At 33.7% G+C, this 72,089-nt stretch overlaps 3 protein-coding genes across 4 annotated transcripts in view; 2 read left to right on the top strand and 1 right to left on the bottom strand.

Moving 5' to 3' along the window:
• LOC129234527 (cytochrome c oxidase subunit 6B1-like) overlaps positions 1-4,960 on the top strand; it is a 21,374-nt gene extending 16,414 nt beyond the window's left edge. For both annotated transcript variants that reach the window (XM_054868540.1, XM_054868539.1), the window contains exon 4: positions 4,647-4,960. In XM_054868540.1, the coding sequence (XP_054724515.1) occupies positions 4,647-4,700 (54 nt within the window). In that variant the 3' untranslated portion in view covers positions 4,701-4,960. The remainder of the gene's footprint in view (positions 1-4,646) is intronic.
• Positions 4,961-11,427: 6,467 nt separating this feature from the next.
• Positions 11,428-34,301, bottom strand: LOC129234526 (platelet-activating factor acetylhydrolase 2, cytoplasmic-like). The gene is made up of 8 exons (XM_054868538.1): positions 34,027-34,301; positions 31,454-31,568; positions 26,651-26,816; positions 22,485-22,740; positions 17,435-17,640; positions 15,225-15,401; positions 13,374-13,522; positions 11,428-12,255 (listed from the first exon to the last, which is right to left on the bottom strand). The coding sequence occupies exons 1-8, from the start codon at positions 34,180-34,182 to the stop codon at positions 12,143-12,145; spliced, it is 1,338 nt and encodes a 445-aa protein (XP_054724513.1). The 5' UTR covers positions 34,183-34,301; the 3' UTR covers positions 11,428-12,142.
• A 286-nt stretch (positions 34,302-34,587) lies between these two features.
• On the top strand, positions 34,588-50,903 carry LOC129228687 (60S acidic ribosomal protein P1-like). The gene is made up of 4 exons (XM_054863374.1): positions 34,588-34,825; positions 45,082-45,142; positions 48,263-48,448; positions 50,835-50,903. Exons 1-4 carry the CDS (start codon positions 34,754-34,756, stop codon positions 50,846-50,848), a joined length of 333 nt encoding a protein of 110 aa, XP_054719349.1. The 5' UTR covers positions 34,588-34,753; the 3' UTR covers positions 50,849-50,903.
• Positions 50,904-72,089: the final 21,186 nt, after the last annotated feature.

Raw genomic sequence — 72,089 nt, 5'->3', positions numbered from 1 at the left:
TAAAAGAAGAATACAACTTGGTTATAAAATTAAAGAATCACTTAAGCCTGAAGAAAAGAAAACCTTTATAATCTGCGGTGACAAAAAATAGTATAACGGCAAAAAACAAAGTTTAGTTCAATTTTAGCAATTAAATTAAAAACGCGAAGAAGTAATAACTTTTAAGCTTTTATCAGCATTAATTCAAAAACCAAAGATTTCTTCTTGAAATCGTGATTACAGACGCTAATTACTTCGAGACAATGGAATAAAGGCAAAGGAGCTAAGGCATTAATGAAGGCTTCCTCTTTGCCTGTATGGTTGTTTATTTTACGTAACATTAAAAGCGTAAAAGGAAATTTCAAGCTAGGTTACATAAACAGCCTAACAGACACAGAAGCAATCTTAGGAAGTTCATCCTGTGGTTAATAAGTAAGATTCAATACTTTGACGTTGAGGAAAAAAGATGCACAAATATGCGGCAGTGTATAATCACACCTCATTAATTTAACTTTTTTTTTGAACAGATAATTGGCGGAAAGTGCGTAGGGAATTAAAGTACTTAATTTTGTAAAGCAAAAAAAAAAATTTTTTTTCTTCACAAAATCAATTTTCCCTGATTTTTTGTAATTTTTTCAAATTTCCCTGATATTTCCCTGACTTTTCCCTGATTAATAAAATTCCCTGACTTTTCCCTGATCTCCCTGATTTCCCTGATCTGTCGCCACCCTGTAATAATCAGTGTTTAGACCACCCCCAAGTTACTTAATAATCCTCACAATATAAACTTTCTCAATAAACTGACAAGATTGCAAAATTTGCTGTCTTATGATCATAATATCTAAGTCGATGAAAATTAACTAAAAAGGGTAAAATAAAAAATAATTATAAAATAAAAACGAAAAACCCGACTGCATAAAAACCAAAAAAAAAAACTGTAAAGAAAAAATCAGCCCAGTAGTTTAGAATTTTATTAAGTATTACTGAATAACTACTCCATAGAAATAGTTTTATAATCAATACACACATAAGACAAATAAATTCAAAAGCAGAATAGAAGGATCAACAGTTAGGGCCCATTCAAATTTTAAGGGGTTCCTTGACTGGTCAAAACAGAATGGGCCCAGACTGTTCATCCTTCCATTTTGCTTTTGAATTTGATTTGTTTTATGTGTGTATCAATTATAATACTTTCAATGAAGTAGTTATTCAGTAATACTTATCAAAACTACTGGGCTTATCTTTTTCTTTTTAGTTTTTTTGGTTTTTACGCAGTCAGGTTTTTTGTTTTTATATTATGATTATTTTTTATTTCGCAAAATTCTTCATTGGTGAATTTTGAGATTTTCAAAGAGAATATATATGTTCTGTTTCTTTCTCAACTACAGTATATCAGTGCCCATTCTGCATCAACAATAAATTATTTCCCCAATTTAATTAAAAGCAATTAATTCTCTTAGAATTTGTTCCATACAGACACCAATTTTCAATTCTGCTGAAGTGCATTCATGTGGATTGGAGGGCAATTTGAAACTTTTTTGCTTTGCAATTGTTGTTTATTTTGTAAGATAACATGCTGCATTTTGTCTAACTGTTAAATTATCAGTCTTTAACATTTTATGTTTTTGGAATTATACAATATTGTTGTTTTGTACAGACAGAGGGCAGCACCAACATGAGGCACAATTGCCCACCTAGATTTGGAAAAAATAAAGTTGGAGTTATAACCTGTCACTTTTGAAATGTGACAACGTGATTGGATAAATGTGATGATAGCGTCGGTGCGCCATTTTGATTCTAGAGGTTTGATTTATCTGTAAAAAAAATTTTGGGCAGTCCTCGTATAGAGCTAGCAGCATGTTGGTGTTTTTGATTTTTGAGCTGTTTTTCCAGCCTCCTGCAAAGAGGCGGCGAAAATTGTATTTAAATCCATAAACATCCATCTTGCAATGTGAAAAATAATGTCGTTTTAAATGTAATTACTTTATGTTAATCAAGAGCAACTAATCAAATATTTTATGCTGAAATTATCGTCGAGACTTCATCAAAATTTTAATATCGAAAGGGATGACCGTTACCTGGCGATCTATGATGACTCATCTAATTGCTGAAATGAACTGACTTTTCCTATCAAGTGAGATATATGCAGTAAAGAAATACCGATGAACTGAGGATCTTTTCAAAAATAATTTTCCGGAAAGTTGATGTCCATAAAAGGTATAATCCATGTGAAACGCTTAGCACCATTTCAAAAGGTTTCCAGAAGCCTGTGATTTGCAATTTCCATCCAGTTGCGGACGCCGGTGAACTGCAATAACTTTGCTTCAATCCCGTGAATTTCACCAAATAATCACTAATGTGTCATTCAGAAGAAATGATCTGCAAAAAGATGTTTCAATAATCATTCCTTTGATAGGAAAGTGCATAGTTTCCTCGTCTCTGATTCAAAATTGAATGCATAGGAATCGTCGTATTCCGATGCTAACCGATGGGTTTCAGCAAAACTAAAATGAAATAATTCAAAATCATATTTGATTAATCTACTTAATCCAGTTACGAATATATATATATGTTTTTTATGTTTTTTTATTGATGGTTCAATTAACTGTTATATAATAATATGGTAGCATAATAAAATTTTTAAAAAAATGGTAAGTTTTCACAGAATTGAATTGGTGTTTATAAATTTATTGGTAATTGAATTTTTATTTGGGAGTGGGTGACCACCTGGGAACACCACGTGCCACTAAATGATAAATTTATACATATCATTTTTTAAAATTAATGATGAAATAAATACCTTAAAATTGTTGTGTTAAGAAAATGCAAAATTATACCAAATTAACGTTAAGAAATCAATTTAAATGTGTACTTCAATTAGTTGATTCTTATTTCCAAATAGTCATGAATTGTAAAATGGTGGTTGGGCACCGCCTTTTCATTTTTAAGTTATTTTTTAAACAATTAACTATTGGAATGAAATACAAGATGACTTATTACTACACTAGCTTTACTTGCACGGTTTGCCTGTAGTAGAAAATTAAAAGGTCATTTGGTTCGCCTGTATATTTACAAATAATGGATGATGAATTTCTCGCCATTTTGCTATGTTCATTTGCTCGCCCATGTTACGGTTTCACGTTATAATAATTCCGTAATTTACTCTTCCACGTTATGATAATTTGCTGGGTGTGTTCTTAAAAATGTTCTTAAAATTGGAATAGAAAAAGAACAAAATCGAATTTTCGAAAAATCGTTTCGAGGTGCTCACCCTTATGCTGTGAACTAATTATGAGTCAAGTTTTATGAAAATCGGCCGAATGGTCTAGGCACCATGCGTGTAACAGAAATCCAAACATCCAGAGACAGACTTTCAGCTTTATTATTAGTAAAGATTAGAAATGACTTTTCAGTTAACTAAATACTTTCTTCACTAGTAATTACTTTCTAACTAATGCCTCAGTCTCATTTTGCGAAATTTTTAAGTTGTAAATTAGAACAATTTCAAAGGAATTCTACAACAAAATCCAAATACGTAATTTATTTTTGATGTCTATAATGCATTTATGGATTTTTTTTGGGGGACATTCTAACATTTAACACGTATATACCCATGTTAGTTTCAATTAAGTTAGAAACTATATTCTATTGCATATTACCTTACATCAATTTATTTTAGTTTTATTATAATAATTGATTTATTTTTCATCTCAAATTTGAACTGTTATCAAAGTACTGGCAGTTAAGCTTTAAATATTACTTTTAAAGGAGCAAACATTTTGTTTTTTTAATTTTTCCCTTCCTTGTATTTTTTCCCCTTTTTATTTAATAAACAATTATAAATCAAACCAAAAAAAAAACAGTAAGCAAATTTATTTTCTTTTTGATATGCTTTTTTTTTTGTAGTGTGTAAAATCACATTTTTTTCAGGAAAAACACTTTCACAGATGAACTTAAATAGCAAAATTTTACCTTCATACAAAATTTCCAGATTACTAATTCCCATCATTTTAGATTGTTAAAAAATAAATACACCATAATAGTATCTTTATGACAGTGTACGGATACAAATTAATCTTAATAACTATATCTTTACTTCTGCATCCTAATCTTCTCCATTTCCATCCCATTCTATTTGTAGAAACGAGAAACTCAAGGAACCTTTGCTTGGGATTATTTTTCGTACTACATACATAAGTTAACTTTCAATTAAAAAAACTCAAGGGCCATGGGAGAAGTCTGAACCCCCTGCCCCCCCCCCCTGTATGCATTACTGTAAATGATCCTTATATTGTACTTGTTTGCCATTAACATTCAAAAAAGAAATCTTTAAAAAAACCATGTGCAACCCATTAAAATGTAAGAGATAGGATAATTAGTATAACAATTTTATTTTGTGTTAAAGCAATGTCTTTTTTTATAAGGCTTCTGCCCTTTTTCTCAAAATGGTACTCATTTATTAATTTTTTACCTTTTTTACTCCTACTTGGTTGTTTTTTAGCTGTTTTCCTATTTTTTTGTGGGGGAAAAAAATTGGAATCAGAACATATTCTCATAAATTAAGCTAAAAATTTGACTCTTGAGTCCGACCCACCAGAAAATTGCTTTGCACTTTTTTTTTTTTTGCAGCATCTCATGTGTAAAATGGTTTTCCTGTTCATTTTTAGGTTGAAAGATGGGATGAGCAACGTTCAGAAGGCAGATTTCCTGGGCGAATATAGGAATGTTTATAGCACTAATATGCATCTTTGAAAAATTATGTATCTTTTTGGTTATTTTCACATGAAGCGATTTTGTCAAGTCATAGAATAAAAATATTCAGTGTAGATTTACATTTGAATTTCCTTTTTTTTAAACTGAATTTGAGTTGATCTTGCTAATTTTGTTTGAGTAATTTTTCATAATTATACCTATTACATAATGTTTTAAATTATATCTACTTATCTTTTATTAGAAAATAAAATTGGTTATTTATGCTTGATTTTTAATTGAATTCTGTAGTAAGTTAATTTAAAAATAAATGTCGATACAAATTTCCAAGTGTTTAAGAAGCAAGTCAAAGCTTGAAAAAATTCAATTAGAGAAATATTCAAAAAAGTATCATTTACCCTTTTTGCACAATATTTAAAGAAACAGTGAAATGTTTAGGAGCTGATGTTCAGGGGAAGAGTGTAATCTAGTTCCTAGTGTTCTGTAGATCAACCTTTATCTATAATTACTGTAGAATGAAAGTTTCTCCTAAATAGATCTAATCTGCCCAGTTGTCTGCCATTCTCCATTTTGCTCCTAAAAGCTTGACATTCTCATCTCTACAATGACATGCTTGATCATTATCATTTGTTTTTCTTACGTCTCGACTCTTGGTATCCAAAATTAAGATTTTGGAGCTCAAACTCTCATGATTTCTTCTGGCAAGGTGCCCAGCTCAGCCGAGTTCCATTTTAACTTTTTAAAACTACAATGACATCGGTAACTTGGATGTGTTCTCCAATCCATGTGTGTCACCTTCTGTCTCTTTGTATAATACCTGACATGCATCTTTCCATTTCCATACTTCTCAGGAATCTTTAAAGCAGGGTTGGCAATGTTGTAAAAATAATGGTTTTTACCTTTAAGTTCAACACTATATTTTTAGTGAAGTTGTGTTTTGTGATAAAATATCAAAAACAGAATAAAATGTATTGAAGTAATGTTTTACATTGAAAACTTATTGAATAGGTGAGAATTTTAGTATATATATATATATATATATATATATATTTAAAAGTTGATTTGACACAACCCTAACTGAAGCAAACAACATATTAAAAAATCAGAACTAAATTGTGCTTTTAGCCCCTTTTTTATGCAATTCTTTTACAATATCAGGGTTCGTACTTTCTTTCATAACTCCTCCAATACTCCTTCATTTAGGAAAATTTTTTGAAGAGCCCTTCAAACTTCTTCATTTTGGTTTGAACTCCTTCAAAACTCCTTCTTTCTTAGTTCAAGACTACATAGTCTTCCTCCATGACAGTAACTTGAAATACTTCGATCGACAACTTTGTCACAAGGGCGAAGATATGAAGGCAATTTTAATGTAGTAATTTCGTGCATTAATTTTTTTCATAAAGATGTGATTTACAAATTGATCATTGTTAAGTCATAAAAAGCTGAAGGTGAACATTTTATAAAAAGACTAAAACATTTCACAAATGAAGTAAAACATGCTTAAATGGTACTTTTTCAAGTTTTATGATTATTGTTTTTCCCTCCACCACACTCTCAGCAGCAAAAGTCAGGTTGTCTAATAATTATTTAAATATTCTAAAGTAGATGTACTATATTAAGTTATTGTGTTAAAAAAGCAATTGTTTAGTAAATCGCAGTTATGATATTGTAAAAAGGGTCATCCACAAGTTGAGGGGGAGACGGGTTTATGAAATTGTGACAAGGGGAAGGGAGAGGGTGACAAAAAGCAACATCAGGCAGTTATTATAACAATATATTTATACAAAATGTGACATGTGACTAGAGGAGGGGTAAGATAACGTGTAACACTTTGTAACAAAGGGAGAGGGGGTCAAACATGTTGGGGGGAAAAAAGTGCTATGTCATTTAAGGACAGCTCCTTAGTACTCCTTCCAAATCTCATTTTAAAACCTTCAAAACTGCTCTAAAACTCCTTCATTTTATTTCTGAAATTGAGTACGAACCCTGAATATGCATATTGGCATCAGGGTATAAAAAAAAATCAAACCAGCTTTAGTGGTAGAATGTTGTTAGACTTAAGTGGTTTTGGGGTACTTTGTTTCGCACTGCCGGCGCAGATGTGATTTTTGTGCTTTTTTTATTTTGCAGTATTAGACCATGGTATTTTTTGGCTTTTAGACAATAATTGTTCTAGGAAATAATAAATACACATTTTAAAAGATTAACTTAAGGTAATAAAATAAATCTTAATTTTCAGATTACTATTATTGTAATGAAATATTCAAAAAGCAATTTTATTTTACTTTTGCAGCAAAGCCACAACATGAAAAATAATGACTAAATTATTTTTAGAGTTAAAAGGTATTGCAAAAATACAGAGTAGCAAAATATTTTATTTACAAATGGGAGCACAAATTCCAATATATTTTGATAATGAAAAATTTTTATATCTCAGTTTGCACTTATAAATTATTTTACAAAAACGATCAGGAACATTGGAAAAGACCAGCGGTTCCCAACCGGGGGTTCGCAACAGGTTTTCAGGGGGTTCGTGAAAAAAATATTGTAATGGCAGAGTCTGCCTGTTTCTGATGACGTTTCATGTTCAAGTGGTTTCAGGCAAATTTTGCTCTTTTTTTATTCATTTGTCTCTTGCATATTCGATACTCTTGACATGAAAATATTTGCATACTTCCTGACATTTTTTACATTTAAATAGTTTACTCTGTCATTGCGAAGTGCCGGTTTTAGCGCTTCCATTGACAAGGATAACCCTGAAGCCATGCTGAAAGAACTCGAAAGCTTTCGTTTCCTCAGAAGCTTTTTACCATTTGAAAGATTGATAAAACTTGATGAAAACATTACATGGAGCATATACGAGCGTCTAGAATATTTTGATGTTTAGTTTCTTTACCATTTGAGTCCGATGAAGAGCTATTGCTCTTCTCTTGTGTTGAATCAAAAATGCATAGAAGTGAGATCACACTGTTGTTTGTTGCTATGATTTTCACACTACATTGACTACAATTTACTGCGAGCTTTATTGTCTAAAAATAGAAACAATGTCAAGCAATCCAAGAATACCACAGGAAGTATGAAAAATTACTGTAGAAAATTTTCGTGGGTAAAAGTTTGGCAGTGTGAAGTTTACACGGTAAAAAATAAAATCAACGGAATTTAACCATGCAACTTATTTTACGCTATATGTAAATAAAGAATTTATGAAATTTTTGTAGAATATGTTTTTTGTAGTAAGTGAGCTTAAAAATGTCTAGTTAAAAATTGGAGTAAATGCCTATATTGAAAACAGATGCTTCTATTTTTCAATACAGTCAGATTCCATTACAATGCAATCAGATTTACGCGAAATGGCTATAACGCGAGTTTTTCATGAGTAATGAATTTTTTAATGCGGACTCAAATTACTCGCTAGCAACATGAAATTTTTTGGAAAAGAGCGGCAGAGAGTTAGAAGGGGCTTCGTTGACACTAAATATTGGTTTTGTGAATGGACATTAATCCCTTTAGCATCACTGAAAGCGGAAGTTCGCCCACTGTATTAGTCTAAACAACACTTTGCTTTAGTTTATGCAAATAACCGCTCCAATTCTTAACTTTTTTTTCCATTTTACATATGAACGTTGATAAATTTCTAAACAACACTTTGCTTTAGTTTATGCAAATAACCGCTCCAATTCTTAACATTTTTTTTCCATTTTACATATGAACGTTGATAAATTAGAATGGCTCCCAAACACTATGGCAAAAATGGAAAGAAAAAGAGAAAATATCCGACCAATAAAGAAAAGGTCAATATTCTCAATATGCTTGAACAATTAAAAGTTATTTTGAAGGTAGCACAACAATTAGGTATGAGTGAAAAGGAAACCCCTAGATGTTCAGAACTTAGTTTCAATACTGAAGCTCCTAGAGTAGTGTCTAAGCAAAATACAAACATCATGAAAATGGAAGCTGCTCTGTCATAGTGGCTGAAAGAGGGATATTCCAACACTGCATAAACCATCATCTTCATTTTAAAAATTATAATTAAGTGTGTGATATCTACTGTTCAGTGGTATTATAATGCAGTAAGGTGCTTAACGTAAGTATCATACTGTTTAAATTAATGTATCTCATTGATTTTGTGTTTCAAAACAGTAATTTTTGGAAACGCTTTTTCTAAAATGCAGTAAAAAGTTGGTTCTTCATATAGAAAACGGTAATATGTAGTTAAGAAATGGTTTGAAACAATTTAAGAGCCGTTAACACATGTCTGAAATACAGTAAATCCTTGTTAAGTCGTCACTCAAGGGACCAAAAATTTTTGATCACTTATACGGAGTGACTATTTATGTGGAGTGGGAAATTAAGGAAGAAAAAAAAAGCCTTACAAATATTTATGAATTGCAGTAAAATTCTGTGAAAAAAACAATAGCTTATGTAAGAAATGTCAACAAATTAGTGGAAATTTTAAAAAGGGGGGGGGGGGGAATACTAATGATACTTACTTTGTTTTGTTTTCTCTTACTTATACATTACTTTATAACAACAACTTATTTTAATGTAGTCATGGTACAATAATACAATCCTTCAATGTTGACTGATGAAGTTGTTGCTTACGGAAAAGAACTATCTCTTCTAACGTACATCAAGCTTTAAATTTTATGTTTTTTGTTCCTTGTGAACAGATGTTAAATACTGACTAACTTTCTCCAGGTATTAGATTTTGTCTATCTTGCTGAAAGGAGTTAGATTCATATTCTCGGCACTTGGCAGAGTCACAGCAAGAATTATGCTTTGAATGATCAGAACCAAGGATCGAGATTTCAAGGAAAATAAATATCAAACAGCCTTTCAACTAAGCCCGACACTATTTTCTAAAATCAAATAAGGAAAAGGAATTTTTGAAAACAACTTTTGAGTGGCTAGTTAAGCGGGTAAAATAAAATTTGGTGACCAGTAAAGGAGGGTCATTTTACATTACTATGAATGAGACCTTGTCGGGACAAAGAAAAACGACCACTTAAGCGGAGTGACCACTTAACCGGTCGACTACTTATTGAGGTTTCACTGTAATTGGTTATGCTTATGAAATATTTCTAAACATACGTTGTTCCACAATGCAAAGTTTCAACTTGCGCGAGGGGTCTTGGAACTCATCCCTTGTTAAGTCGGGATCCGACCAGTGGTTGGAAGTAGCGCGCTACAAGTAGCGACGCTACTGTAGTAGCTACATTTTTTAGTAGTTTGTAGTGTAGCGCACTACTTTTTTAAAAAGGTAGAGTAGCGAGTAGTTCGCTACAAAAAAAAAGTAGTTTGTAGCGATTTCTGGAAACTACTTTTGAATCAAGTTTTTAAAAAAAACGCATTTTCAAACGAATCTGACTGGTGCAAGTCTTACGCGAGTAAAAGTTGCACCAATCAGGTTCGTAAGACTGAAAAATTCGAGCTGACCTCTAACATATAATTTTGACGTCATGTGTTGTATCTGTTTGACGCCATTACTTTGTTTGGCATAGAAACTTTCACATTTTCCCAATATTCGCCTTGAATAGAGCATGGCTTAAAAAGAAAGAAAATATTTTTTTCCCGTTTCCTGCAAACTTTGGCCGTTAAGCAAAAAGCTTTCGGTATTAATGCCATTTGCATATGCAGTCGAACTAATATTTAATACCCAGGAAAGAAGGTGATATAAGCCCTGCGCTTCCGTTAAGAAAATTTTCGTGTAGCGGGTGAGGAATTCGTGTCAGCTGCAAAATTCGTTCCTCGAGTAAAACTCGCTCTATATAGACATTTCGCGTTAGTCGAATTGCGTTGTAGCCCTAGTCCACTGTTGTTAAAAATTGCACATTGAAGTAAAGTAATCATTTTTAGTTATGTTTCATGTTTCGGATAATTAGTAGTACCGATTGGGATATTTTTTATTTTTCTTTATTTTGTCTTTTTTACTGATTGAGTGTTGATATATTAACATATTAAAAGTCAATTATTAAATGTTGTGAGTTTTTGAGGTTATTGGAAAAATAGAAAAATGCTGTTATTTCATTTTATCAGGGGCGTAAGAAAAGAGATGGTGTCCAGGTCTGGAACCCTAGCTTGAAGCTCAAAAGCAATCAATTCCTATGAAATAACTAATGTTATCCTATGAATCCCTAACTATTAAATATAAGTTCCTTTAAAATTAACTCATATAATGAAAATTTAAGTTTTTCTCTTTTGTTGATGCACTTCATCATCTAAATCAATTTTATGTATGTCTAGTCTATGTAAAATTTTAATTAAATTACGATTGGATTTATCTCAATTTCAAGTAGCCGAGTTGCTCTTCTTGAATGAAATACTATTTACTGTCAGGAAAGGATTAAAAATTTGAAGGTTGAACTCCTTCCACTTTTAAATCCTTTCTTGCAGGGAATATTCGTGCAATTGGTAAAAAATGTTTCGATTGACGAATCGTTTCAGTAAAGGAAGAAAGAATAAATAATTTATAGCAATATTCCATGTTCAAATGAGCCAATATATCAATCTGAAAATTTTGTTAATTTTTTCATTCAATCTCAAACGGTGTGTATGTGTATGTTATTTATTTATTTAATTTTTAAAAAGTAGCGAAGTAGCGACTACATTTCAAAAGTAGTTTGTAGTTGCTACATTTTGAAAAAAGTAGTTGTAGTTGTAGTTAACTACATTTGTGCTAAAGTAGTTGTAGTTGTAGTTCGCTACAAAAAAAATGTAGTTTTTCCAACCACTGGATCCGACTGTATATGCATTTTACTCTGCACTTATAGCATAATTACAAGAAAATCCTTCAGCAATCAAACGATTAATGTACTCAGTATATTTTTATCAAACAGCTAGGCTCATAGTCCTTTTTAAGGAGACATAAACCTAGAGATCTTTCTCATTTTACTAGAAGAGAAAAAAATCATTTAGTTAATCAGAGTTCCCTGAAAGGTATTTTTAGGATCATTCTATAATTTACTTCTGATTTAGTGAGTGATATAGATAAATGTACCCTCGTGTCAGAAAAATTTCAGCCAAACTTTTGAACCTCTTTGTTCCACAAATATCCCATTTTCATTTTTTTTTTAAAGTCGATTGGAGCTCAACGTAGAATAATCACTGTGTTTATTTTTTGTGAATTTGTTTTGTATTCATTTTTAGCGATCATTTTAGTTTGTAGCAATATTTGTAATTCTACATTTTGTTCTTGTTATAAACTACAGAGCAGCATCCAACTAAAAAAAATCTCAAATTTTATTGTCTATGTGTGTGTGCTCGCGCGTTTATTTTATTTATTTTTCGCTTATTATTTAGTATTAAGGGGTAACTTCCGCCAACTTCTTTCAGAGTTTGGAAGGGGTTTGCTAGGGGGTGGTAGGTTGAGAACCGCTGGAATAGACACAGAAACATTTCACTTTGATTAGTTTCCAACGTTTTTTCCAGAAATTTTTAAATAATTGAATATTATTTAAATATTGAAGCATGTTGTTTTTTCATCATCCACAGAGGAAAAATCTTCATCCACTAGAAATTTTTCTTTCAAACACTCCAGCTTTTCACTTTCATGTTTGATTGAACCACCTAAAAAAATAAAAAATAAATCCTTTTTTAAAAAACACTCCTGAGAAGGGACTTTATGAAATTTTAGTAAGTATTTTATTCATTATATTTCCTTGCATGAAAGAACTAAATTTCCATGATTTATTTAAAAGTGGTTCAAAAAAAAAAAAAAAAAAAACGACTGAAAATGTGCATTAATAACTGGGGGGGGGGGGCAAGGAATTCTTTTGTTATTCTCTTAAGAAAAAAAAAAGCTCCCAAAGTTTTTAGAAATATCTAACCATTATAGCCTAATGTTTTTAGCTACAACAAAGATTTCAAGTTTAAAAAACTCTATTCCAAAACAATTTTTAAGCATAAAACCTCTTCTTATGCATAATATGTAATACAATTAGGGGAGAACCACTCAATTCTTAATGTTTATTTAAGGAAAATGTTTACCTTTAATGAATTTATTAAATTTTGTACTATTCATCTCTTTTGCATTATTTTTTATTAAAATATGTAATTTGAATATTTCATTTTAGAACATTTGCAATAAAAAAGTGGTACCTGACACATATTTTTGGGCTAGATGACATTAAACAACTTAAAATAGTTTTTTTGAGCAATCACAATTGCTTATTGCTTTCATTTCACTGTTTTTGGCCTGCTATCATTTCATTTTCCTGCTAGCACCCTCTGCAGCACCACTGTCGACCGGCTCCTCACGATGCTGCTCCTACAGTGAAAACTGTCTCCAGGTTGCGTAAATATCCTACACTTACACGCATACATACACATCTACACACACACAAACACATACACACAACTACCCACACATTCATGCCTGCACAGACACAAACACATATGCCTACACACACACACATACCCCGCCCCCACGCACACAAACACTCATACACACGACTACCCACACACTCATGCCTGCACACAGACACAAACACACATGCCTACACACACATACCCACTACACACAAACCCTCCACACACAAACACACGCCTACATACACACACACTCATGATTGCGAAAAACATAATTTGAATTCTAGATGTCAAAATTCAAATTAATTTTTAATTTTTTTTCCTATGTTACAAGAATTCATAGCCTTTTTATAAATAGTATAGTTCTATATACTTACCTAATTGTTGCCCTAAAAACTGCAGAATAAGATCTACAGTCAAGTCCAAAGCAGGAAACCTTCCGATGCGAATTCCCATTTTGGAAGATAATGAAAGTGAAACTTTTGGCACAAATGGAGTATCACACAAATCACGATGGTTTGCTTTCCTGTAAAAGTCTCTCATTAGAAATATTAAAGGTCTTTTGTAAATTGATTTTTAAATATATTATGTATCTTTGTCTTCTTGCACAATAGCTTTAGGTGCTATTTTACATATGAGGCAGTGAGATGCAAAGGGATGTAAGTGACAAAATTAAAAATTTAGAGACAACCAGTACAAATAGTAGGGGAACCTCTCCTCTGTCTTGGGGCAAAAGATAGTACTAGTAGCCTGAGTAGGTGCTGCTGTACAGCATGATTTAGAAAAAAAATCCATGAAACAGGGGTCGAAGTAGTCCTATATATCCTATATTTTCAAAAAAAGGATCAAAATCATCCTATATGTCCTATATTCCCATTTTGTACCCTATATATCTGTTAAAAGGAACAGTAAATAAACTTTCTGACATCAGATTTTCGCTGAAAGAACGTGCCCAAACAAATTGCAAAACTGAACTGACTAAATCCTGCAACAGGCATCTTCTCTCATTGGCTACAGCAATGTGACGTCACTCTATAGTGGGTGAGTTATGAGAACTGTCTGAAGTTGGTTTTAGAATTTTGCGTATGGAGGGGGGGGGGGGGCAACAGTCGTTTGCTTTGTTTTCCATCACGGTTTTCGTTTTTGTTGGTACATTTTTGTGTTCAGTGCATTTTCTGATTGGAATGTTCTAATATTCTTTTTGCAATCTTTTCTTTTTGCGGAATTTTGGGATCATGAAATGTTAGTTCCTTACGATGTTAAAACATAGTTTGTTTTAATAAGTGAAATTATAATGGCAAAATCGCATCGCTTAACAAAATTTCGTGTGGAGTGGTTGAACCAGGAGGACATTGATTGTACAAATTGTGGTACTTAGTGCACTCAAGAAAAAAATGATTTTACCGCTTTTTGCCATTTTCGCAACTGTTCAGTGCCCATAAGCAATAGTGGATTTTCGCAATTGAGGCTGCATGCTAAAACATTCAAGCATATGAAGAAAACTCCTTCTCAAGCTCTGTTTGTTCTTAGTACAAGTGGTAAAGGGTTCAGTTTAGATATAAATCAAAGAACAGTGCAGTTAGTACTTAGGTCATGGGTGAGAAAGAAAAAATAAAAATTATCTTTGTTCAAATTTTCTTTAGTTATTTAGAGTACACTATTTTTTAAAAATTATACCTTCAACTACAGGAAAGTCATTTCAGGTGTTTGAGGTTTTTATTAAAAGAAAATCATTGATAAGAATAACTAAATAACATATGATATGTATTACATTTCTTTTTTCATAGCAAAATTATTCATATAATGTGTCCTATATTTGTCCTATATTTTTTGTGGAAAATGCCCTATATGCGACAAGTTGGTCACTTCTACCCCTGATGAAAGCCTACCTAGGATGTTATCTTTAAAGTTGTTTTACTAAAAACTTGAAAATGTCCACTTACATCCCTTTGCTTCTCACTGCCTCATATTATACAGTTGTGCCCTTTTATAGCCAAGTGGAAGGGACCTAATAAAAATTTCGCTATAGCTGTAATTTCATTATAAAAACTAAATAATAAACAGGAAAAACAAGTTTGGAAATTGAAATAATTATGTTCATTATAAACAGGCAAGATAATATATAGATAAGTAAAAACATATATATTGATAAAAGCATTTTACATAAACACAAGCAATCATTTAAGATAAATTTTTAATCCACAAAAAAAAGTTCCAATAAAACTTACTTTAAAGTAACGAATTCTCCAAAACTATGTAGGTTCTGTAGTTGTTTTAGCACCTTCATGGATTGTTTAGTCTGGAAACTTTGGACAAGAAGGCATAAAAATGGCTGAGAGATCATGGAAAATGCATGCTGGTCCTCAAAATAAGGAAACATCCATGGATCCAAAAGAACACCTGCTCTACAAATATATGCATCATATATTTTCATAGTAAAATACAAACTAAATTTTATGTCATTTAAACAAAAATCATCACACAACTTCCTTGCAATAGTGAAATATTTTTTAATAACTCAAAAGAAGGGGTGCATGTATTCCTGCACTTGAGTTAAAAATATAATTAAAATATCCTTCAAAAATGCATAAATTTTTAGACACTTTCTTACAAAGCAAATCTACATAGCATCAAAAATAATAACATCTCTCCGTTGTTTTAGTGTAAATATCTTAACTCTTTCCGGTTTGGCAGTTCCAAAAAAAGGACACCTTTAAAAAAAAAATTCTTTTCGAAACCACAAAAATTGCTGCAGAGGCAGTAGGTTGTTCTCTTTAACGATCATGGATGTCAGCATTATAAAAATGTTTTTTCTGATGTCTCAATTTTTTTGTTAAAATCTGCCCAATTTTTTACCTTGCCCTGGAACAGTTGACCAGCTTTCTTCATTTTTCCTGTGGTGCTCAGTTTCATTATTGCAAAAGATTTTCGAAATGGATATTTATACATTAGGTGAGTGGTGTCAACAAATGGGGAAACCACAAACTGCAAAAAAAATGTAAAATCTATGTCTGGATGATTAATTACACCCAATCATAGTGTTTTTTCCCTATATTTAAATAAATTGAATGACCCTCACCAAGAAGAGTTAATAGGTGTAATTTCATCATAAAATAATCTTCAAAATAAAAAAGTTGATATGCAGTAACTACAGATATAGTATATAGTTGTGCCATGGAGAGATGGCAGATGAACTGGAAGCGGAAACAGAACACTCCAGTTTTTGATAAGTAGGGTTAGCAAGAAGGTGCAAGCATTGAAGTTTTCACTCCTCCATGACACAAGTATAAGGCCCACTCGAAGAAAACTAGTGTAAGTATTGTATTATTTCTAATACCATTTTTTCTTTTTTCAAAAATTTAAAAAGGGATTTGAATTGGGGACGGGTTTTAATTGAAGATTTTTGTTTCCTTTGGAATTATTTTAAAGATGTTTTATGCATCTGTCACGTTGTACTTGAAGCCTCCTCCTCCAGAACTTAAGCATTTTTCTGCCAACAGATAAATAAAATTTAAAAGTCAGCTTTTGGAGCCCCTAAAATTTAAGTGCTTTGGGGCAATTTCCGCTTTGCCCAAGCCATAGTAAGGTCCTTGGATGGGGCCTCATCGTATTTAATGACAATGATCATCAAAAATTCTGCATAATCCTCACAATGCTGCCTGGTTAAGTTTGCCCCAACTATAGTTCATTTTTCCAGACTGAAGGTATTAAGTACAGACGGTACTGCCCTGGAATTTAAATGTTTAACTGGACACTTTATTATTTTTTTTCTGGAAATTTATTTCGTACAAGTAGTTTTGGAAACATGTTTTGATAAATTTAATAGAGTTGCTAAATTTTCAGGAACTTCTCATGCCAAATCATCTGAAAGTAGTTTTACACTCCCAGATTGAAATCTGTTAAATATTACATTTGAACATTTTATTTTCATATTATTACCCCTATTTATTTAAAGGGATTAAAAAAAAAATCTAATATTTTTCTGACTGTGGGGACCAAGGCCAGCTAGGTCGACCGAGGGCCAGCTCTAGTGTCTATATTAGAGGTTGAAAAAATCAAATTCACGAATTTGCAAACAAATGAAAAAGTGATGACCAGAAAGAGGTATTTTGGGATGAGTATTTAGACAATTTATCAAGATCGGCATCGCTTTTAAAATAATTCACCCCATTGTAAGTGTAACAGCTTTCAAGCGCCCCCCCCCCCCTTTTCACTTCATACTTCAAGTAACAGCTGCTTCCGGAAAAATACTTCAAAAATTTCACACTTTTATTAAAATGTTCTAATTGTGCTTTAGTGTTTTAAATAGCTGATTTCTGATCCTAAATGAAGGGAAAACCATATCAAGCATTCTCCTGAATTTCTTTGACAGATTACATTCATTAGGAACAAATATTAAAATTTCTATGAGACCCATAATACAACATAACTGATATACCTGAAACGAAGTTCTGTAGCTAAAGAAAGTATTCCAGTGGCACCACCAAATGAATGACCAATGAAGAATGCATTGGAAAGATCCAACCTGTCTTTAAACATGCTTGCATTGAAACTAGCATCAAGAATATTTGTAACACTTCGCCCAAGGTTCAAATCTTCTAGTAAATCTAAAGCTTCAGAGCATTCTCTGGCTCGATACCTTACCTAAAATAGGTTCTAATGAGATAACCATAAAAGATCAAGCAAAGCAAATGATTTACCATGTGTCCCTTAGTTCAAAATAAATAAATGTTTACTAAGTTAGAAAATAAGTAAAATCAGCTCTATCAGAGATAAGAGTACAGAGATTATAAAGTACAGATAAAACAGATACAGTGAAACCTGTGTAAGTTGACCACTTGCGGTGCAATACTTTGGTGGTCAACTTAGACAGGTGGTCAACTTATAAAGGGGGTAATGATTATTATTATTATTATTATTATTATTATTTGTAAGTCTTGCACCATGCATTCATTTTTTGCCTAATTGACACTTACTCTTTCTGTTCAACTCACTTTCATTGTTTAGCATTACTTTGAATCAATAATATAAAATGTTATTCGAATATTTTTAGAGATTATTTTCCCAGAATGATGTATAGTATGTTATGAAAATTTAAAATTTCAATAAATTGATCAAAAAAAAAGTCTTATTGTTTATGAAAAGTTAATCATTTTATATTAATAGTTCCTAAAAAATTATAGTTAATCAAAAAATAAAAATTTTTTCGTTTAACAACAAAAGAAAAACAAGTTTGGAGAATAAAAGGGTTCTTAGTAGTTTTCCCATGTGGTTAAACTCAAAAGGAGGTTTAGTTATGCTGCTGTTTCATTAGTTGGTAAAATGCTGGTCTGGCATCAAAAATATTCTTGGAAAGCTATAAAAAAAAATAATAAAAATAATAATTTGATGAATAAAATTTTTAAAAATAAACCAAGTGGTCAACTTACAAAGGGTTTTTTTACAATACTCCAAACCAAACTTGGGGTTCATTAGTGGTCAAGATAGACAGGCGGTCAAGATAGAGAGGTGGTCAAGTTACAGAGGTTTTCTTTCATTATGTAAGATAGGACTAATTCCGTTCCTGACAAAAGCGGTCAACATAGACGGGTGGTCAACTTACAAAGATGGTCAACTTTACAGGTTTTACTGTATTTTTAAAACCAGAATTACCTAAGGCTTTTTTTTAAATTTTTGCATGAATTGATAAAATGACAGTCGACTATGCTAGATCTCTTGGTTGTGGTAGTTTCTTCCTTTGAAAAACATGAATAATGTTGCATGCAGTTGTTGCTTTACTTCATGCCCCCCCCCCCACAAAAAAAAAAAAGAAAAATTACACAAACGATTTAAAAAATAATAAATATATGTTTTCTTCAGAAATATGACCTGAAATGAAAGATTTTAAAAAAGAGAACAGTCATTATTCTAATAAATTTTTATACTAATTGTAGATTTGTACACTATAATGCATGCACAGAAGGCAAACATGGTTCAACTTGTTTCAAAAGATTACTTGTTAATTGTTTTAAACTTCAATTTAGAACTTAACTCCAAGTGTCCAAGTTAATGTCTTAAATGTCATAAAAATTCCAGGAGATTGTTGATTTAAAAGAGTGGACAATAGAGAAGGGAAAACAGTCTGAGAAAGCCCCCCGCAAACTTTGAGGAAACAAATCTCTCCAGGAAAAAAATGTCCCACTCAAGAAATTTTTAACATTCAGCATCCCAAATAAAAATACCAACTTTGATAATGCAAGCTGTAAGATAATTTAATTTCCTCGTATACCAAAGTATTATATGCTACTTTCTCACTAAAACTGTAAATGTAGTCAGAGGACAGAATTATATCAATAAGTGAAATGTTTTAAGTTAAAATTTAAATACATTTTCATTTACTGTATACCGGGTGACCCAGTGGGTAATGTTTGAAACAAATGAAAATATAAAAACAAACAAGAGATATGAGAAGAATTTAATGACGTATATTGAAAGGACATATTGGGCTATTAATGATATAGAGGTTCGAAGTGACCGCCATCTTTAACAAGGACAACAGTTAGGCGGTTCTGGAATCCAACCATTACTCGTTAGTAGGACTCACTGTCAATCGTCTCGATAGCAGTTGAAATGGCAGTTTTCAGTTCTGGAAGGTTCGTAGGACTTGTCTGCCACACTTCGCTCTTCAAATAACCCCATAGGTAGTAATCGCAGGGGTTCAGATCTGGTGAATATAGGGGCTATTCGATACTACCTTTGGAAGTGCAATGGGTAATCCAACCCTATGATTCGATTGCTAAAATGCTCATTGAGCATCTCGAAAACATCTGCGGTACGATGTGGTCTTGCTCCATCCTGCGTAAACCAAAGACCTTGGACCAAGTCATTACCATGAAGAAAAGGGTCACATTTTCATCACATCTGGACATTGGTAGCACAATAAATATGCAAACTTCCGTCAAATATTTGTTCATTTTTACTAACGAGAATCACATGCTAAAGCGCACCGCACACTAAAGGAACATCACATTTACAATTGCCCACCCAACGGAGCATGCGCACCAAGTTTGGCTTCACTCACGTGCACCTAGCGCCATCTATTGGACTTTATTTCAAACATTACCTGCTGGGGCACCCAGTACATCTGTGTGTTAACGAGGTACGGGGAGATATACCGTATCTCACGGTGAGCAAGACCCACACATTAAGGGGTAAACTCCCAGCTGGGCTGACGCCCAGCACGGGGACCTTCCCCGGCGCAATAAGTACCAAGCGCGTCCGTAGCATGATACGACTATCGACCGCCGCACTCAGCCGTGCGGGGGGGGCCCGCTACGCGGACCCCCCGGGCGGTGGAACCTAAGGCCTACGGCTAAGAGGTGGGGTGCGTGCGGAGAAAAGTACATCTGTGTGTAGTGCAGTGCGTATGTAAATGCATGTAACAAGCTTTTTATAGAGAAAGAGAAACTCACTAAAACTCAACTTGCTCAAAATCTCACAATTTACAAAAACCAATTGCAAACACAAATTTCTGTCAAAAATTATTAGTAAATCACACCCTACTCAAAATGAATTGCCAAATAGTAATTTGAATGATTTTTGTTGTTTTGTACTCAGAAGTCTACTGGCAATTGGAAAATAAAAATACTCTTTTTTTCTAGTAAAAGTTTTATGTTTATTTCGAGCGAAAAATAATAAAACCTGTGAAAGTTTTAAATATTAAGCTTTTGTAGGAAAATTAAATTATTTAACAACAACTTAATTGGTAAAACATCACGTCTACAAATTAAGCTCACCACTATTTTCTAGTGTTATTGCTTTCTTCTATTTTAAATGCGTACTGAAAGTGTTGTATAAAATGCTGCTACATACCAAGACTACTTTTTATGTACAACATCTGCAGTTATACAGAGAAAAATGACTTTGAAAAAAAAAATAAATAAAAGTTATATAATTAATTTAGAAACATGTAGCAGTTTTATTCATTTTTTGTAAGAAGTTTAAGAAAAAGAGTTTTAATTTTTTACTACACATTTTAATTTATTTGTACCAAAACAAAAGGAAGAAAGAAAAATTGTAGCGTCCACATTGAAACTGTAGATGAGTTTATTCATCTAAGGCACATTTCTTAGGTAAGTCATTAATTTTCCCTTTGGTTTATGTCCAAATAAGAAGTCTACAACTGAATACATTTTTCTCACTTTGTATTTTTTTAACCGACTTCAAAAAGGAGGCGGTTATCAGTTCATACCGTATGTATGTTTTTTTTTTTGTTTGTCCACTCATAGCGTCTCACCTAGTGAACCGATTTTGATGATTCTTTTTTTAATGGATAGGGGATGGCTCAACTTAGGTCCCATTACTTTGTTTGACCATATTTGTTCTTTAGATAAAAAGTTATGGGCAAAAAACAGTAAATTTCCCTATTAAATGATTAAAATCATATTGTAGCGAAGTTCGCTCTTTTCATCCGAGGATAACGGTGGCTCAGTGGTAGAATTCTCGTCTCCCACACGAGCAACCCAGGTTCAAATCCCGACTAGGACAAAGTGAATGTTACTAAAATTTCGTTTCTACTGTTTCCCGTATTTTCTCGAATGTTCTATTAATTTCTGTATCTTTTAAAGTCTGGAAAGTTCCAGCACTTTTTCAAGTTGTATATAAGGAGATGTAACTTTCATTCGTGGTTCTGAATAAAGATCTCGAGTTGAGACTAACGAGTATTCGCTTCATTTGGCTTTCACATTGTCTTCGCTATTTTCATCTACGCGACAATATGAAACTCATTGTTATAAAAGTTTGGTGCCATATAACTGTAACATTAATAGTAATTGTAATGATAATTTTGAATAAAGGCTTTTCTAAAGCAATACAGTGATATAGAGCCGCACTTCTTACTAGGTAACTTCTTACTTTTAATGAAATATCTACATTTACACTAAAAAGAATGAAATAAAAAAATTTTGAAAAAAAAAATAGAACCGACTTCAAATTTGCTCTAAAAAGTGAAAAATAATTTTATTCTTTAAACACCATCGATAATACTTTTAAACATAATTTTTGAAGTTGGCGCAAAAACAAAAAGTAAAATCCATTGTAACCATGCTTCGTTCATATTTTTATCGAAAAATCATCCAAGCTTAGGAACGAAACATTTATATCGTTACTCAGATATGCTGTCATCAATGCGTAATGCATGTGGTAGTGAAGAAACTGGACCTGATTAAATTTATACTTGTAGTTGAGTTATGGCTGTGAATGATTTTATCGATCATTTTTGCGCCAACTTCAAAAATTATGTTTAAAAGTATTATCGATGGTGTTTAAAGAATAAAATTATTTTTCACTTTTTAGAGCAAATTTGAAGTCGGTTCTATTTTTTTTTTTAATTTTTTTATTCAACATATAAGGAAATTGTAATGAAACTAATAAATTCTAGCTCAAAAACATAATTAAATAATTTACCGCCATTAACCAATTATTGCAAAAACATTTCAAATAATGCGTACCTGCTGCCTCCGGAAAGACATTTCATTTTCTTTAGAAGGGTTTAAATAAAGCATCCACTCCTTTGTGTGGCAAAATGGACCTATATCTTGAATGCGTGGCCCAGGGTCCCATTTGCTATCAACAACATCTTCCCAATTAATCTCCATCGGCACATTTAGCAGACTATCAATTTCATCAAGATTGGAGCCTGGATTTGACCCAAAGGCAGACATGCGGGCTTGTTTCTTGTAAAAACTGGCTGAAGCAGAGTGGTCTCTAGAGAAAACACACACACATATATATATATATATACAGGGTGTTCTGTTTTAACCTGCAAGACCTTTATTTTCGCAACCGTTAGTCCTAGATGTATACTTCGAATGGCAAAAATGTTCAAAATTATATGCAGAGTAAGATATTGAAAGTTTGAAGCAAAAATAAAAATTATTAAAAAAATACAAAATTTAACTTTTTATATGGGCCCCTTAACCCTTAACTTATATTTAGGGAAATAATTTCCCATTGAAAGATATTACCAAAACAAAAAAATTGACATATGTGCAACCAAAACTTAAGGAGATATTCCAGCTCAAAGTTTAAAGTGATACATAACAGGAGATTAGAACTTATCCCCTTTTCAGAAGAATGACAGGTCGTCATAGTAAGGAAAACAATGTATGATATGCAAGAACACACCACAAAACCTCAAACAATTTGAAAAACCACACTGTATACATACATACAATTTTAAACACTTGTTAACCGCTATATTTTCCTCCAAAAGGTCATTGACGGCGAGTGAAAAGTGGTGTAAGTCACAAAATGCTGCGTTTCATACCTCGCTGAATATTGGTTGTACTCATTTCAAACTTTTTGTGTTAGAATTATTTTTCAATGGAGATTATTTCCCTAAATATAAATTAGGGGATCTGGGGCCCATATAAAGTTAAATTTTGTATTTTTTGACTTTATTTTTATTTCAAACTTTCAATATCTGAACTCTACATCTAATTTGGAACAATTTTGCAATTGGAAGTATACATCTAGAACTAACGGTTGTGAAAATAAAGGTCTTGCAGGTTAAAACAGAACACCCTGTATAATACAGTGAAGCACCGTTTATACGTTTCTCTTTTATACGTTTTTATAATTTATACGTTTTTTAATTTGGTCCCTGCAGAGTTTAATACATATTAATATATTCTGTTATACGTTTTTTATTTGTACGCTTTTTTCATACAGTCCCTTCAGAAACGTATAAACAGTGCTTCACTGTATGTTCCAACTATATGAAAATGATAAAAATAAAGACCAAACTATTCGCTTTTAGATGCAAGCAAGTAGCTAAACTAATAAGTCAATTAAATAATGACAACAAAACAAGTACAAAGAAAGATAAATAAAGAAAATGGAGCAAAACCATGAAACTAGACAAATGAACAAATGATCGGTGGAATTTTCATTAAAAGGTTGCAAATCAAAATGTTGAATTCAACTACGAACTAAAAGATAGCACGCTTAAATCTGAAATACACACTGAACAGAATCTCATTATGCCACTGTACTAAATGTTAAACTACAAGCTATAGAAGAAAAAACGAATAAATTAAGAGCAGGCGTTTCGTCTCATTTTTTCAGAAGTCAAATAGTTATTGATGATAATTCCCCACAAGACTTCCTGACATGTAAAGTACTGCATGACAAAATTCAAATTTTCCCAAACAAGAGTCTAAAATCCACGAATACGACATTTTAGGGATTGGGAACAACCTATTGCATTACTAGTGCTTTCTTATTTGATAACAAAATTGAAAAATTTTCTTTAAAATGAGTTATACCTTTTGTTCATATTTATGTTTCATACTGGATACAATCATAGTTTATCTCCTTTTTTTTACTCTGATGGCATCGCGAAATTCACACTAGATACTTCTCTGACAAAAAGTAACTAAAAAAGATAAGAATTTCTTATTCAATAGTTAGGACACTTTAATATTTTAAACCAAAGTTAGCGAGTTATTTTATTGTTATTTATTCTGCACTTTCTTTCGTTCTGCATTCAAAGTATTAATTAGAAAAGCATTTCACTAAAACAGTGCAAACTCAACCTGTGGATTACTGTTTCACTGATGCAATTTAATATTTTAGCGATAAAAACATGAAAATTATTAGAATACAGATAAAATTAATATAATATAAAACTAGTTACATCCAATAACCATTAATAAAGCACATCTAGCTTTGCCACTTTGGCAAATATGGGCAAAAGATATTTTGCGAGTACAGTTTTTACCCTTTCTTTCCTACCTTTGGTTAAATGTGCCAAACCTAATTTTTTTAAAAAAAATATTTACCTCAATTGTTATTATTAAAACAATTAGACTTATAAAAAATTTACAACGTCATATTGCAACATGTTGTAGTGATGATGTAAAATAATTGCTTCTGTTACTAAATACAAAATTTTGCAATTTATAAATAAATATAATTAATAATAAAATTGATTTCTAAAATTATTTATTTACATTCTATTTATATCATTCCAGCACCTTAACCAACAAAATTCAATTAACTTTCCTTGTAATTCTGTTTTTGCCATTTTTACCACTGTCCTGGCAAAAATCCTTTTTTTTTTTTTTTTGCCTGCAAAATGTTCAGCCTTGTGTGTGTTTCCCACTATTGCACTTTGAAGTGCAATAATTTTAAATATAATTTTCTGAGTGAATTGCTGTTTTTTTTTCATATTCTCTCACCCCCCCCCCCCCCCAATACCTGAACCTTACACTTAAATAGTATTCTTTTATAACTGCATGAATTAAATATACCGCATGGTTTTCTAATGGACCTTGAGCAAAACAATGATTCTTCAAATTTTGAAACAAGGATGCATTTAACTGGGCGCAATAGGGCCATTCCACGGAAAACGGTCATTCTGTCCACTATGGGACGCCTCATGTATTTCATTAAAAATAATATTTAAAATATTAATGAACAACTCCCTTCTATCCTCCTTGGCAGCAATAGCAATAAAAGAGGAAAGGGAAAAAAAAAGTTTTGTGCAATATTATACTAGAGCCTTCAAAACTTCACATAAAGTTTTGTGTAATATTGTACCTTCATATTTCGAAGCAGCAAATTGCCGAAAAAAAATTGATATACTTTATAGAAGCGATTTTAGCTTAATAGCTCCTAAACCATTAAAATTAAAGCTAATTTTCGTGAATGGAACTCAATTCCTAATTTATTTGAAATTTGGATTAAATGAAAATTAGTTGGAATTTGGAAAAGAGCACTTTTTTCAACTTTAGGATTACTCGAGCGGGATCCTTTCAGGCTGGGCCTGATTACTGAATAGGCCAACTAGGCAGTAACCTAGGGTCTCTGCTTTTTAGGGGCCCATAAATTGCTAATGCTTTAGCCAATAATCTAATGATAAAATTGCAAAGTTTGACTATAGTGGGACCCCGAAAAACTGTTTGGCCTATAGGGTCTTCCAATACTTTATTCGGGCCTTGCCTTCAGGCCCGGACCTGCAGACCTCACAGAGCGGGACCATGTATTTAAGAACCCAACGACCCAAGAAATTTTTTAAAAAATCTAGCACTAAGACTTATTAACGTTTCAAATATACACTACTGGCTCGTGGCCTCTGGGGAGAGGCCAGGCCCTACAGATTTTGTCGCAGAGGGGCCCAAAAATTTATAGATTTGGGCCTAACTTCCGTAGACAGCCACCTAACTTGCCTATTTTGTAGTTCTGGGGTTGGCCCTTGGCCAAGACATTTTTTGAGGCTCCCATGCAGTCAAACCTTACACATTTAGTCTTTGGCTAAAACAACTTTATCTATTTGGGGGCCCCAAAAAAGCAGGGGTCCTAGGCCACAGCATAGTTGGCCCATTCAGTAATCAAACCCTGATCCTTGCAAAAAGCATAAGAATGTAGATCGAAAGAGCTACAAGGAAATCCAAACAGTGTTATATCATTTTTTGTTTTAAAAAAAACGCTTCGTTTGGGGGTCCTTCTCAGCTCGGGGGCCCTTGGCGATTGCCAACCTGGCCAGTCCGGGCCTGGTCCCCCCCCCAGTCACATATGGGGTTCAGTCTGAGCTCTGTTCAGCTGAGGTACCATTGTAGCTACAAATTATTCCAGTACTTAAAAATAAAAGCTTTGCTTTCTTCAAACAAACCTGTGTTCAACAGCAGCAACCACATAGCCATGTGAAGCTAATTCTAAGCAGATTGACGAATATGTAGTACGGAAGCCACTCAATCCATGGGAAAAAACAATAACTGGATACTTTCCATCCGTCGGTTGAAGTTGTGCTTGCCAAATAGCTGGAATATACAACTTTCCTAGAAAACATTATGAATTTTTATCATGAAAAACCCTTATAATATTATTTTACACTGAAATCAATGTATCGGATCCAAGCAGAAGTTATAAAATTTGTTACATGCAGGGTTGCTATTTTGTCCACTTTTTTGTAAAAAATCCGGGACGCCGGAAGAAAATGAACAAAATGGATGAAATGAAAAGTTAACTCATTATACATACATAAATTTATTGTTATGGTGTAATAATATTAGTATATTATTCTAATACATTTTCTATTATGAATTAATCATTTTATTAAAACGAGTTGATGTGTGCATCACATGACTTCCTTTTACTCCAATTTAATGTTATTTTCTCATTATTGGCAGTTTTAATATGATTCGATAGTTTACTGTCTCAATATAACAAACAGTGGCCAAATTGAAACCAGATGTAAAAAAAAAATTTAATTTTTAAAAAATTCGTCAAATTTGCCGTCAAGTTGGCAACCAAAAGACTGGCGATATATCGCCAAGTGTCCGCTAAATTATAACACCACTTGAATTTACATCAAAATTAACAATGATTTCCTCCCTAAAAGAGGCAAAAGACCAACTTTGGAGCACACAAATGCAACCAAAAAGGAAGGTGCACAACTAGACCCCACTAGGAGTCTACGTACCAAATTTCAACTTTGTAGGACATTCCGTTCTTGAGTTATGCCACATACATACGCACATACATACGTACATACAGACGTCACGAGAAAACTTGCATAATTAACTCGGGGATCGTCAAAATGGATATTTCGGGTGTCTGTACGTTCCTAGGCACATATCCACGTGTGGTCGGGTTGAAAAAAAAACTCAACATTCATTTGGGGGTGAGCAAAATGGAAATTAAGGCCGATTTTTGGGTGAAATTTTTTTCACGAATACAATACTTCCTTTTTTGTAAAAGGAAGTAATAGAATCATTAGCTTTAGAATTCCATAAATTTTTTAGTTACACATTGGTGCAGCTAATTTTAGATCATAATTTACTTAAAAGTAATGAAATTTAACAATGTGAATGCTATTGTGCATGATTAGACTATTATATACAATAGTAGAAAGTAAACTCGATGGAAAAGTCAAATGAAATGCTTGGAGACATACATACAAAACAAAGATTTATAGACAAAAAATATTTCATAACAGTTATATATTTTGAGTTTTTATTGATGTCACCCCATAGTAAAATATTTGTACTCGCATATTTTATGGATATGTTAATGCCATACAAATTAAGAAAAATTACTATTTTAGTAGGTTTGTTGGTACTCAGAACCAGGGCTGTGGAGTTGGAGTCGGACTGATTTTGGGGTAAAGGAGTCGGAGTCGTTAGAAAGCGTGCCGACTCCGACTCTGGGATTCTTTTTTTCTTTCATTTTCACTGACTCTCCTTTTAAGAACTGACTACCAATTGAAATATTAGACAACACAACATGTATAAAAAGCTACTAATGAGAAAATAACTGTCATTATGGCAATCAGCTAGCTTGAGTGCTTACCGAACTTTCGGTAGCCGTCCCCTAGTTTGCTTGCTTTTAACTTAACTAATAGCAACTGTCAGCAAATGGTTTTGTTGCCTAACATTTTCAAGTAATCACTTTCAAATAAAAACAGAAATAAGTGTTTTGTTTGATCTCAGCTATAAAATAGTAAAAGGAAATTAACAATTTAGTAAGTTGAGGCCCGTAGCTCAGGTGGAAACTTTTGAGGGTGATCGGCAAATTCAAATAAGGTCTAGCGCAAAAGCACGAATCCAAAAGTTCCCATGAAATAATCTGTTTTTTTTTTCTTTATTAAGAATATTTCTATAAGCTTGGTTCTCACTGAAAAATATGGAACAAAATAAGTGTAAGTAATTTCTTGATTACAACACTCAATAATTGCAGTTAATCTTAAAATCTTCATATTAATCTTTCTACAGCAGCCAATAAAATTTAAAATTTAAAAATTTAGCGAAGAAGAAATATAGGTATAGTAAAAGCTATTCGTACAAATTTTTATACTGCCGTATTTTGTGTAGAATTACTTCCTGACGTATATGTGCCCTATTTTTGTGGAAATTTTACTGAAGAAATATAATTTAAAATATATTCGGGAAAATTTTAAGAATTAAAGTATTTATATTTTATATAAACTCTGAAATTAACTTTGGGTGTCACCTACCAGATGAATGTTACCCGCGCCAAACCACCCCCTCTCAAGAACTTGTATGCGTCTTGGGTTTACAACAAAAAACAAAATGAAATTTTCATAAAAAAGAATTAATATTTCAATCTCTGTTTCGAGGTTTTCCCCCTTCCCCTAAAGAGAGAGAGAGAATTGAAAAAGTACAATTGAAAAAAAAATTAAAAAGTCAAGAGTCGGAGTCGGGCGTTTAAAAATCCAGGAGTCGGAGTCGGCCATTTTCCTTCCGACTCCGCAGCCCTGCTTAGAACAGTGTACCGGAAGAGGCTATAATAGGCAAAGGGGTATATAGCTTTAAAAGGGCCATTAATCTTCATTGAGGACTAATAAATTGACAAGGAGGTGGTGTTTACTTGAGGTGGTGTTTACAAGTGTTTAAAATAATTAGGTATGTTTATAAAAAAAATTTACATTTTTTTTACATACAAAACAAATTACCCTTTGCCACAGCGCAAAATTTCGACTTAGGCAAGGGGTCTTGGAACGCATCCCTTGCATAAGTCAGGATTTGACTGTATATATATTCAGTAAAACCACTCTTATGCCGACAATTTTGATTTCCCCGATTCCAAGGCAAATAACATTATTAAACCCCTGTCCTGCGGACAGCCCTTTATTAAGGACAAAGAAATTTGTCCCCTTAGTCTCCGCATTAGAGGAGTTTTACTGTATATTAACGAAATATATATATTGTTACAAATTCTGTAAATAGTAATTATTTTTGTGATTAATTTCTTGTAATCTGGCTAAATTTGGGGTTTATTCCATTATTTTTCATCTAAAATTATCTTAGTAACGTAACCTGTAAATAGTTTCTTGCAATGTACATACTACACCCTAACATTCGACCAAAGTATATGGTCCCCTGATAACATTTGTGAATGAAATAAAAATAAAACATCCAGAGAGAAATAGAATTTTGTCGAGCTTTCCAAAGCGGTATAAAATGCTGTGAGTTCTGTGAATGAGGTAGAGAGTCATTTTGCTTTCTAACTGTGGAGTCTCATTTTCAGTCGTTGCACTTGGAAGGTGTGTGCCTTTGCTCTGTGTTTTTGCGCATTTTGATGTAAATACGTGTGTTACAGTTGAGTTTATAGTGTTAATTGATATTTGCCTAACTGCTATGGTTAATTTAGCAGTTGTTAACGATATTTCTTGTACATAGTTATAAATAAATCTCCCGTGTTTTCTCAAGAACTGTCTCGTCAATTAAAGAAAGTTGGAAGTTGCATCAAACTCATATCAATATATATATTAAAACATTAAAAAACGGAGAGAAGGGAGTTGAAATGAAACATTTTCCATGATCAGATGCATGTAATACTTGAAATCTAGTGAATGAACCCCAATGCAAAAGCTTGGAAAACATATTTTTTATCTTTTTGATTTCTTCAACTTAAAGTGTCCCCCCCCCCCATATTTTTAGGAGGGCACTGCACTCTGCACTCTTTTTTGCATTTCATCTTTGCCCGTTTAAAGTTTTGACAAAACTGCATCCCAAAGCATTTTTTTTTTTTTTTTGCTTCCTTATGGTTTGATTTGAATATAAATGAATTTTCTGTTTTTAACAAAATTTTCTAAACTAAACATTAAAAAGATTCATAGGAACAAGAGTAACTATATTTAAAAATAATTACGATATAGTAACTATAAAAAGAATAATTACTATTGATGAATACTTTGATTCTGTACGCATATGGTATTCATAAAAGAGAAAAAAGTTCCCTTTTCTACTACAAAATTTCTATTAAAAAATACCCTTTTAAGTGAATTAAAATGCCCTATTATCTGGCAACATCCTGCTCCTATTTTGGTCCCTGGGGGAAACACTAACCTATTTCTAAAAAAATATCTTTATTATGGCAAAAATTGGATTAAATGAAAAACCTGATTCAAAAACACTGCAGTTTTCCTTTTTTTCTTCCTTAAAAATAATTACAGTATACTCTGGATATTACAAAGTCAAAAGGGTGGTAAAAAAATTTCCAGATATCGAGATAACAAGTTCATAATCATATTAAAATAATATTCTAAAAATTAGTTACGAAAGTTAAAAATAAATGGAAACATGTAATAAAGTTGAAAAAAGTCTTAACACAATAATGAATATTTTAATTTTTGAAATGATCCAAAAATAGAGAAAAGGGAATAAAAAAAAGAAATCTCTAGTGACGTAGCAAAGTGTAGTGATTTACCACGCCCAAACTTATCAAAGATTTGGATAACCAAAGTTGCAGAACGGTTCCAAACAAGTTTCGAGTGCCCGCCCCGTAACAAAAGAAGTTGGACAAAGGATTGCATGATTCTCTGTGTCTCTAAAGGGATTTTCTGTTCACTTCTCCTTTTTACTGAGCCGGAAATAGAGTCAAAAGGGGGCGAAAAGATTTAGGTAGATTTTATAGAATTACTCCCAACAGTCAATTAATCTGAAATACTTACCAACATACAAATCAAAGAGCATTTTATACAACTTTGGTGGCACACCTGCTCTAACAGCATAACCATTTACGTATTCTTTGTGTGGAATCCATTCTGGCCATTGTAGATATCTTTCCTAAGATATTGTAAAAATTAACAATTCATTATTTTATTTTTTTAAGTCAATAAATAGGTACCACAAAAGACTTATTCTATAATCATAAATAACATTTATTTCTTAAACATGATACTAGAATTTTGAGAAAAACAATATTTCCAACAAATTTCACAAAATTTCCACATGATTAACAAATAGTCAGATGAAATAAAGAAGGGAAACCCTGTACAGTGATCAAGGACGTATACAAGGGACGGGCCATGGGGGTAATCGCCCCTCCCTTAAGGGCCCCTACATCAGCAATTTTTCTGAAATGAATTCCTAAAACGCAAGTGTAAGCCATCTTTTATGACTTTAATTAACGGTATTTCGTTTGACTCTCCCTCTTGGAGACATTTCAGAATTGAATTTCCGGAAAGGCAAATTTAGACAATCTTTGGTGATGTTAAGGGAACGAGTCTGGTTCTCTTTCTCGCAGGCATTTTGCAAAATGTAAGTCTTAAAGATACAACTGCAGACATAGGATGGGTTCAGTAACTTTTCTCCAGTAATTTTTCGAAACTGAAGTTCCAAAAAGCACAATTTATAGATGATTTCTGATGATGTTAGGGAGAGGAGAATTCAAAACATTGCCCCAGAATATGAAATTTAACTTCTTAACCAACTTCTTCTAACCAAATATTACGAAACTTCTATTTTCTAAGCAAATATTACGAAATTTAACTTCTAAAGTGCAATTTTAGAATACGTCTTTCAACGGAAGAATAGATTCTGAGACCTCCTTGGATAAACCTTGAGGTATATTTAAGTTGTTTTAGAATTTAAATGAAAATGATGCTGCAGACCCCCCCCCCCCTCCCCACAAGTATGTGCCAATCAGATACATAGTATGAGTTAAATTTAAAAAATCAACCGCCCCCTCCTTGAAAAATTTCTGGATCTGTCCTTAACAGTGATTTTGCCGGACACCGAATCTAGTGTCTCTTGTTTTGCAGCGTATGGATATCTGAATCCATATCTGGCTCAGCTAGGCTAGTCCTGATCTATTCATCAATCCTCTATGAGACAGGGGTGTCCACACATGGCGCAAAGTGCACCACTGAATTTTTTTTTTTTTTTTTTTGGGGGGGGGGGTGAGGGGTATTTTTTTCTTTTTAAGCGAGTCTTTGCGATTTTAACAGGGAGTGTGCCCTTTCTCGAGGGGGCGGGGGTGGTACCTTAGAACAGGAATTAAAATGGAGGGAGCAAGTCTAATCATTAGCTTAGCAAAAGCTGACCCTAGGACCCCAAGTCACGTGACTCAACAATAACAAATGGTTGGTACATTTTGCGTGAAACAAGCGAAATAAACCTGATTTCTTCCAATGCTTTACTTTAAAATATATCACGGGGTCTGGGTTTCATGAATGAAAGTTTTCACTCCCTCCACTTTATCTCTTCTCAATGGTAGGCACCTCTGATGAAGATCACTCTGATTCGACCCATTGCTGTTGCTGCTTGTGGAATAAACTAGTTTGATAAACTTGCCCTGTCAAACTAGTAGTTTCTCTAAATTTCAAGATTAATCAGGGATTTGAAATGTGCAAAATATTGAGCCCCGATTTTTGCCATTTGAGAATTTAAGCTGAAACATCCACCATTTTTATAATTTTAAATAATTGGTTCATGTCCCCTCCAAATCTCTTTCCCTTCAGCATTTTAACTCAAAATCTAAATCTGAAAGTTCATTTATTAACCAAGTAGCCCTCAAGACTCAAAATTCATTCTCGTTGGTTATAATTTGTGTCAAAAAATTTCTTTTTGATAGCCTGGATTTTAGATCCACTTGCCATTTTTGACACTAAATATTTTATCAAAATGTCAGATGAGAACCACAAAACAAAAAATTTCTTTTTGATAGCCTGGATTTTAGATCCACTTGCCATTTTTGACACTAAATATTTTATCAAAATGTCAGATGAGAACCACAATTTTACACATAGTCTTTTTTTTTCTTTTTACAACTGCATATAAATAGTTTTTTTAACATTCATTAAGTTGAAAAACATCAGATTAACGATTTTTTTCATCTTAAGAATCATCTGACCAACACTATTCTCAGCACAAGCAGAAAGAAAATTCTTTTCACTTTTTGTTACTTTCTGTAAAATTTCATAGTTCACTTACAGTTATGAGGAAAGATTTCAGTTGTTTTTTCTAAGGAGCCAAATTTATGCAAGTATGTACTTTTTGATGAACAATATCAACTGAATAGTATATTGGAAGCAGTTATCAAAAGCTTCAACAAATAATGCTTCTATATAATGAAACCTTTGTGATTGAAAATTAAATGAAAGATGTACCATCATTATGATGCATATGCAATTTTCGTGCATTATAATGTTGGTACATCATTCATTTAAATAATATACTATTTTATTGCTAGTAATTACTTCCACAAAAGCTATTGTTTAATAAGTTATGAAATCACACTTACTACAACTCCCTGAACTTTAGATGGATAAAATAATCTTACAAAAACACCAAATTTTAAATAAGATGTCATTATGTCACAGCAGCCAACTGAGAAAGGACCCGAAGGCAGAGGCAAATGCCTTCTGCCATTATGCGTTAACGTTTTTATTCGTTGCATTTGAAAATGACAAAAAATTTCTGAGGTGAGAGCCCAGAAAAGCTTGAACGAGAGTGGAAATTATAGCAACAGATCAAAATATAATCTATGATTTGCATTTCTGGCTGATAACAACACGCCTCGCCTATCAATTGTTTGTTTACATTTCGCTTTCGTTTGCTTTTTCGCTTTTGAAAAGTTTAAGTGTTTCACGCATTGTTTCTATGGTAAAATAAAAAGGGCAGAAATACAGAAGAAGAAAAAGTGCATAAAATTCATATGATGAATTCAAAATTCAGTTTTATGAAAAAAATGTACTTCACTTTTATTTTTTTTTCTCACAAATTCACTTGCTGAAGTTAAAAATATAAAAATGTTTTTGTAATGGCAACGTAAACAGTATTGCCACCCAAAAATTCCACTTTTCTTTCCTGCATTTTCTTCATTTCACGACACGTGGTCGTTACTTTCGGCTGTTCGGTGCGGTCCCTGTAGTTTTAATTTTAATTAAGAAAAGGTGCATTGTCCCCTAAGTTGGGCTCAGGCAAATAGCGACGTGCACTATTTTTTTAATTGCGTTATCTATCCAAAAATGTTGTCTGTTGATGAATTGGCCTGCGTTTACAGCGCATTGATCTTACAAGATGATGAAATTGCTATAACAGTAAGTGTTGGTTTGTATGAGTTCATTAGGAAAAAATTACTACCCATCTAATTTGAATTTAAAATTATCTTGTTATGATTATTTCAGCTGTTTTAAATATCAATCTTTAAGGACACAGCTTCATACTGTTTGAATTTTAAAAGTTATTTTTCTGGGAAGGTCCGATAACGTACTCGATGAAACTTAATTTCCTAAATATTAGGCAATTAGTAAGATAAAAGGCAGTATGTATTAGTAACTGTGCTAATCCGTAAGGTAAGCAGATTTCTAAACTGTTGTCTAAATGTCCCCTGCGGATTTCCAATTTGAGAAAACACGACTACATATGTTTTATAATGCATGAGTAGAATATCTCCCTGCTTGCTTCTCTCGGATAAAAATCGGTACCTTATTTTCTTTATTCGACAAAGCAAAAATACATTGCTTTTATCGAGGTCAGGATTTTGGGTAGTTTCATACTATCTGAAAGTCTCAAGCCTCGTACAGTAAAATGTGCTAGTTTTCAATCCCTTTTACTTTTGTAGTAACAATGAACGCTAAGCTAGCTACATTTTTTTTCTGCTTCCCTAGAATCCATGCTACTCTAATTTTTGCTACAAAGACTGAAATAAGTTTCCTGGCTCTTGCTTCATTTTATTTAGTTTAAAATAGTTAAGCAAGATATAAAATCAAGTGATGACAATAAAAACCTGAAAATGCATGAAGGTTTGAACTGATTTAATGAGTCTAATGATTCATCTTGCAGTATAAGGGATATTTTCATTTCCAATCAAATAATTAAAGATTACATTGCTTCATGAAAAAATTCTCAGTACTAAGCAACTGGTTGGAAATTATATGGCCTAGGAAAGATGAGGCCAGTCACAATCAAAAATAACTACTACATAGTTGTGGCGAACTGAACCTGGCAGGATCTTAACAAGGCTGCTGGGTTAGGTTTGCCCCAAAGAGAGTAAATTACTTGCTTTTATTGGAGATGCTTACCCCCCTCAGATCAAATATTTGCAGGGATAGTAATTCTCCAACAGTGTTGTTCAAAGCTCATCCTCCAAGAAGCAGTATTTCTTTTTGGCCAGAGTCTTTGATACATGTATACATCCATTTTAGATTTTTTTTGTTCTCAAATTGGACGGAAAGAGGTAATTTGATTTTTTTTAGTAAGATTAGAAAATCTTCGGGGAAAGTGTTTATTGCTTTTTATCCTGCATGTAATGTGCTTTTATATTAATTCATCTGATGACAAATATTCCTTGATAAACTGATAGTTGAACTGATTTAATGAGTCTGATGAATAAGGTTAAAAGCCTTTTAATGTGTCTAAGGGTGGTATTAAGAAAAATAAACTTATTACCACCAGGGTGACTTAGATCTTGAAACTATTTCTGTGACAATAAGTCTTTATCGAGGTCAGGATTTTGGATAGTTTCATATCATCTGAAAGTCTCAAGCCTCGTACAGCAAAATGTGCTAGTTTCCAATCCTTTTACCTTTTGTGGTAACAATGAACATTAAGCTAGCTACACACTTTGTTTGTTATATGAAATTTTTCAAGTCCTGAGAACTAAAAAAATGCAATACACCAGATAGCCTAGTTATCACATCCAGAGACTAAAGGGTGATAGCTTACTACTGCATACCCAAGCTTTGCTTTCAATTTAAGCGTCAAACCGCCCCATGCTGTGGCCGCTTGCTGGTAAGATCTATTAGTTTGTTGGCACTCAGCTTCAATGGGATTTGGGCTCGATTGTTCACTAAGCCAGACTTGATGTGCTCTAATAAGAACGAAACTGCAGTTCAGTTCGAAGTTCATACAGATCTGACAAAACATGAGCTACCTGCTTTTTACTTGAAAATTTTCTTAAGATATTTGATTTTGTGAAGAAATCAATAAAAACTGCTTTGTTTAAAATTAAGTATGGGTGCAACAATAAATGCTCTATATCTGGTAAAAAAAAGTAAAATTAATGATATGCGGATTATACATTGCCGCGGATTATCCAAGTTTTTTTTCTTCCTCTCTCTATCAACACTAACGCATTGAAATTCAATTTACAGCAAGATTCACCTGCATAGACCGTTCCTGAGTCTGTAAAGTTGTTTATTTTAAATAGTTTGAGTTTTCTTCTCATGCAATTTAGGCTGTGTAAAATAAAAACCATACAGTCATAGTAAAAGCGGCCCCCATTTGTATCCGTTTATTCCTTTGTCTTTAAATAATTAGCATACTATGATCACGATTTCAAGAAGAAATCATTATTTTTTAGATACATTTTGTGTAAGATTCCGAAAAAACAAATAAGGTGGGCTTTCTTTTTTTAATTTCTTCCTTTTTTTTTCAATTAACATTAGTAGTTATAAAAAAATTCTGCAGAGTCAAAAATTTTCTTCAACACAATTTGGCATTCATCTATATTATGCAAGATTGCTTACTGCTAAAAAAAACCTAACCAATTTTTTAATTTTACTTTTTTTTCTTTTTGATCAACAAATGTTGTTCGCCAATTTTGAGGTACATCAATTAAAAATATTATAAAAGCAGTAGATATAGTTGAAAAAACATTCTGCTTGTATAGTAGTACTTAACTTTTTTTTCAATGTTGTATTTTTTCTGTTTGGCATGTTATGAGACACGACAAGTACTGCAAAAGAAAATTTTTTTAAGCACTCATTTGATTTAACAGACAGTTTTGAATTTTATCTAGATCTGGTCCCTTGGTGTTTAGTCGATTCATGTGTAAATTGGGTCCGTTTTGTATCCTCTTCACAATTTCATTTGTTTGGTGTTCCTTCGTAGATAAATCAATTCACTGAAAGCAAAATAAAAAGAAAGCTCCCTCCCAATGGACTCGTTTCACGTGTCGTCATAGGTCACATGATCTCGGTGTCACGTGATCTCGCTCCGCTCCGCTAGAGTGTGAAAACGTGCTGTGATTTAGGTGAAGATTTTTGTTTACATTACTTTCTGCGAAAAAAAAAACTCTCTTCGGTGGTTAATTTGTTCTGATGAGTGTAGTTAAGATGTATAAAAGTACAACAAAGTTGTTTTCCATGGATTTCCAGAGAAAAAAAAGGTTTTGAACAGCTTATCAACACGAAATGACACTTCGCCAGGAACGAATGCACTAGTTCTATGTTCCAATATTTGAGAAATGGCACTTCTCGCATCGGTATTTCCTAGCTATTATTTTTTAATATTAAGTTGACAGAAATTTTGACAGTGTTTTCTGCAAAATTCGTAAAACTCATGGGAAAACTTCGAAAATTTTCTGTTGAATTTTTGGAGCATCGAATACTAGATCACATACATGACTTCAATCATTCTATTTAAAGAAAAACAAATATCGAAGCATTACTACTGGATGGTTACGACAGGGAGGTTTGGTGTCATATTTGTAATCAAATCCTCTGTAGTAGTTTTTCAGTTTTCCTGACCAATACTTTGCAGCTGAGAATTATTTCTATATTTATACAAATACAAAAGTGACAACCAGCAACAGGCTTGTTTGATGCATGATATTTTGTTTCAGCTCTGACAGATTAGGTATGTGATAACTTTCTAAATGTATATTTTAACTATTTCAACTTTATTTTACAAACCAATAGATAAATTCAATTCCAAAGTTTGTTTTTGAATTTGCCAAAATGGGCAATTATGTTTTTTTTTTTTTTTAATTATCAATGGTATTTTCCCTTTGTTGTGTTATTTTGAAGCGAAACAATAGACAGTTACATCTTGAACTGAGATAGACCATGAAGATCCCATGGTGCGGTTTGGGGAGGGGAGACACCACAAAGGGACCCCCGGCCCTAGAAACCAAACTTTTTTTTTTTTTTTGTGACAAGTATACAAATACAGTTGTAAATATTTTTGGCAAATTTGGTAAGAAGTTGTTTCAGTAATAGCTGCAAAAAAATAGAAATTCAACGAATAATATTTAGGAAAGTCAACAAATGCTTAGTAATAAAAAAGAAGAATCTAAAATGTTAATTTCAAAAAATAACAAAAAATTGAAATGATAAAAAATGTTTTATATCCTACGGCAACAGTGGCGCAGCGAAGGAGGAGGGAGGGTTGGGGGTGAAAACACCCCCCAAAGGCATTGTTTTTAACATAAAAATGCAAATTCTAATACAGTAGTTTATGCATATGAAAGGGCTGTTTTAAACACACAAAAAAACCCCTTCAGAAGGTATTTCTGGCTGCGCTAGTGTACGGCAACATTAAAAATTTTCAAAATTTTGAAAAATCATAATGAAAAGTCATTCCAGTTCGAAAAATAAAAATCTGAGAACAAAAACATAAGCTGACCAAACCATCAAAGTTCAGGAATGGTCACTTTTTTCACTTAAAACATTTTCAAAAGCAAAATTTGAAATTTCTGCATCCAAAATTATTAACTGTTTTGTTTCTACAAAATTTTCAGATAAATAATATGAACATTTTACTCACATTAGAAATAGAATCTCTACCAGTATGTAATTTTGTACTTTGTTATTATTATTTTTTGGAAAGTGGCACGATTTGCTAGCATCATCACCCCCCCCCCCTTTCTAGTGACCCCGCAACCCCCTCGGAATCTGAAAGTGTCAACGAGCAGCTCTGATGATGCTATACGCAGACAGATGTTTGTGTAACCCACTATTCGACTATTTCCTGAAACTTATTTTTAACTTATACATTTCGGTATTTTACCCGGGGTCATTACACAAAGGCATGCCGGTCCCAAGTGTCAGTTTAAGGATGAGTAGGAGATCTGAAACTCAAAACAACTTATAATTTGAATTATTCAAATTATAAGTTGCAAAAGCATGTGTCAAACGTATTAACAAAAACAAAAGTAGAATTATTAATTAAATAAATACTTCCATATATAGAATGTGGAAATCTTACGGGAGAAGTTTTAGATATTTTTAAAAACCTGGATTGAAATTCAAAAATTGAATGAAATTTGAACAATGCTGAGCAATGCGAAACTTGTTTACTTGGTGCTTATAAGCATAACTTATCAAATAAAATGTTTCCAAAAAGCAGGATTGAAAAAATCTGCATTGCGCTCTTGGAAATACTTAGACAAGTAGTAAAAAGCTTTTAATTTTTTCATAATAATAAATTCAAACATTAAATTCAAAAATGTATGAATGCGAAAATGTATGTAGAAATATTGAAGATGTAAATTAAACACACTGATTTAAAATTAAATTTTTGGGGGGGAGCAGGGGAGACCTAGTTGACAATTTTGGGGCCTCATGGATCTTTTTGCAGGAGTGCTCAAAATTTATAGATCCAGGTCTGCTTACATAATTAAATTTGCTTAAAAACAACTATTGTGAATTACTTTTGCAAGGTAACTGTTTTACGAAAACATTATTAAAACAACATTATATTCAGTTAATACCCTTCGACGCTCCGCCCCTTAATTAAAAAAATTTAAAATGACAGGGTTGTCAATACGATATCTGAGAAAATAATGCATAGTTTTGGCTTTCTCAAGTCTCACCGCATGCTCTGTACATTCTACTGTGCTTATGTTCTTATCTGTAACATCGGTACAATCTTGCAGGGGCGAGAAGGGCGCAAGTTTGCGAGCTTTCTTGTGTATGAATAAAACTTAAAAAACTTATTTTAGTTATAACTGCCTTCATAAAAACAGGACCGACAAGAGGTTATATGACATGTCAGGTTGTCGGAAAACTAGGGGCCCTTCCCTTCAGGGTGCCTGACTCAGAATCGGAGTAGCATAAATTTGACAAGTTTTATGGCAAGGCGCGCCTTGGCTCTCAGCGGCCCTGCACACAATTTGATATCCAAGGTGTGGTGGAAGGAGGAGGCAATATTACATTATAAAACGTTGGAAGGAGATAGATGCTCCTTCATTTTCAAAAACAAAGAGAGCCTTGCCCCTCATTTCTTAAGTTCAAAAACAATGATTGATAAAAAAATGATGAAATTCTTCGATTCCCGTGTTAAGTGTAAGTCGGCTGGGTGGCGTGGTGGCCAGGTTATGTCTTGGTACTGTGTCCTGATTCCCGGTAGCCAGTTGGTACGTTTTCCAGATGCAGAAAATCATCAGGTCCCTTGTGCCACGATTATGCGACAGTAAAAGATCCCTTGAGTAATTGTTAAGCTTTGAACGCTTTCGGCAAAATTGAAAAAAAATCCTATTTCGGTTTCTAATCGTTGAGGTGCCTCTATCTCGTGGAAACAGGGTAACAAAACCATCTGTGCATTGACATCTGTGTCTTAATGGTGGCACCAGCCGCTTTTGGTGCCTGATATAATTTTTGTTTCTCATGTGAGCCTATGCCGGCCTAAAACTTTAAATAGCAGTTCCTCATTTTGAGCTCACTTCAGATGCAGATATGACTTGAGCTTAGCACGGCAGCATAAGGATTTTAATCTAAAATGTATGTTTTTGCAATATTTGCAAGTTAAGTGAAAAACACTTGAAACTATTACTTTTACTTAAAAGGTCAAAAATAGGATGCATTTGCTGTTCAGGGCAAGGGCCCAGGCTTGATTCCCCTTAATTCAGCACTGCATTGAAAGAAAACTTTTAGAAAATAAAATAGCCTAGAAGTTTAAATAATCAAATAACATTATTACTTTTTCGCAGTCCCCGAAAAAATTTTTTGGCACCCTTGATTCACATATATGAATTGCTATTGGCACCTGATATAGTTTAGTTTCTTAATGTAGGCTTTAACCCTCCCCCCCCCCTTGCAGTTGCTTTAGTAATTCTCAATCTTGGGCTTTAACAATTCCTTAATAAAAAAACTAAATTTTAAGTTATATTTACTTGTTTGTTTTGAAGAATAAAGTTGAAATAGCTAAAAAAAATGCATCGAAAAAAAGCACTTCTAATAAATTATTTAGAAAAGTTTCTACATTAAATTTTAGAGGGAAAAACATATATAACTCATCAAACAAGAAAATAGAAGCAATTCTAAACTGCAAAGCATTAGTCAGGTAAACTGAAAAGCTACTACAGAGGATTTGATTTTAAATATGACTCTAAACCTCCCTGTTGTAACCACCCAGTCATGCAGAAGAACCAAATTCTTTGATTCTTGTTTAGTTTGAAATTATGAATATGATTTTGTATTTGAATGCTCTGAAAATTTTCCTAGCAAGGAAGTACGTGTAACGAAAAAACCCAGCAAATATCCGAAACGATTATTCGAATCTATCAAATATGCATTTTAATGTAACATGTATTCGATGACAGCAAAATATGTCGTACTTACTGCGAGTCATATGTGGTACGATAAGATTTTGTTTATAACACATTTATTCAATAAAAATGCTGCAAGAAGTGCATGTTTCTGTAAAAAAAAAACTTTAGTGAATGGCTGGCGTCGAACACAATATTAATCAAGTATTTGAACTCATAACAACAATGCATTCGTTCCTGGCAAAGCTTGTCATTTCGTGTTGACAAGCTCTGTTCAAAAAACTTTTTTTTCAAAGGAAATCCATGGAAAACAACCTTGTTTGACTTTTATATCTCTTAAATAAACTCATGAGAACAAGTAAGCATGAAACAGAATGGTTTTTCCCCCAAAACTTAATGTAAACAAAAATCTTCTGCTTAATCAGAACACGAATTCACTGTCTTTCGGCGCGAACCGGAAATCATGTGACACCGAGATCACGTGATCGAGCAGACGACGCTGAAACAAGTCCATTTCGACGAGGTAAATGAGGCCACTGATGATCATACTGGTCATAGTACAGTGAAACCTGTGTAAGTTGACCACTTGCGGTGCAGTACTTTGGTGGCCAACTTAGACAGGTGGTCAACTTATAAAGGGGGTAATGATTTTTTTTTTGTCATTTTTTACACAATGTATTCATTTTTTGACTAATTTATACTTACTCTTTCTATTCAACTCACTTTCATTGCTTAACATTACTTTGAAACAATAATTTAAAATATTATTCAACATATGTTTAGAGATTATTTTCTGAGAATGACGTATAATGTGTTATGCAAATTTAAAATTTCAGTTAATTGATTTAAAAAAAATCATATTGTTTATGAAAAGTTACTTATTTGAAATTAATAGTTCCTAAAAATTCATATCATAGCTAATCAAAAATAATAATTTTTTCGCTTCATTTTTTTCTCATATACATTTGTAAGTATAATAATCTACTTTTCAACAAAATAATTCCTTATTGAAGTTTGGCGCACTTATGACACCAGTTTTGGAAATTCCATATGTGTCAGCTAATTTTCTCTGGATTCCTCCATTTTCGATTAATTTTAATATTTCATGCTTTTTATCAATCTCAAGTTCAACTAACTTTCTTTTTGAAGCTAGTTTATGTAAAACTATAACACAAAGAGCAACAAGCTGGACTCTCCTAGTTTGCAAAGGTAATTGAAAATGAATATGTCCTATCTCTTAATCCCTTGCACCAGAAATACTGCAATGCAAGTAACTTTGCTCTTTAGCATAAGTTCAGTGTTGCCACAAAATATTGCAACTGGAAAAAATGCTTTGTACTTTTTTACTGACATTTTTTCATTGAACACAAAGTACAAAAGGTAATCTCAAATAGAACAACAAAAGAAAAACAAGTTTGGACAATAAAAGGGTGTTTTATTTAGTTGGTAAAATGCTAGTCTGGCATCAAAAATACTCTTGGAAAGCTATTAAAAAAATAATAATAAAATAAAATAATTTGCTAAATTAAGTTTTAAAAAATAAACCAAGTGGTCAACTTACAAAGGGTTTTTACAATGGCAGTGGTTGCGGCACCGACCGCCGGAAATGCAATGAAGTACCGACCTCCTTCTGCGCATGCGCAGAGTAGAAATTACTGCCATGGGGTCGGGATTGTTTTATGAACCCGACCAAGGGGGCGTTACGATGGGCGGGATCTAATTTCAACAGCCGACCAATGATATTCTATGCGGTCGGACGAATTATGTATGGCCGACCACACAAATTAAGATACTTTCCCAATGACCATGCTAAGCGGTCGGACGAAATATGTATGGCCGACCACACAAATTAAGATTCTTTCCCAATGAGTCTAAGCGGTCGGACGAATTATGTATGGCAGACCACACAAATTAAGATACTTTCCCAATGACCATGCTGAGCGGTCGGACGAAATATGTATGGCCGACCACACAAATTAAGATTCTTTCCCAATGACATTCTAAGCGGTCGGACGAGTAATATATGGCCGACTACGCAAATTAAGATATATACGCCGAGCGAAATGATAGTTCTGGAATTAATATAGATATTAAAACGGCATACACGATCTGTAATTATGCTTTAATCATAATTCAATTATTCGATGCGATACATCGACCATCTCCGACCCATGCCCTCGAGTGCCGCTGCTTTGGGTCGGACATGATTCAAATAGACCTTATGAAATTCTATGGAGGTCGGATGTATAATATGCGACTTAATATGAATTTCCAGTGAAATACTATATTTAGCGATAATTTAATAAGAATTAAGGTAGATTTACAGCGACTAACCGATGTGTGTCACCGCCGGTCGTATAATACGGCAGGAATTCTTTTCCGAATTCTGACTCATGCCCTCGAGCGCGAAATTCTAGAAAGGAAATCTGTAGAGCTATTCATTTTGAACTCTTTTAAACAGTTTTCGAATATTCAATGTACGCTTTGAAACTCGCACCGCGTTCCATGATGCTAGCCATTTTTACACGAACCAAGCACGCACGCACAAGGTCGGAAGTAGTTGGAATTAGTGACGTCGCTAGCTGGAACCGCCGCGCCACGCGCAGCGAAAGAGGCGTGTCAATCCGTTGAAAGTGTCAGATTTGCGCATGCGCGAGTTTCTTGGTCGAATGCCGAATCCAGCTCCGACGGCCGGTGCCGCAACCACTGCGTTTTACAATACTCCAAACCAAATTTGGTGTACATTAGTGGTCAAGATAGACAGGTGGTCAAGATAGAGAGGTGGCCAAGTTACAGAGGTTTTCCTTCATTATATAAGATAAGATTAATTCCGGTCCTGATAAAAGCGGTCTACATAGACAGGTGGTCAATTTTACAGGTTTTACTGTAGCATGCATTTTACATATAACTTAATATTTTGTTATTGCCTGCAATATAGGACTCTGGAGCCTCTAAACTTTAAGTTTCCTGGCAGCCTTATATTTAATCTGATGGGTCCATGTTTTATGTTTTTGTCCTAGTAAACTAGGAAATTCTGATTAATTTGTCTGATATATAATAGAAACATCTATTAATCTTTTATAGCCAGAAAAGATGTCTACAATCCTTAAAGCTGCCAATGTCGATGTTGAGTCTTATTGGCCAGGTGAGTTTTTCAGTTCAGCTTTTAAATTTGTCAAGGTCTGTTGTAGGTAGGGACGTACCGAGTACTCGGTACTCGACCAAATTCTGATCAGATACACGGCCAATACCGAGTAGTTGCAAAAAATTGAATATTGTCAAACACAGATACTAAAATTTATATAAAAAAAAAGAGCAAGCATTATATTTTGCAATCATTTTCAATTCAAATTTATAAGTCTCCAAAGTTAATAAAACTTATTTATTAAAAATTATGCAAAAAAGGTAAGTATAGAAAATATGGAATTTATATATTAAAAATGGATTTTTGCTTCAACCAAAAATTAGTTATAAAAAATATAAAAATATCTTTGCTTAAAAAATAAAACAACGTTAAAAGTACAGTGCAGGAATACTGCAGACACATGTTTTGGCGTTACAAGGAATTCTTTTTTCAATGCACAAAATAGGAGCTCGTGGATTTAAAGACAACAATCGGATTTTTTTGTCCAATGTCTTTACATTCTTTAGCTCACATGTCATGCACTGAAAAAGACGTTACTTGTGATGGGAAGGGGGGGGGGGGGCAGAAACAGGTGTATGCATTGTTCCTGCACATTTGTTTTATATGCTTTTAAAAATTATATTTGGCTGACTAGAACTATAAGTGATTGGTATACAGTGAAAACCCTCCTAACGTACACCCCTCAAAGGCAGGCAGACAATTTTTAATTCCCCAGTTCCAATGCAAATAACATTCTTAAACCCGTCCTTCGGACACCTCACTATTGCGAACAAAAAAAATTGTCCGCATTAGAGGGATTTTACTGTAATTTGTTTTAATTCCAACTTGATTAATCATACCTTTTATTTATTTTCAATTTTAAAAGTAATTTTTTTGTAAAATTTTAGACATAATCATAATTGTTTATATAATGCGTGATTAAATTTCAGCAGGAATTTAGTTTTCAAAATCATTATATGGAGAAGGAGTTCTATACTACTATTCCAATAAGTTCAAAATTCATCACATGTGTGTCGATGGTTCTTCTTAAAACATAATTGGTACTTGGTAACTCGGCCGAGTACTCAGTACGTCTCTAGTTGTAGGGCTGGGCGAAGCGTCGTCAAAAACTAGTGTGTATATCTCTAATATTTCTCTAAGCCGATGCATTGGTAATACATTGATGTACAGGCAATGATCCAATGTCATTTTTTCACACTAATGTTAATTAGCAATGTGTAAATCCAATCTGGTTAGACAATGAAGGTGCAAAGGGTTAGCCCTTCATTTCTCCCAAAACATGTAAGAATTGCACATGTATTCTTAGTTATAGACGAAAGATATGTTGATGCACATGTGATGCAACATGTATTTTGGTCTTGCAAGGCACAGGTGTCTCACGGGTCGGTAACGCAGTGTCACCCCTCCCCCCTCAAATGAAATTAAATGTTTTATTAAAATTTATTTAATTCTCTGAAAGAACCAAGTTCTATTTTTGTGGCATAACAAAAGTTTGACATGTCAAATTTGTCATTTTTTCATGAGGGAAAGCAAAACATATGTAGAGTTATGAAATTTTGGCACAAAATTATATGAGTTTTTGTTTTCATTTTTTTCAAATTCTGGCATAAAAAAATACCACTATAAACACATGATTGGTCAAGTAGAACATGGTCAAATTTGCCCTATCAACTTTTGGCAAATAACATGGAATTAGGTTAGTAAAGATTCTAGTTATGTATGTATTATGAGAAATCGTTCATTTACCAAAAATAGTTTTTGTGTGCACTCCTTTTTTTTTTTAATTACAATATTGTTACCAAATTGAGTTTTAAGAACTATTTATATGTACTTTTTTGCTACAAGTGTTCAAACTGTAGTGACAAAAGATTTTGTTAAGAAACCGTGAATGCACCTGATACAAAATTGGCAATTTTGCTGATACGGAAATGAATTTTTGATTTTCCATCCCTGATGCTGTTTGTGAGTCTAAAAGTTTAATTGTTGGCTTGATGTGAAATATTAAAATCCGTATAGATCAGTGTTGCACAACCTGGATCACTTAGTAGATGAAGGGGGGGGGGGAGTAAAAACCATCAAAGACATAGTGTATTAAGCTAGGTCATAGATAAGGCTTTTTCAGGCTTTTACCGGAATTCCTGCTTTTGTGACCTTTGTTCCTTTTTTTGCCTCTTTCAGGCCTTCTTTTCCTTAAAAATTGGAAAAAGATACGAATTTTTCAGTCCTTGATTTCTTATTCTATTTTTCTTCCCTCGAATCTTCATCTACCGCAATATCTATCTGCCAAAAGCGTATGGTTTGGAATCATGCCAACAACGTCAATTACATCATGCGCCGAAAGTTGCATGCCTCGTTTGCAATTTCAATCTTTTTGCATCTTGCAAGTATCTCAATTATTTTTATTCTTGAGTAATTTTTTACAAAATGCTACCTTATATCTGCTTATTTTATTCATCATTTCAATAATATTTTTATTACTTTAATTTATTTTAGAAAAAATGCAAAAGTTAATCAAAAAAATGTGGCTTAGCACCCACAGTCTCGAATTTTATTGAAAACAAATTTTGGGTTCCAATGCAAAGAAAAAGTTAGCCAATCGTTAATGTACAGACAGACCTTACAAACAGACTAAACTTTACAAACTGACCTAATTTTAAAATTAATGTTCTCACTTGTTTAACACCATAAACTCAAATAAACTGGTGCAATGCATCAAATTGTACAAAATTACTTATACTTAAATATGTATTACCTTTAAAACTCGTAAATTAGCCATTTTTTGTTGAATTTTTGAATATCATGGCTTCTAGGTTCTATTTTGATGCAGTTTTGAATATCATCCCTTTTACGAAATTTTTTTAGATTTCCTCCTTACTTTCTCCTTTCTTTTCCGCCAAAGTAGATATAATCTTGTACTTTATGTAGATATGTTTTAATTTAATTTTGAAACTTAGTATGTTGTGTAGCTTAAAATGATAAATTTTAACTTGTTTAAAAGCATATAGTAAATTGTTATCAAAATCACAGTGGCTTGTCCTAGTGATTGATTTAGTAGAAAAAACACTACTATTGTAAAAGGGTTTTTCTCAGAGTTTCATCTTTCTTACATGAATATTCCAGGTCTTTTTGCTCGAGCACTAGAGGGAGTTGATGTGAAACAGCTCATCACCAATGTAGGCTCAGGAGCTGCAGCTGCTCCAGCTGGTGGTGCCGCAGCTGAAGTTGCTGAGGATGCAGGTGGTAAGGAGGCCAAAAAGGAAGAGAAACAGGAAGAGTCGGAAGAGGAAGATGATGACATGGGATTTGGTTAGTGATCACTTACAACCATTGTATTTTTCTGTTTCTATTTCAAAGTTCCAAGTGTTTTGATTTCCGAATCATGAATTCTGGCAAGGAAATTAAATGGAACCGAAATGCTTTTGGGGGGGTTTTATATAAGTTTTGTCAGGAATTGTCCGATTAGCTAAAAATTATCACAACACAAGAGGGGAGTAGTAGTTATGCGGCAGGCATGCACAACCTTTTTGAGACAGCAGGCCACAAAGACAGGAACTGAGTAGTTTGAGGGCAACTGAGGGGGGAGGGGGTGATAAAATTATAAAAATGCAGACTGAATGTTGCAATGTATTTGTAGCTTGCAGTAACTTTACAATATCTTAGCTAATTTCTGCTCTAGATTTGGCACACAAATATGTCTAATGAGAGAGTTTAGATTGAATCTTTTGAAACTTATCTTTTCGCTTTCGGATTTATAAACAGTAGTAGCAAGAGGTAAAAAATGGAACAAAAGTTTCCTTCATTTCTTTCTAGTTTTGGACTTCAAATTAAGGCATAAAAAGTTAGTTTGCTGGAGCACATAATGCCAAATACAGTGGCACAATCAACTGTATTCAGAGAGGCTCATTTTTCTGCCAACAAGTATTTAGAAGGGCCAATCCAGTATTTTTCTCTTACTTCCTATTTTTGTGAAATTCAATATTGGCATTTGAGAGTTTTTACTATTATCCTATTTTGTGAAAATAATCGGCATTCTAGCATTAATAACACATACAAAAGAATTCAACTTAATTTTACTTGGGAAAGCAAATATCTAATCTCTAAAGTAGGATGTTTTTAGTTTCATTGATAAGTTAAAAGAATAAATGGAAAGATGAAAAAAAACTCAGCTAAGGAACAAAGAAATGTTTGATGGCAGAGAATTTCAGACAGCAATAGGTCTCAATTTTAAAATTGATTTTTTTTCCTGATTGGGGGGGAGGGGGGGCTAAGAAACCATAGGGAGAGCAAAAATGTATCCCTAGCTCAGCAGGTTTTTTATTCTGTACATTTTAGGAGATACAGTACAACTCGATATCTCAAATCTCTCGGGACGAAAAAAAATTCGAGATATCAAGGTTTTAAAAAAATTACATTAGAAACTCTCACAATTTCACACACATACGCTATATGCATTTATATATGTTCTATGAGACCACTTTGAAATACGATCAATAAAGTAGTCTTCAACCTATTATCTTGCTTCAATCCCCTAATTACAAAGTTTCCAAGAAGAGAGATAAAAACTGGTCCCTGAAACTGATTTTACTACAAAAATTGCCAAAGAAAAACGACAACTGTAACTTGATTCTGTGCAAAAATTTCGACAGATCAAGGGTTTCGAAAAATAAATTTAAAGATAACTATGGAAAATACATAAGGGTTTTCATAGAAAATGCAGGGGAAAAATTTTTTCGAGACATCAAGGGTTTTGAGAGAAGGAGGTTCAAGATATCAAGGTTCGACTGTAATCAAAAATGATGATCCAAGCATATGTTAAAAGATTGCTGCACAATCACTCTGAATGTGCCAAACTTATTCAAGCTTATTTCCCACATGCAAGCTAGTAAATAAATGTCACTCATATAATGTTTGTATTAATTGGTACAACATTCTATTTCATGAGTATATTTTGTTTTAAGCAGAGCAATAATTTCCATATTTGTGAAGGCACCATTTTTATTATATTTTTTTTATGTGAATCTACTAATTTTGCTAGTCAAATTTTTGTAGAGGTGATGCCAAAAATAGCTGCAAAATCAACCAGTATTTAAACTTAAATTGTAAAATTGAATGATAAATAGAAAATATTTCATGCTCCTGCTTTTTAAGAAAAGAAAATAAGGGCCACTAACACTCCTAAATTTTGCTATTATCTGCTGATAAACTCCTCATTTTTTACTCTACAAAAAAAGATTTTCTTCTATCACCAATCTGATACGAGTGAATGTGATGTTCTTAGTACTTTTATTGCAAAAATTGCAATCTCTTTGCATCCGCCATAGGAATAAGATTTTTTGGATTTAGGACACGAAGAGGCAAAGAAATTAAGTTATGTTTTTATTTTTATTAAATTCATTAAATTAAATTTTTTTAAAAAAAATTCTTGCCCTTTAAGAGTGTTGAATGTCAGAAAAAAATTATTTCTTTTAACTTAAAAGAAATTTACCCTGTTTATTCAGATGGTTTAATATTTGGCATGTTAGTTGTAACTATTAAATGTCTTCCACCTTGCATGCATGAAAGATAAATAGATTATTGAATTTTGAATAGTTTTTTAACTTTTAGTTTTAATGAAACCTGCAACTTACTTAGAAGAATTATTGCATAAAAAGATAATCTGAAATGCTCATATGTATTTTTTTTTCCTTTTCAGGTCTCTTTGATTAAAGGAACCAAGCTGTACATTTTCAGAATATGTTAAATAAACAGCATTTTTAATACATTTTCTAGATTTTTTTGTATAAAATTTTATAGTTACCATATTCATAACTGCCAACTGTACTGGTTTTTCTCGAGATTCCTAGATATTTGTAGCGTAAGGAAGTTGCCCCCCCCCCTTTTAAAAAAAAATTACGATCATGCATTGTATTTTTTTTCCCCAGTTCATGTTGGCAGATGTGTATATAATATTACTTGTTGAAATTTGGTTTTTAGCTTCCACAGCTGCACCAAAGGGATGCAGTTTTGTGATTGGAAGAAACTCTTTGCTTGGTATACCTCTCATACCACTGGCTTACCACTGACAACTAAAAAGGTGTGTGACTACTTTTTGGTTTAAAAAAGAAAAAGTGCAAGAAGCAACAACTTTTCCAAAATGTTCTAGGTGTTTATTTCAAATATTGTAATAATACGTAAATTTACGCATATTTTGTATTATCAAGATTTGCACGCCCTTGAAAAGTGCTTGAAAAATTTGTTAGTGCTTAAATTCTCTCAAATAATTGGATTGTGCGTCAAAAAGTCGGACCTCCATATATCTAAGTATCAAATTGTCGTAAAAAAAAATTCGATATGTAGAAATTTTGATATATAGAAACGATCTTATTTTATCCTAAATGTCTCCTAAAACATTAAAATTAAAGCTTATTTGCATGTATGAAACCCAATTTCTAATTGATAGGAGTATCGGATTAAATAAAAGTTAATAATTAAAAAATAACAGAAATTACATTTTCAGCCTTCATACATCTTCCTTCAATTCAACCTGATCCGCAACATAAGGGGATTTCCATTTCGGCGATTTAATGTAACGCAAAAAACTAAATCTACTTGAATGATTTTTATTGCAGCTAAAAAGACTGGGAATGATAATCAACAGACAAAAGGGAGAACTTGAAACTGATTTTGCAATGCTACTGGTTACAAAGATTTGAAATAAACTTAAGGGAATTTAAGAACACCAGAACGAATTTCGACCCCTCAACCCCCAGGTTCCATATGAGTTTCATAGCAGCCTTTAATAAACATAATTTTCTCTCCTATCCTTTAGTTTTCATGAGACACAGTCTAAAGGGGAAAAAACATCTACAGATGTCTCGAAAAAAATCGATATATAGAAAAAAAAAATTCTATGTCATGAACATAAAAATTTGCTGGGAAAAGAAAATTTTGATACGTGGAGGTTTAACTGTATTTAACCAATGCAATTTTTCTGATCATGTGTTCAATTTGCTACATCACGAATTTTCTCCCCTATCCTTTAGTTTTCATGAGACACAGTCTAAAGGGGAAAAAACATCTACAGATGTCTCGAAAAAAAATCAATATATAGAAAAAAAATTCTATGTCATGAACATAAAAATTTGCTGGGAAAAGAAAATTTTGATACGTGGAGGTTTAACTGTATTTAACCAATGCAATTTTTCTGATCATGTGTTCAATTTGCTACATCACGAAAAATTGCTTCCCTGTTTGGTAATTCAGTCCTTTTGAATCTTGTGAATATTTTGATGTTTTGTACAACTGAAAAGTATTTTGACATGTAACTTTTGAAGTTTTCAGGTAAATTTTCTTTCTGAGTATTTTTCAAGCCTATGTCTGTGTCTTTTGGTTTTTACTTTTTCATGTGCCCATTCTCTGATTTTTTAAAATTCGAGAAAAAATGAATTTTATGGAAAATGAGGTACTGTTGGACATTTCGCTCTGTAAAAAATCTTCAAATCGTGCTGTCGGAATTTTAAGATCCCCCGACACGCAGAACTTATCCAGCTCTCTTTTGAGATTTTGTTTGAAATGATGCGACCATTCCTTTAAAAAGTATCGGGGTTCCAACAATTGAAAATATTTTCAAAAAACGTTACCTTTTTCATTCTTCCACCTCCCATAGTAACCTTCTCTTTTTGAGATGTGAGCGCTAATGGGATGTAAGATTTATTACCCGCTCATTAGCTCCCCTCAATGGACTTCGCAGGAAGTTAGTTCTCTCTTTTCCTGAGGCTTTAAATGCTTTTGAAAGTGAATCCAGGCAGATGCCTGCTATTAGCAACATCTGGCACTTAGGTATTGAACAGGATATTTCTGAGTCGAATTGTTTATTAACAATGTAATGAACATTGTAACAAGGCTGTGGAATGAGAAAAGTTGACATTTAATTCTTCTCCATACGAAATATATTTTTGTATAACTTAAATTATATTCAAGAGACAAGGTATTTTACATTGTTTTATATGTTTTATGTTACAACAAATGTGCACACACAAAGTGCTTTCCACAGTTTAGCAAACGTTTTTGAAAATTAGTATATTATATGCAAAGGTATATAATATACAAATTGAATATGTATTTCATAATATACAGTGGAATTCAGTTACATCGGACTTCAGAATCTGGACTAGAAATTTATTTGGTTGAAACAAGTACTTCGTTGCATTACTATTTGTTGTAATTGGATTTTACTGTATCTCTGTTATTTCCTAGCTTACATTCTGTGTCATAATCCCTGTGTTTTACCTACGAATTTTATTTATTGCTAGAAACTGATAAAAATAAAAGTAAATGTAAAGTTGACATACTGTTTTTTAATTGGCTGTTTTAGAAAATTTAAAAATAACGATATTGTGATTAGCTGCAATTTGAGTGTTTTAATCAAGAGAAAACTACTAAAATTCAGGCCGATATTTATTCTTCTAGGAAAAAAAGTTTTTTGAGCAATTGTGAATGCTTATTACCCTCACTTGACCAAAGTTGATGTTGCTATGATTTTTCAGATTGTCATGATGAACTCGAACTCGTTGTTTTAATATTTATTAAGAAGTCAAATTTTTGTCGCTATGGTTACTAATCGTTTGCGTTCATTCAAAGTTTAACTTAAGCAGATTTAACTTTTAAGAAGGGGGGGGGTGTAAAATTCCATTTCAGAAAAAACATCAATACAGATGAACTTAAAAAGTAAGATTTCATCCAAATGCAAAATTTCCAGATTACTAATACCTTTAATTAAAGGTACTGGTATTTACAGTAACCGGGTCGTGGCGTTAAATGTTTCATTCTGGCAACCTGCTACTTTGCGACAGAGCAATATTAGCAACTCTACAACAAAGCTGGTTCTCTATTCATTTGGTCAATCAGCGATACACAAAATTGTAATTGATTTGTCTCATAAACCTTTTTTTTTTTTAAATTTAATTCTATAGTACTATGTTTTTAAATTTCTGACAGTTGATTTTTTTTTTTCTGAAAATTGGCAACGTAAACTTTTTTTTTTTTTTTCAATTTTTAGATTGTCGAAACATTTTATAAAATTTTACATTGTGGAATGTTTTTCACTCTTGACTATTTTAAGTTAATTTAAAAATTGATCATTCATATCTTTTGGATACTTTGTTTTTAGATTTTATGTATTTTGTTCGAATAAAATGTGCACGCTAGCCAAAAACAGCTGAAGTTTTTTTTTGCGTTAAATGTTTTTGAAAACTCAATTATCTATTCCAACTATCCACTCCCCCACCCTTCTCTTTTTCTCTCAAGTATTTAATTGTTTTCTCTCTTTAAAAAAAATGCTAGCTATACTCTATTATTTCCTAAATTAGGTTTAATGACATGTTTCTTTGTATACTTTGTTACATTATCATTATTTAAAAAAGGAAAAAGAATTTTAATATTTTTTTTCTTTTGCTGTTACGATCACAGAAAGAAAAGTTAAGACTCTTTGTTACCAAGGTGATAGCTTGAGTCATCGAGATTTCCGCCCATTTTTTTTTTGGGTCTATTCTTATTGGTAGATTTCCTTTGTTTACATTGAGTCATAGGTGCCAACTTTGGCTGTTTTTGAAAAAATCCACCAACACGACTCTGTTACCATAATTCTACCAAAAACATTTATTCAGTTGCAGAAAACCTTCCGTAGGTGTACATACTCATAAAATACATAGAAAATCATGAGAAATGTGTTAGTAATTTAATATGATTTGGTCAATATAACAAACACCGTAGGGGACGGGGGGGGGCGGAATAGGCCCTCACTTTTCAAGAATTGTAAATTAATGATTGAAAAATTTTTTACTGGGTGGTTTGATTTATTTGATGAAAACGAAAGCTAAAATTCCCAATTGCATGAATTTGGAAAGGGGAAATCAACGGTGGCCGTCCGCACCGTTTTTTGAAGCCATATTACTCATTTTCTAGAAATCGTAATGTTAAAATCCAATTATTTTGTACAATTTTCCAGAAAAACAGCTTCAGGGACCCCTTCCCACACACGCACTTACATCCTATCTTTTACACTATCGCAGTACATAGGTGCATGATGTACACAAGTCTTATTGCCAATCTCAGTATATGAAAATTTACATTTTGAGATTGACAGTATGATTCGAGTAGCTAGTACTACTGACTTATTCAATCAAAAATTCGAGTGACTTAAATGAGCTCGTTGCTAAGAATTGAGGTGGGTTTATAAAATTTTCTTCTATTACCTTTTTGCAATCGTAACTATTCCAAACATTATTTATAAATACTGTTATACAAAAGATTTTATTTTTAAAATTCCAAAAATACAAATACAAAAGTGACGACCAGCAACAGGTTCTGGGCCCAGCTGGACTGGCCCAGACATACATAATGTATTTTTAGTCTTGCGTTTGGTTCAGTATAAAGTTATAGATGGGGGGGGGGGATTCTGAAATTTTGAAATCAAAATGTATAGTATGGATACTTAGTAGGATTAGTTGGATCAGTATTTGTTTGGAATTTATTGATTACTGTTTATGAGTATATATCTATAATATGTCAGTAAACCTGATCTACAAATTATCATGCAATTCATTGTAGTACTTTGTGAATCCCCCCCCCCCCCAACACATACACAAAAAAGAGTGAATTTTTTTGCAAAAAAGTTAATTTATGAGCAGAGTTCATAAATTTTTATTTTTAGACCATAGAAAAGGACAAACTAATCATAAATAATAAACTAATCATAATTTTTTTACTACTATATTGGGGCAAAATATTATGTTTCTTTGCACACTGAATCGCCTTCTTGTCAGTTTTAATTTAACAAAAACCATTTCTTTAACAATGCCTGTTCTTTCCAAAACCGTATGTAGGTCATTAAAATACATGAAAAAGCAAAAAAATATTTCATAGATTTGCTTTGCAAATTTTACCTTTGTTAATTTCTAATTGAATGCTTCAATTTTTATTTTAATTTCTTTCGTACATTTTGATATGAGAATTGCTAAGCATCGTATGTATTAGTTTTATTGACGTTTTCAGCCTTGTGCTGCTGACAAAGCTAAGATGTGAACAATATAGTATGGGGGTTACAAGTTTTCACTGCTTTCTATTTACAATCTCAGAAGCTAGATGAATATTGTAATACAATGTAGAAAAAAATAACTCGCAGACATCAAGGTCTTCAGGTCACATAACCCCCTTCCCTTAAAAAGAAAACATCACAGGGGTGATTGTGGTCCGGTGTTTTACCGAATTTCCGGTATTTTCGGACGTATTTCCGGTATTTTCATGTCTGAAAATACCGGAATTGTGTTCCTTTTTCGTTATGTTTTTATCTCCCTACCTCCGCAATTTATTTTAAATTATGTAAAACTCATCAAAAATACCTGTAAGTCCCTTAAGATGGACAAATGTCAAGATAATTTGTATAACACCAGCTCAAAAGTAACTTTGTAATCCATTAAAAATTTAATTAAATGTGCACGCAATATTTTGACTCCTATTTAAAACTATGGCAAAGGTAATAGGGGTCAAAGATTACCCCCCCATTAAAGATGGTCTTAAATTTCATTTTTAGGGCTTTGAGTTCGAAAAATTTCGGGAGGTGAGTTTGCGGAGTCCTTTTTTGAACATCAAAAAAAAGGTCGGCTAAAATTGCATTTTCGGAACTTCAATTTCGAAAAACTGCTGTCCCCGAAAGTCACTAAAGATGGCCTACAATCCTGTTTATGACACTTTGAAAAATTTGCCTCCCCCCTAACATCACACTAACTCTTCGGAAAGTTCCGGGGAAAGCCCCCGAACTCCCCTTTCCTAACACAATTGAAGACTACCTGAAATTGTGTTTTTGGAGTTACAAATTCAAAAAATGGACGGTGGAAGATCACAGGACCTCTTACCTCCAAATATTACCAGCAGAGACCGTCTAAAACTGCATTTTGAAAACTTCATTTTCGAGAAAATCAAAAGGCAGCAGCAGACAGAATACTTGGAAAATATAGGGAATATTTCTGAGTAAATAATATGCTTACGAAAACGATCATATTAATTTAACATAGAAATAGTTCCCTCTCCTAAAGAAGAAGCTGAATAAGAGTAAATTCTAATTTTCGAAAACTTGATTAATTTCAACAGAAAACCCTAATTTTTTGAAAGAATAAGGTTTTTCGATTTTTTTCCCATTTGGTTGTGGAAAAAAATGCAATAATAAAAAAAGATAACAATTCTGTTTAAGCAGTGAGTAAATACATGAATAGAATTATTATAATCAATATCATCTTGAAGTTAATTAAACAGAACATTAACATTTATTTTTATCTGTTAAAGGTCGTGAAAGCAAAAATTTATTTCGCTTTAATTAGTTCTCGAAACATGCCGCGAAATTTACAACTAATTAAAAAAAGTATTTACGTAATTCTACTACATTCTCCTTTCGTCAATTATTTACAGGAATAGAAACATTCCAACTCGTAAAAAATAAAACATCACACAGCGCAATATTAATAGCAGACGAATTCGGCAAGTTTGTGATGAAAAATAAAATTAATTTTTCAACCAAAATACTGTGCAAACTTCCTGTGGACGGAAGCCGTACATCGTCCACTCAGTGGTGTAGCTGTGGGGGGGGGGGGGGGCGGTTCGCCCCGGGAAGGCACTTTTCTAGGAGCTAGTCCCTTTTGAAGTGGGGAAATTAAACGTGTTTTACAAATAAAGAAATTATGGTTTTAATCTATTACTGCAAGCAAGAAAATCTCTTCTTAAAGCACTCAAAAGGACAAAATAACTTTTCTGGGGCATAATGGACAATTTAAGTTATCCTGTAGTTTTCAATTATTCCAAGAAAGTGACACCACAAACGAAGAAAAGTGCGGCTCAAGTCATTTCAAACCAAACTTTCCCAGAAAAATATGCGTGTTTCAACACTCAAATTTATCATTGAAAACTCTACAATAATAAGAAATTCTCTACCTGACTTGGGTCGCTCTTTTCTTCGTTTTTAGTGTCATTTTATTGGAATAATTGAAAACTAAAGTAATACTTCAATATTCCACTCTGACCCAGAAAAGTTACTTTGTCTTTTTGAGTGATTATGAAAAGTGCATACTCTTTTTTAAAAAATCTGTTATTTAGACTGTAGAGGTTAACTTCAGGAAGACGAAAACAATGAACTTTTCCAATTTTTGGTATAAGAGAAAGCTAATACAGGATTTAAAGTTTAGAGTTTCTCGAAAACCTGCTCGTGAAACAAAAATTTCCTCCCTTTTTTTTTTTTTTTTTTTTTTTTTGCTTCAGGAAAATGGTGACAAGAGTAAGAAAAAGAGGGGGAGTTGTAAAATGTTACACGAAACAATTTATTGCTCATCACACTTTATATGCTTCAGAGTTTGCTTTGATTTCCTACTCTTTACAAGAGTTCTCTTCCTCAAACGAAGTATAAGGGATTTTCGTTTTAAAGTATTGAGTTTCACATAATTCCAGTTAGGAACCTCCCCCACCCCCAATCTGTAGTCGAACAGTGCGAAAAAGTTTTTAAGCGGGAGAGCGTTTTAATATCTTATCCATTTTCCTGATTTCACCAAAGGTAGTTTAGAAATACGTTTTTAGACCTCAATGTCGAAAAATTTCCGAGCAGAGCCCCTAACCCTACCGTTTCCTCTAACGTAGCAAACACAGCCAAAAAAAAATATATTTAGGCCTTTAATTCTGAAAACTTTCTTGGAGAAAAGTCCCACCCTCTCTTCTAAAGTCTCAACATCTAGCTTAAAATTACGTTTTTAATGCTTCGATATTTCAATATCAATTTGTTAAAACAGCATTTGAACCCTGACTGTCCTTGATCTCCTAAAGTGATCAAGTGTAGCCTAAAATAAGTTTTTAGGGCTTCATTTTTTGAATTTTTCCGAGACAGATATCTTAGCGCCCTCTCCCTCTCTCCTAACGTCTCCAAAGATTAAAACTGCGCTTTTATAACTACAATTTTGAACAATTTCCGAGGGAAGAACTCTTCACCCCTTTTCCTTACGTCCCCAAAGAAAGCCCAAAATTTTCTTTCTTATACATTTGCATGAGTAGGAGAGCTCGCTAACCCTTCCTTCTGACAGATAGACTAAAATAAACTTCAGCTTTAAAAATGATTTTTAGAGGGAAACCTCCCTCTGTCCCCTCCTTTCTCCTAACATTATAAAACAAAGCCCTAAGTCGGACGTCAATTACGGAAAATTTTCGGGAGCGAACCGCTTGGCTTCACAACATTTTTTAAGCCATTAGGGAACCTCTCAACGTCACCAAAGACAGCCTAGAATTGCGTTTTTGAGACTTCGGTACCAAAAATTTCCAAAGAAAGAACCCGAATTTTCCCCTTTCAACCAAACTACCAAAGATACCCTTAAAATTGATTTCAATTTAAAAAACATTTCAGTAAGAGACCTCAGGGCCCCTCTCTACCTTAACGCCTACAAATGCAATACGCATGCAATTGCGTTGCCAATAATAGCCTAAAATTACATATTTCAGAGCTTAAAATTTTCGCATTGAGTATCCGACCATTTCCGATTTCCTTCTCCTCTTCTAAGTAGCTTATGCTTCATTTTAAAATTTCGTGAAATTTCCATTCGTTGCTGACAGATCCCCTAACGTCAACAAAAAAAAAACAGTAAAAAAGACAAATTTTGACAAAAAAACAAACGGGAGCAAACCCAACGCGCCTTTGGAAATAATTTTACTAAAATTGTGGTTTTTGACTTAAATTTAGCAATTTTCTCCAAGTGTGGGCCCTTATCCCCCCCCCCCTTTTTTTTCTTTTGAAAGTACGTAGAGAAAAATAGGGTCTTATTTTTTCTTCAATTAAATTTATAGTTTAAATTTAAACACGCTTGACAGTTTTGTGTATTAGCTATTTCACAACGAAAGGGAGGCAAATTGAGCAACCGCCCCGGGCGGTAAACACTGTAGCTACGCCACTGACCTTCACATCGTATCAGATAGTCTAAAATTTGTTTTAGGACCTTAAATTCAAAACATTTCCTGGAGAGTGACCCTAATTTCAGCTCGCCTCCTACCTTATTGAAAATCGTCTGAAATTTTGTTTTTAGGACCTCAATTTTAAAATTCTTTCCTGGGAGCGCCCCCGATTGCAGCCCTTCTCCAACATTATTAAAATCGTCCAAAATTTTGCTTTTACGACTTCAATTTCGAAACAAATACGAAAGGGAGTTACCGAGCCCTGTTCTTTCTCGTAATGTCATCAGAGATTATTTCGAATTGCGTATTTAAGTTTTCAATTTCAAAATATTTCTGGGGGAGAACGGTATACCCCCATCTATGTCCGGACGTCATAAAAGACGTCCTACAATTTTTTGGCTTTCAGTTTCGAAAAGTTTCCTCGCAGGAGTCACCAATCGCCCTGCATCAAAAAAAAAAGATCGTTAAAAGTTGCCCTGTAGGGAACTCAAATTCAAAAAAATTCAGGAGGGCTCTCCCGACTTCCATCGTTCCCCAGCATCATTAGTAAAAGATCGTCAAAAATTTCGTTTTAAAAACTAATTTCTGAGGGGGGGGGGGGTAGTTCCCGAACTCATCCTTTTCTTTAACACTATCAAAGCTAACATACAATTACGTATGTAGGATTTCAGTTACGAAAACTTTCCAGGGCGAGTTCCGAATGCCATTACTTCATGTTAAATAATCTTACATGGCCTAAAATTGCATTTCTAAAGCTTCAAATGCAAAACATTCCCGGGGGAGCACCCCCAAACTTCCCTCTTTTGAACATCATTGAATGAAAACAAAGAAAAAACCTATCCTTCGTGGGTGAGCACAAAATCGGTGGGGGGAGCACAGAACCGTCACTGGACGCTCTACGCCTCTTGTAATGGCAGGGGGGGGGGGTACGATTTCGATAGAGTTCGGATATGTGAGGTGAGGCGTAATCTCTAAGTTTGGCTTAGGGCGTAAATAGATGTTGGTCCGACCCTGCTAGTAGCGCAAATAAAACACCCTTTAAAATAAGAACAATGTTCGCTATTGTCGCCATTAGAATAAGGGCATTAGTCTCACAATATCCTAATTAGCATCATTAATCTTCAAACACACAAAAAAAAAAAAAAAAAAAAAAAAAAAAACATTAAACGTTTCACAAAAATTTAAAATAATTCGACAATGCACTAAAAAGGTCCCTTGACGAGACTGGAGATAAAAAATAGACTTTTGGCTGATTAATGTATATTTTAATAGATTTTTTAACGTTATTCGAGCGTTTTGTTTCATTTATTTAGTGAATTATTGGAAGGGTTGGTTGGGACAGAGCTAGATAATGTAGATGCACGCCGTGCGCGGATACATCGTCGTCCGATAATCGTAAAAGTCCATATTCTTTACTTCTAATTCATTTTAAATTGATATTATTTATTTGGATTGTAAAAATTATTACCAGATAGCAGTGTTAGGCATCAACTAAAAAAATCAACTAAATTTGTAATTGATTGATTAGTTGACTAAAGTAATCTGACTCCCATTTAGTTCAGACTAATATTTTTAAAATTTAATTCAATTGCAGACGAAGATTAACGTTAGTTTAAACTAACTCGTTAGTTGCTCAAAAAAACTAATTTAGTTCAGATTGATTTAGTTCAGATTAAATTAATCAGATTGAATTTAGTCAGACTAAAAGTAATCAGATTAGAAGTAATCAAATTGATTTGATTACTTTTTAATTCAGATTAAATTCGTAAAATATAAATATCACATGAACAGAGGCACATTTGTATTTCTACGTGTATATATATATATTTATGCAAGCATACACGAGTTAATGCGTGTACATACGACTACGTGCGGGTATATACGTATATAAACGTGTTATCCCGCGTATGTTCGTGTACGGAGGTATATTTGAAATTTTAAGTAAATATACATATTTATGTGTGCATACACCAGTAAATACGTGTACGTACGTGTATTTAAGAGTGTACTGACGAAACGTACAGTACGCGAAACACCAAAACACATACCCAAGATCACATTAATTACAATTCTTTTAAGAAAGAAACAGCTTTATTCTTACTAGATGGCATGGTTAAGATGCAGCATTATAACACAAATACAATTGCAAGAATAGTGCTTTTAAAAGAATTTAAAACTACTCCTTGATCAAATACTAACTCTAAAATTAACCCCCAATAAAAGTTAAAATACATTAGTTATTACACGGCCAGAGTTTCCGCCTATACATATTTACAAAAGCACCAAGCCCAAATAACTCTCTGCTTAAAATTAACTAATATGAAATCTGCATTTTACACACATTAAAATAACATTAGCCTATAACAACATAATACCACAATTTGCACAAATTAAAAAGTTCTCATGTAATACATTAAAACATTATTTCACAGGGGTTGAATTCTACGACGAGGCATCAAACACTAAAAATCTCACACGCTGTACAAAGGGCACCAATTCGACCTTGCTTCAAAGATCTAGCGTAGGCTGAATGATTTGAGGATTCGCCCGCTGCCGGTAGCTCCGAACTCCAATTCCTGCTATTCATTTTCACGGGCCACAAGACTTATAATTTCCAACCATCCGATGCGTTCATTAGCTCCCAGGTCTGGTCCATGGGGCCTCCACTTCCGACACAGCGGTGAATTTAGTCTTTCAGAAGACTCTGATAGATTCTTGGTTCACTTATGTGATGCCGAGACTTCACATCTTAGAGAGGAACATTTATCTGCACTTAACCTTGAAAAGGGCCATCCCCACATTCACCATTTTAACGAAACTCGAGAGGCTGTTTCAGCCACGCACGCAAGGCGAGATGATATGCGTAAAAAAGGAAACTTCAGCACTTTCGTACTGCCTTATCCATTGCGTCATTTCCAACTGTTGCCACTACGCTTTTGGGCAGTACAAATGCCTTCCCCCTCAAAAAAAAAATATACACAAGTATATTTTTATTGAACAACTCTTCCATTCACTCTAGGCCGCAAATTATAAGGATGCACAACATGTGAGACAAAACGACCTAAGAGACCAGGCATCATTTGGACATCAAGAGGCAAACTCCCAGTTGAATTTCCCTCCTCTTTTGTATTTTCTTGTTGTGTTTGACAACCTTGTTGTGTTCTTGTTTGACCCATATCTGTGGTAGCAGTATCCGGGTCAACTAAGGGAAATCTGGGAGTGGCCAAAGCAATATTCTCTATATGTACCACCCTGACGTAGTTTGATTTCTTTGCGTGCCTAATTTTTACCACTACTGGAGAGATAATTTCAGAAATTAGAAAAGGACCTTCATTATGTTTACTCAATTTTTTTGAGCGCCCTGGCTTCACAGCTGGATTATACCAAAATATTTCATCCCCTACTTTAAATTGCCGTATTTTACTTTGCCTTTCTCGTCTGTTTTCATTTGTCTCAGCCGCATTTTCCAAATTGTGTCTCACTGTGGCGTATGATTCACGCAATTTCTTCAGTAGCTCATTAGCATAATGCATATTATCCGCATAAGAAAAGGGAGTCGCCTTTTCCAGAAACTCATGAGGCAGATTTAAATTTCTTCCATACATCAACCATGCCGGTGCAAAACCGGTCGACTCGTGTGCAGACGTTCTATACGCCAGGAGAGCAAAGGGCAATTTTATATCCCAGTCATCATGTTCGGAATTTACTATATGCGAAAGCGCATTACCTAACGTTTTGTGATATCTTTCCACGCACCCATTACTCTGTGGTCTCCACGCCAGGGTATCTAATTTTTTTATATTCAAACTCCAGTATACTTCCTTCATTGCATTGCTTAGCAAATTCAACCCCCGGTCTGACAAAAAATTTTTTGGTGTCCCATAACGACTAATGAATTGCATCACTACATCCGCGATGACATCACTGCCTATCGTAGACACAGGGAAAGCATCCACCCACCTTGTAAAATAGTCAGTAAAGGTAATGGTATATCTATTACCCCTTTCAGTGACAGGCAAGGGACCTACTATGTCGAAAGCGACTTTTTCGAATGGACCTGCCGGAATAGGAGCTCTCTGCAATGGAGCCAAACACCCTGGCAGATGTGCCCTTCGTTCCATACAACTCTGACACGACTTCACCCAGTTTACGATTTGAGCCCCCATTCTCGACCAATAAAACATACTTTTGATTTCGTTAAAAGTTTTCTTAATCCCGGGATGACACGCTTGCTTACTATCATGATAAATCTCACATATTTTTCGCACCAACGACTGTGGCACAACGTACCTAATATCTTTTTCCCCCTTGGAATTTCTTTTTCTGCATACCAAAATTTTATCCTTCAAGAAAAATTTCAGTTTATCCGGATTTATCGGGCTATTTTTTAACAGGTTGTTCTTTATCCTAATACATGCTCTATCTTTTTCCTGTTCCTCCCGCAATTTTTCAACCGAAATTTCAGCCTTAACCGGGCCCATCTCACTCAATTCATTGAATTGAACCTCCCTATTTTGTGTCTCATATTCAGAAACATTTCTGGACAAAAAATCCGCCACCGTGTTAATTTTCCCCGGCAAATATTTTATTTCAAATTCGAACTGGGAAAGCGATAAAACCCACCGGGCTATTCTGCAGAATGAATCCTTAAGCTTAAAGCAGCTAGTCAGAGGCGCATTATCCGTGTACAAATAAAATAGTTTCCCCAGCAGATATTGTTTAAAATAATTGGCAAAATACACAATGGCTAAGGCCTCTCTTTCAGTCGTCGAATATCGAGTTTCCGCAGAATTCAATTTCCTACTTCCAAAGGCCACGGGTTGTGGAAATCCTTCTGTATCCAACTGCGCCAGGACGCAACCTATCGCAATCTTACTTGCATCTGTACACAAGTGAAAGTCTTTCTTCATATCCGGCAGATACAAAAAGGTGTCATTCATCAGAGCCAGTTTTTAAATCCTCAAACTCCTCCTCCGCCTGTTCATTCCATTTAAACCCCTGTTTCTCTTTCGTTAAATTTTTAAACTAACTGACCGCCTAGCAATATTTGGTATAAATTTTCTGTAATAGTTTATACATCCCAAGAAAGATCTCACTTGTTTCCTATTCTTTGGAATTTGAAAATTCTTTATAATATCAATATTTTTTTGATCCGGAAAAACTCTACCTTTGCTAATTTTAAAACCCAGGTATTTAACAGTTTCAGTCAGAAAAATGCATTTATTTGGCTTTAATTTTAACTTATATTTTTTCAATCTGTCAAATACTGCCTGAAGTTTCGGAAAATGGCTTTCAATTGAATTACTGCTAACTATGATATCATCAATGTAAACTCCGATATTCATGGGGTCCAAACCAGAAAGTATAACACTCATAAGTCTCTGAAAGGAATTCGCACTTGTCCTTAGACCGAAAGGGGTGCGAGTAAATTGGAAAAGCCCTTTCTGTGTTGTAATTGCCAATTTCGGTCTATCTTCGGGCACCACTATTTGTTGAAAAAATCCACTCGTCAAATCTAAAGTTGTAAAAAATTTTCCGTATTCTAACTTATCAATTGCTTCATTAATATTTGGTATGGGATAGGAATCGGGCACCACTTTCATGTTGAGGCCGCGAAAATCGATCACCAATCTAAATTCCCCTGAGGTTTTTCTTACAAGTAGAACGGGTGCGGCATAAGGTGATTCGGATGGTTCCAAAATTCCTGCCTCTAACAAGATATTTAACTGCCTATCCATTTCATCCCTTAAGTTATAAGGGACCCTGTATGGTTTCTTCTTTACCGGATTTTCATCCGAAAGTGGAATCTTGTGTAGTACAGCATCGCATCCCTGCAGGTCCCGTATCGAGCTTGCAAACACCTCTTTATTTTTATTCAGAAAGTCTATCATTTTATTTTTTATATCAGGTTGCAAATGATCTAACCTAAATATATTACTCCACTCTAAATCGGCCTCGTCGCATTCCCCAAACCGCTCCTCGTTTTCCTCAAAATACATGTCATTCATTATACTCTCAGCTTTACCTACTTCTTCGCATCTGACCAACTTTGTTTGTTTGTTAATATGAATAAATTTATCTGTTGGGTTCATTATCAGGACCGGAATTCCATCTTTTTGCGCTCCCTTACTTATAGATCGGGCAATTAAGAAGTTCTTTTCCTGTTGATTATATGGTTCTATCATTATAACCTCCGAACCTAATGTATTTTTCAAGTTAACCTTTTGCGACAGACTGAAAAAGGGGGCAAGGTGATTTTTCTGCATATATGACCTATTTGGCCCTGACTCCCGTTTCCAATATTAAACATAGCGTCTGTTTGCTCCGAATTTTCCCATGAAATCATTTCATTGTTTATTTTTACCGTTTTTTTACTATAATTGATGATACATCCGTTTTCAACCAAGAACGGCTGACCCAAAATAACTTTAAAATTTTTTGAAATATCTTTTGAAATTACATAAAAATCCGAATTTATAACTTTATCATTTATGGTGACGTAAAGATGGACTTTTTTAAGGATTTTTATAGCCTCTTTCGCAACGGTATTTATCCACAACGAGCATGGTTGACAGTCTGACTTCAATGGTATACAACCCTCCTCAATTAAATTCAACGTCGCCCCCGAGTCGCATAAAGTCCCCATCTTGTTCTGGCCAATCTTAACCTTTATAACAGGAAGCTTTCCTTTTTGCCCATTATTTATACGCACCCCAGGGATTAATGTCTGCGTTTGTGCCGACCAGACCCCCTGGTCTAGTTTTCCGGAATTTGATTTTTTTGTGTGCTCGTATCCTGGATTCGTTCTACAATATCGAGCTGTATGTCCTATTCGCCCACATTTAAAACAAGTTACACTTACTTTTCTTTCATTACCCCGGCATCTATGCCCCTCCAACAGCTCAACTCTTTTTGTTAGATAATCCATTTTCTCTAACAAGGTATTAAACCCGTCGCTTACTTTATTATTTTCTGTATTCGTTTGATTTATCCCAAACACTGACTCAGAATTTGCCTCGAAATGTTCAGATTGATTTAAAAATGGATTACCGGCGGATTGTGCTGCCCTCCAGGCAATTTCTTCACGACCTGCATAATCTTTGAGTTCTTCCAAATTTTTAGGATTTCTGACAATTACTCCCCTCAAGATTTCAGGTCGCAAATTTGCAAGAAGCATGTTCATTAACATGTGTTTACGCTGACTTTCCACTATTTCTTTAGATTCATTTCCCAAATCTAGCATTTTGCTTTTCGCATTAGCCCTTGCGATAAACCTCTCCACTGGCATATTTGGTGGCTGCCGGAATGCCATAAACTCGAAAAGGGCCACGCTTGGGGGCGGCTTGCTAACAAATTCTCTGAAAATGACCAGTTTCAATGTTTTAAAATCACTAATTTCGTCGCGAAACTCATTGAAACATTCCCTAGCGTTTCCAAACAGCCTATCTCGCGCCACGAAATATTTCTCCGAATCAGACCAATTCCACTGCAAAGCCGAATCCTCTATCCTTTCAAAAAACTCAGGAAGAGGAGTTTCACTATTAATACCTTTAAACACAGGTATCATTGACAGATTCATTACAGATAAGCCGTGAGGTACAAAAACTCCTGATGCCTGGTCCTTGGCCATCCCTTCCTTATACAATACGCAAAAACACACAAATTAAAAATTTAAAACTTGTAAAAACCACCACATATTATACACTGCTAATATGTTTTTTTTTTCTTTTATAAAGCTGCAAGAAAAGAAAGCCACGGCACCATTTTTGTACTGACGAAACGTACAGTACGCGAAACACCAAAACACATACCATTAATTACAATTCTTTAAAGAAAGAAACAGCTTTATTCTTACTAGGTGGCATGGTTAAGATGCAGCATTATAACACAAATACAATTGCAAGAATAGTGCTTTTAAAAGAATTTAAAACTACTCCTTGATCAAATACTAACTCTAAAATTAACCCCCAATAAAAGTTAAAATACATTAGTTATTACACGGCCAGAGTTTCCGCCTATACATATTTACAAAAGCACCAAGCCCAAATAACTCTCTGCTTAAAATTAACTAATATGAAATTTGCATTTTACACACATTAAAATAACATTAGCCTATAACAACATAATACCACAATTTGCACAAATTAAAAAGTTCTCATGTAATACATTAAAACATTATTTCACAGGGGTTGAATTCTACGACGAGGCATCAAACACTAAAAATCTCACACGCTGTACAAAGGGCACCAATTCGACCTTGCTTCAAAGATCTAGCGTAGGCTGAATGATTTGAGGATTCGCCCGCTGCCGGTAGCTCCGAACTCCAATTCCTGCTATTCATTTTCACGGGCCACAAGACTTATAATTTCCAACCATCCGATGCGTTCATTAGCTCCCAGGTCTGGTCCATGGGGCCTCCACTTCCGACACAGCGGTGAATTTAGTCTGGCAGAAGACTCTGATAGATTCTTGGTTCACTTAAGTGATGGCGAGACTTCACATCTTAGCGAGGAACATTTATCTGCACTTAACCTTGAAAAGGGCCATCCCCACATTCACCATTTTAACGAAACTCGAGAGGCTGTTTCAGCCACGCACGCAAGGCGAGATGATATGCGTAAAAAAGGAAACTTCAGCTCTTTCGTACTGCCTTATATCCATTGCGTCATTTCCAACTGTTGCCACTACGCTTTTGGGCAGTACAAGAGTATGTACGTGTACACATGAGAATATGCGTCTGGATACGTGTTACCCCGAGTATACTCGTGTAAAAAGGTACATTTGTATTTCTACGTCATATTCCAGCGTGCGTATACGAGAAAGTACGTGTATGTACAAGTATGTTCGTGCACACACGAGAATATGCTTATAGATATGTGTTACCCCGAATATACTCGTGTAAAGAGGTACATTTCTATTTAAACGTGTATATACATATTTATGCAGCCATATACGAGAAAATACGTGTATATACGAGTAAGTACGTGCACACACGACAATAGGCTTATAGATACGTGTTTAACCCGAGTATACTCGAGTAAGATGGAACATTTGTATTTCTACTTGTATGTGCATATTTATGCGTTTATAAGCGAGTAAATACGTGTATATACGAGTATGTACGTGTACACACGATTATGCGTATAGATACGTGTTACCCCGAGTATACTCGTGTACAGAGGTAAATTTGCTTTTAATTGTGTATATACATATTTATGCGTGCACGCAAGCGAAGATACGTGTACATACGTGTACACATGAGAATATGCGTATAGATATGTGTTACCCCGAGTATACTCGTGTAAAGAGGTACATTTGTATTTCTACGTTTATATACATATTTAAGCGTGCGTATACGAGAAAGTACGTGTATATACAAGTATGTTCGAGTACACACGAGAATATGCATAATAGATACATGTTAACCCGAGTATACTCGTGCACAGAGGTGAATTCGTATTTAATCTAGTACATGCACTTTTATGCGTGCATATACGAGAAAAGACAAGTATATACGAGTATGTTCATGTACGCACGAGAATATGCGTATAGATACGTGTTTAACCCGAGTATACTCGTGTACAGAGGTACATTTGTACTTGTACGTTAAAATACATATTTATGCGTGCATACACGAGTTATACGTGTATATACGTGTAAGTACGTGTATATACGAGTATTTTTGTGCATATACGTGTATATACGTGTTGACTCGACGATATTCGTGTATACAGGAATTTTGTATTTCTACGTGTACCTACAAGTACGTGTGAACACAAGTAAATATGTGTATATACGATACATATTTGTAAACACGAGTTTATACGTATAATTACGTGTTATCCCGAGTATATTCATGCACGGAGATATGTTTAATTTCTAAGTGTATGTACAAATTTATTTGTGCATACACGAGTAAATACATGTATACGCGAGTATATACGTGTACACAAAGGAATATATGTATGGATACGTGTTAATCCGAGTATACTCGTGAACAGAGGTAAATTTGTATTTAAACGTATATATACATATTTATGCATGCATATATGAGAAAATACGTGTATATTCGAGTAAGTTCGTGTACAAGCGAGAATAGATGTCTAGGTTCTTTTTTTAGCCCGAGTATACTCGTGTACAATGGTACATTTATATTTCTATGTGTATATGCATATTTGTGCGTTTATACATAAATAAATGCGTGTATAAACGAGTATGTACGTGAACACACGAGAGAATATGTGTATAGATACTTGTTACCCCGAATATACTCGTGTACAGAGAAATTTGCTTTGTATATACATATTTATGCGTGCATATAAGAGAATACGAGTATGTACGTATTCACACGAATATATGCGTATAGATAAATGTTACACCGAGTATACTCGTGTGTAGAGGTCGTTGTATTTCCACGAGAATATGCGTATGGATAAATGTTACACCGAGTATACTCGTGTGTAAGGTACATTTGTATTTAAGATTGCATATACATTTTTATGCGTGTATACATGAGAAAATACAGGTATATACGAGTATGTACGTGCACACACAAGAATATGCGTATAGATACGTGTTTAACCCGAGTATACTCGAGTAGAGAGATACATTTGTATTTTTGGTTAAAATACATTTTTATGCGTGCATACACGAGTTAGTACGTGTACATACGAGTAAGTACGTGTTTATACGAGTAAGTACGTGTATATACGAGTAAGTACGTGTATATACGAGTGTGTACGTGTATATTCGGATCTGTACGTGTTAAACTGAGTATATTCGTGTCTACAGGAATTTTGTATCTCTACGTGCAAACAGAAGTAAATACGTGTATATACGAGTTCGTAAGCGTAAACACGAAATTTTACGTATAAATATGTATTTTCCGAGTCTATTAGTGCACGGATTTATATTCAAACTTCTAAGTGTACACAATGTATATCAGTACAGCGTTTACAGACTTTCAGGGCAGATAGAGTACACCTAGACGAGGGGAAACACATAGCAATGCATGGTCGGAAACACTTTCCAGGCGCGGTAGTGACAACACCAATCACCAAAAAGACAAAACACGAATAGGAGAAAAGAACATGTTTAGAATCTTTATTACAGCAAAAAACTAAGGAAAAAGAAAATTAAGGGGCCAACGATCATCATCAAAGAAGGTTTTCGAAATTACGACCCCGCCCGTAATATCGAAATTTAGCAAAAATACCGGGCGGGTCCCGGACTTCCTGGTGGAACAAATCCACGTGTGCGCATGCACCGTCATCTGATGCTTCGGTTTACGTAGCAACATCTGTTGTATGCACCAGACAAATCTTACCAGTATTTTTGCTGTATTAAAAATAATAAACATGTTTTCTCCTCTTAATCGTGCCCTGTCTTACGCTTTGTGTCGTCACTATCGCGTCTAGGTGCACTGTATCTGCCCTGAAAGTATGTAAACGCTGTACTGATACATCCTGTATACTTATTTATGTGTGCAAACACGAGTAAATACTTGTATATACGAGTATGTTCGTGTACATACTAGAATTTGTGTGTGGATACGTGTTAACCCGACTAAACTCGCGTACATAGGTAAATTTGTATTTAAACGTTTATATACATATTTATGCATGCATATACGAGAAAATACGTGTACAAACGATTAAGTGCGTTTCCACACGAGAAAAGACGTATAGATACGCGTTTAATCTGAGTATACTCGTGTACAATGGTACATTTGTATTTCTACGCGTATATGCATATTTATGCATTTTTGCACGAGTAAATACGTGTATATACGAGTGTGTACTTGTACACATGAGAATATGCTTATAGATATGTGTTACTCCAAGTGTACTCGTGTACAGAGGTAAATTAGCTTTTAAAGGTGTATATATATATATTCATGCGTGCATATAAGAAAAAATACTTGTATTTTCGAGTATGTACGTGTACAAACGAGAATATGCGTGTAGATACTTGCTTAACCCGAGTATACTCGTGT

Source organism: Uloborus diversus, chromosome 1 (assembly GCF_026930045.1).
Source record: "Uloborus diversus isolate 005 chromosome 1, Udiv.v.3.1, whole genome shotgun sequence".
NCBI classification, from domain to species: Eukaryota; Metazoa; Arthropoda; class Arachnida; order Araneae; family Uloboridae; genus Uloborus; species Uloborus diversus.
This window is presented reverse-complemented; position numbering and strand designations above follow the sequence as displayed.

Bases quoted from the DNA above. Each gene is read 5' to 3' on its own strand.
- LOC129234526 (XM_054868538.1), bottom strand. From the start codon at position 34,182: ATGCAACGAATAAAAACGTTAACGCATAATGGCAGAAGGCATTTGCCT. The intron at 31,569-34,026 runs GTAAGTGTGATT...ACAATATCTTAG, and splicing joins CTAAAGTTCAGGGAGTTGTA to GAAAGATATCTACAATGGCC. The intron at 17,641-22,484 runs GTACGCATTATT...AACCTATTTTAG, and splicing joins TGTCTTTCCGGAGGCAGCAG to GTAAGGTATCGAGCCAGAGA.
- LOC129228687 (XM_054863374.1), top strand. From the start codon at position 34,754: ATGTTGTCTGTTGATGAATTGGCCTGCGTTTACAGCGCATTGATCTTA. The intron at 34,826-45,081 runs GTAAGTGTTGGT...AATCTTTTATAG, and splicing joins ATGATGAAATTGCTATAACA to CCAGAAAAGATGTCTACAAT. The intron at 45,143-48,262 runs GTGAGTTTTTCA...TGAATATTCCAG, and splicing joins TGTTGAGTCTTATTGGCCAG to GTCTTTTTGCTCGAGCACTA.